Source organism: Perissodus microlepis, chromosome 4 (genome assembly GCF_051167445.1).
Source record: "Perissodus microlepis isolate ML-2025 ecotype Zambia chromosome 4, ASM5116744v1, whole genome shotgun sequence".
Taxonomy (NCBI): Eukaryota; Metazoa; Chordata; class Actinopteri; order Cichliformes; family Cichlidae; genus Perissodus; species Perissodus microlepis.
The window spans coordinates 31295967-31367001 of NC_140464.1; the positions used below are offsets into that span (position 1 = coordinate 31295967).

At 42.5% G+C, this 71035-nt stretch overlaps 5 protein-coding genes across 10 annotated transcripts in view; 1 reads left to right on the top strand and 4 right to left on the bottom strand.

Moving 5' to 3' along the window:
• The window catches only part of LOC146389285 (transmembrane protein 238), a 3743-nt gene extending 2236 nt beyond the window's left edge, over positions 1-1507 (bottom strand). Inside the window, exon 1 of one of the 2 annotated variants that reach the window (XM_084927057.1) lies at positions 399-1507. In XM_084927057.1, coding sequence (XP_084783183.1) covers positions 431-952 — 522 coding nt within the window. In that variant the 5' untranslated portion in view covers positions 953-1507 and the 3' untranslated portion in view covers positions 399-430. The remainder of the gene's footprint in view (positions 1-398) is intronic. The other variant, XM_084927056.1, reaches the window with a different exon arrangement.
• Positions 1508-7013: 5506 nt separating this feature from the next.
• gspt1l (G1 to S phase transition 1, like) lies at positions 7014-26989 on the bottom strand. The gene is made up of 14 exons (XM_084927058.1): positions 25374-26989; positions 24494-24538; positions 16259-16501; positions 15950-15983; positions 15785-15862; positions 15459-15639; positions 13045-13199; positions 12480-12620; positions 12293-12386; positions 11489-11569; positions 11067-11240; positions 10744-10833; positions 9123-9291; positions 7014-7678 (listed from the first exon to the last, which is right to left on the bottom strand). Exons 1-14 carry the CDS (start codon positions 25564-25566, stop codon positions 7626-7628), a joined length of 1731 nt encoding a protein of 576 aa, XP_084783184.1. The 5' UTR covers positions 25567-26989; the 3' UTR covers positions 7014-7625.
• Positions 26990-27094: 105 nt separating this feature from the next.
• mettl22 (methyltransferase 22, Kin17 lysine) lies at positions 27095-48476 on the bottom strand. Of its 5 annotated transcripts, none has more exons than XM_084927060.1 (12): positions 48390-48476; positions 47729-47881; positions 47005-47179; positions 40443-40567; positions 35731-35771; positions 35312-35456; positions 34992-35063; positions 33462-33515; positions 31663-31740; positions 31167-31269; positions 28527-28695; positions 27095-27369 (listed from the first exon to the last, which is right to left on the bottom strand). In XM_084927060.1, exons 2-12 carry the CDS (start codon positions 47832-47834, stop codon positions 27301-27303), a joined length of 1137 nt encoding a protein of 378 aa, XP_084783186.1. In that variant the 5' UTR covers positions 47835-47881; positions 48390-48476; the 3' UTR covers positions 27095-27300. The 5 variants fall into 5 exon arrangements, with proteins under 5 accessions (XP_084783186.1, XP_084783187.1, XP_084783188.1 ...); XM_084927061.1 differs by lacking the exon at positions 48390-48476 and adding an exon at positions 47978-48379; XM_084927062.1 differs by lacking the exon at positions 48390-48476 and adding an exon at positions 48268-48378.
• Positions 48477-57329: 8853 nt separating this feature from the next.
• Positions 57330-59981, top strand: LOC146389288 (uncharacterized). Its single transcript, XM_084924732.1, has 8 exons — positions 57330-57341; positions 57449-57584; positions 57783-57815; positions 57910-58019; positions 58125-58701; positions 58841-58884; positions 59000-59646; positions 59762-59981. The coding sequence occupies exons 1-5, from the start codon at positions 57330-57332 to the stop codon at positions 58578-58580; spliced, it is 747 nt and encodes a 248-aa protein (XP_084780858.1). The 3' UTR covers positions 58581-58701; positions 58841-58884; positions 59000-59646; positions 59762-59981.
• Positions 59982-61939: 1958 nt separating this feature from the next.
• On the bottom strand, positions 61940-65616 carry LOC146389289 (uncharacterized). Its single transcript, XM_084924823.1, has 10 exons — positions 65528-65616; positions 65314-65441; positions 65168-65219; positions 64228-64325; positions 63992-64128; positions 63843-63908; positions 63424-63470; positions 63110-63258; positions 62200-62347; positions 61940-62111 (listed from the first exon to the last, which is right to left on the bottom strand). The coding sequence occupies exons 1-10, from the start codon at positions 65608-65610 to the stop codon at positions 61940-61942; spliced, it is 1080 nt and encodes a 359-aa protein (XP_084780949.1). The 5' UTR covers positions 65611-65616.
• Positions 65617-71035: the final 5419 nt, after the last annotated feature.

Consider the following 71035-nt stretch of genomic DNA (forward strand, 5'->3'; position numbering starts at 1 on the left):
ATTTGTAGAACCTTTATCAAGTGTGAATTTGCACTCTATATATTCTATTGCTATGACATTAAACGCAAATATGCAACTGTCATGGAAATGTAAATGAGAAACTAACAAATAATGTATCCCTGCCTGTCCCCAACACACACGCACTGTGTGAGGAGTAGCCTAGTGTCGCTAATCTGTTGGAAAAACGTGATCAAAGGGCTAAAGGTATTAAAACCCATTGTATGTTGTTTCTTATACGATTTGAATTTTTGCCATCTTTGTCGTTGCTCAATATCATTTCAGTTAGTTTCCGCTATTCAAAGTCTTGGTTTTACGTTTATTTCCTTTGACTAATTTACTTTTTTTTACTGACTACAATAACTGGGCCTGTGTGCGCTGCACTGTGAGCCAGGCCTCACCTGTACGCCAGGCCTCACCTGTACCCCTGTCATTATGCAGGTGATGTCTCTGTAGCGGTGTGGGGCATCTCTACGCCACAGTCTGCTATTGAGGAGGTAGCAGTCTGTGTGGTATTGCCCATCGTTGCCATGGCTACGGTCACCCGCTCCGGCGGTGACACAGGTGGCCCCGAGGCTGACCTGGGCATGCGGGCCGTATGGGTAGCGGACGGTTCTCCGTTCCTGCGGAACGAGTTTCGGATGCCGGTGGACACGCGGCTGGAGAGGCGCCTCACGGCGCCGCTGATGCCCCCAAGTCCGCCCTTGTTCTTTTTCAGTAACCCCACATCATCCTCCAGCTCTGACGGGGGCACTTCGATGTTCCCAGAATACCAGAACACCCACCAGATGAGGCTGAGGAAGATGACGATGGCGCCCGCGTAGATGAGCAGGTCGTAGAAAAACACGTTGACAAACACGCCGAGGAGGAGCACGGCCAGTCCCACAATGTCAAACACCACCGCGAGCCAGAAGCAGCACACACAGCGACCCAGACCCCGATAGGCCGGCTCCATGTCCCATAAAGAGAAGTCGGTCCCAACGACGCCAGTTTATTTCCCGTTGTCTCTGTGCCGCGGCATTGAGCGCGGCTCCAACGTGAGCCAGGTGTGGCGTCCTGTCCGCTCAGGTGCGCTGCCCCTGAGAGGAGGGGCTGTAGACGCTACCTGACGGCTGCGTTCATGTGCGTTTATCATGAGCGTTTTTAAGGGTGTAGCTTACTGGACCTAGACTTCGGACGTTACAGTGCAGGTATGCAGTGCAAGTATGACTCATTAAACGTGAATATGAGAGTGACTTTGCTTTACAAACTGAGAGGCCAGCATTAATAAACTACAGATGATCTGACCAATACCGCCTTCGCCATCTTGTTTTTAGAACTGGCCACCAGAAAAAAAGCACAATTGCAATATTTGAAAATCGATTAAGAAGATAATTTATATTTATGGGTGAATCATCCCTCTGTCTCTACACAGGAACACTCCCTTAACCAGTAGTGTACTGCTACTTTTAGCTGCTCTCTTGCCACAAAGGGGTAGCCACAGCAATTAGCTCCATATGTTTGAGTTTTATGCAAGATACCCTTCCTGACACAACCCCAAAGGGTACTTGTGTCTCTGTCTAGAACTAAACCAACAACCTTTTGCTTGACAAGTAGATGTAGGGGAGACCGGGGATAGTTGTAACATTTTTGACATTTCTGTCTGTAAATTGGAGCTCTTTTAAGGTAGTGGATTCAAAATGTAATGCAAAGTATTTACATGTCTCGGCTATTAAATAGTGCAGCTATTTTCTCTGCAGCACAATTACCCATTGCATGGTATGGTCTCAAACACAAAGAGTGAAATGTTACAATTAACCCCATAGTCTGGGTTAGTTGTAACATATCCTGGGGTGAAATGTAAGACAATGAAATAAGGGTACTGACAAAACATTAACATGTAATCTTTGTTTATTCAACACATAATGCACTTAGAGCCATTTATGTAGCTGTGTGTGTGTGTGTGTGTGTGTGTGTGTGTGTGTCAGAATGCAGAAATCTAGCTTTTGAACATATTCCAACCCCCCAAAAAAGACAAATTATGGAATTTTCTGCAACTGAATATTTCATTCATTTTGGTTGGTCTTCCTTGAGTTTGGCCTCATTGGCTCAGTGGCCATTATAACCTACAACTCTTGCACCAATTTTGAACATAACAATGAAGCTGAAAAAATGTAGTTGTGCACCAGCATCGCAATTCCATTACTTTTTTCATGGCTTACCTTGGTGTGGTTTGCAAAGTGCTTCAGAAAGACGAGGAAATCTGTTTCTTGCACCCATCCGGATTTATTTCCACTACCAGTACTTCCTACTGGTCCATCTCTGACACAGTGGTCTGCATAATGTATGTGTGGGAACACAAACAGTGGAGGAATTGTGTTGCCAATGGCATTAACCGCATATACAAAGGTGACCAGTGAACCTCTCTCTGCTGATGTCGTTGCCCCAACTTGTTTAATAAGTTAAAGTAATAGTGTGGCAAGTTGTAACATCTGCATTATTGTTACAACTAACCCAGACTGTTGCTGTTACAACTGACCCAGACTGTTGCTGTTACAACTAACCCAGACTGTTGCTGTTACAACTAACCCAGACTGTTGCTGTTACAACTAACCCAGACTGTTGCTGTTACAACTAACCCAGACTGTTGCTGTTACAACTAACCCAGACTGCTGCTGTTACAACTGACCCAGACTCCTATAGCCATGAACTAGCTAACATTACAGCCAACGGCTAAAACATTAGCACTAAAGACCTACACAGAATATATCCCCATAGACATACAAATAACACAATTTACGTTTTATGAGTTTAACTGCAAAGCAGATAATGCTATTAGAAATTGAAATGAAGTAGAAAAACTTACTTTTTGGCATACAAATTACTTTTTTTTTCGTGTTAAATTGTCTGTGTTTGACAAAATGTGCAGATTTTTCACATGTGATAGCAGAACTGAATTGGGCATGCACAGGATGAATCACAGGATGAATCACATCATTTGAAACTTAGCCCTGATTGGAGAAACTAGAAGTGTTACAACTGACCCACGTTACAACTATCCCCGGTCTCCCCTACTAACCACACCACTTGAGATTTCAGTGCAATGGATAAAAGTTTTCTCCCACCTAGTCTTTGCACTTGTTTGCACATGTTAAACATGTCACCAAAAAGGTGCTACCAACATGAAACCAGCTGTCAGTAATATCCCATCCAATCCACATTTGCAAAGAAATCAAATAAATATAATATAATAATGAGAAACGACAGGGAAAATAAGAACATACAGTAAGTTCTGTGGTTCATAGCAACATAGAGGACCACAGTTTAAAAAAAAAAATAAAAATGTATGAGCAGACTGTCAATACAAATTTTGATATGATTACCTAATAAAAATTGAGAAGACACGAGCCTGTATCCCCTTTTTTGCTTGCAAATACAGTCAGAAGTCTCACACTGTTACATGTTGCCAATCAGTGCTGTTGTGTCTCCGGCGTCAGGAAGATGAGCCTAAATTCAGCTTCTCCCCATCTGTCCATCAAAAACAGGAAACAACTCAGAAGGTGATATAATGAGGTATGAAGAGATGAACCCCTGTGCCACCAGAAATAATATTGTTAAAAAGTGTTGAATCACCACACGCCTTCTAAAAACTTCACTTCTCCTTGGTATTAATTGTGTTGTGCTGAAAGGTGGGACTCGTTTGGAAGTGATCCAATCAGAAGAAACAACCTTGTGCAGTAAGGTTAGATGTGTAGATTTGATCTCCTACTGACAAATAGGGTGAGAGAGAGAAGAGCAGACATGTGGACACATTTGATGTGAAGGAAAATAAGATGCTTTGTGAACTGGAGCAACTCTCACTGGTAAAAACACTTTAGGCAACCTAACCAACTTTAGATATTTAGTCAAATGAAACTAAACTAAAAGAACTAAGATGGCCCCAAATGACCAAAACTACATCAAAACTTCCTCAACATTAATATTCATAATCATGCTGAGCTCAGGGTGACTGCTGAGCACTTGATGCTTAAAGACTGAAGTCACTGAGTGCTGTCAGGGTTTCTCAGCTGTTCAGTGTTCTGCCTAAGGATCATTTTAAATCACTTTTATTTTTCACTGAAAATAAGCTGGATCAGTTTTAGGATGCTAGTACTTTTAATGCTGGCTCTTGATTTTCTTTCATCTGCCAGTCGCAAAATTAGCTGTGGGGGAAAAAACAGATAGTTTCCATCTTACCTTTGTTCCATGCTTTGACACACACTGCTCCCATCTAAGCCACATCTACTCCACAGCCTGTACCCATTATTCCACACCTCCCATCATGTTTGCTGTGCATCCTTAAAATTAAATAAAATCTAACTGAGGTTCTGCCTTCACAGCTTATTTTCACCTCAAAAGCTAATGTACAGTGCTGCTGAGTGCTGGGTAGGTGCCTGTCTTGCTTATTCTTTGAGTTTTGAAAAATAAACCACAATTGACAAAATGACCTTCATATTATTTAAATGTTACATAAAATTTCTCCACTTAAGCGCAAGTCCATAAAATTAAATTACTGGTAAATTACTGGAGTCACAGAGGAAGTGATCTATCCAATCGGGCTTTTTCAATAGATGAGTCGTCCCTTGATGACCATCGCAGAAAATGCAAGTTTAAGGCTCTCGTGCTTTACTTTTCAGACACACTTTTATCTACAGTATAAACACGTTACATCTAAAAAAGGGCAAGAAGAAAACAAAGAACCCTGAAGTGACTGATATGAGAGGATTTTTTTTGAGAGAGCTCAGACTGGCAGCGACTTTGACAGGAGCTGGAAAGAGTCTGAATAACAGAACAAGAGAAAACTGCACAAAGGAAGAAAATCAAGTGCATATAATCAATTAAATAATAATAAAAAAAAGAATGATACAAGTCAGTTTGAAATAGTTTCAAACAGGGGGATTCAGCATCAAGACTGCTTTGGCTGCCATCTGCCAAGAAATAAGTGGTGTTGATAGGATGACACTCGTCCATCAGCCTGAACTTTGACAGGCCAAAAACGTATCGTACGTACGTGTAAGCACATGGAAGCTGGCGGTCAAGGTAAACCCTCCATCAAAGTCACATCACACCATGTTTTATCGTCTTTTAAGGTTCTTACAGGACCATCATTCACAGAATAAAAACTGTGTATTCCAAAACTCTACAAAGTAGCATAAAAATATTAATCACAAAAATATGGTTATGGTCATTCCCCTGACATCGTAAATAGAAAATGAGTGGAATCTGTCTCCATCTTCAGGTTGCTGGGCACCCACATCTCTGCCAATCTCACCACAACACCATCACCCCAGTAAAGGCGGCCTGGCAGCAGCTGCACTTCCTCCGTGTGCTGAGGACCAGAAGCTGCTGCTGACCTTCTGACGCTCCTTGCCTGGGTGCTGGTACGCAGGGGCCACAACTGAGAACAAGAAGGCTGCCTAAAAGATCTTTGGCTGCCTTCTGCCACCCTTGGAGGCCATTGCCAGCTCCTCCTGCCTCAGGAAAACCAGGGCGTCACAGGTGACCCCTGCACCCCGCTCACCACCTGTTTGACCCACTGCCCTTCAGATGGTGCCTCAGGTTAGCGTCACTGGCAGCTGAGATATTATAGGTGGCAGGGCAGCTCTACAGAGCCAGAAGTGTAACATCCAGCATTTAAAAAAATGTATTTAAGAAGTGAAGAGTCCAATCTGATGCTTCAAAACATGCAATTTTTATGTTGCGATACATATTTATATATATAACTCATTGCTATGTAAATACACACATGCTCTAACTGACTGCACTTTGTTAGTCACACCTAACACAAATCCCTAAATAATAATATGGCAGAAATCTAATGCGTTTAGACACGGCTCAGCTGACAGGATCACTTGTTACCTTGATGCAGTAGGAGACCACACTGGGCGGCACTCCTGTCAGATCCACAGTCTCACCAAGACTGGACAATAGAAGCAAACTGTAGTCTGTTCTGATGGATCCATCCTGTATCAGTCAGGCTAATGGTGGTGTCATGTTGTGGGGCGTTTTCCTGACTATAGTCAGGGTTGGATCAGGTGACCATCCCTGCTGCGATAGGCTTAGGCTGCCTGGGCCTTCCTATGATGTACTGAGTGTTTCTTCTTCACTCTCTGTAAACACAGTCGCTGCATTGAATCTTAATTTTGCAATCTTTAAAGTCTCCTGTGACCTACTGTCATTATCACTGTGCTTCATAAGGGCAGCACCAACATTCATGTTGCTGGATTAAAACCTCGTGATTATAAATCCACTTTGAAGACTGAGCTATGAAGCTGATCTCCAATGATGAACCATTTCTTGGGAATTCTGATTTTTAAAAAAAAAAAAATCATCAAAATCAAAGACTACTGATTTGAGACTGGTTAAAAATGAAAATGATAAATGTACTCACCCACCACAGCTCACTGAGGTCCCACACCTCCAGACCCCCGCCCCCCAGCCCAGATCCACTCCACTTTCCAACCTGTTCTTGTGTCTCTTGCTCCTTTGTCTTACTTTTTATATTTTATACCTGCACAGTTGGTGGAGCACAGACAATCTGGTTGTACACATACAATGACAGTAAAGGCATATTCTATTCTGTTCCATCACAAGCTTCTATATTAACCCAGGAATTCTGCACACTCACAAAAGGAGGTTATTTCACTCCTCTACACAAACTTAGCCATGGCTACTTCAGCCAGAAGACTTCATGACACAGGCCAAACAGCAGAGGCCTGTTCAGCTTTTAAAGCCGTCCGTTACCCATGATACGAACTCAAATTTAACAGACAAGCCTTCACATCGACATTCCCAGAGCTTTGTGTTCACATTGTGTACATACTGGAAGCACTGACTACGTTTCGGTCCACAGGAGTCGATTTGTTTTGCACATTGCAGTAATTAAAAAAATAAAATCTTTCTATCTATATACACTTTCAAAGCAGTTTCAGTCAAGCAATAGCAAAGATGCTGAACACAATCCACTGTGGCATGAACTGAACACCTGACAAACAAGCTTAGTTTTCCCCAATTTATGGTTTTATTGTCATACTTGTTTGCTTTGATAACATTTGAACACGCTCAAGCACACTGCCAGAACGCCACATGAGAAACCAAAAAAAACTGGGTAAAAGCAGAGGGAAACATGTACACCCAAGATCAACATTTGGTTTCAACTGTTTAGTTCTTTCAATTTCCTTTGCAAGTTACTGTGAAAATCATTTTACACTCCGAGCAGAATCCTGGTCCACATCTGTTTTCAGATATAAATTCTGCCATTTGTCATTTATGGAAACAAGAAAAAAAAGTGGAGGGGAAAAAAAAAAAATCATGTATGATAAGCAGACCAGAGTAAGGAGGTGGGGAGAGGTGGAGGGAGGGCTAACCCAGAATGGCATAGCTGAGCTCTCAATATGAGAAAGCCGACTCGTGTGGACATCATCTTGGTTTGTCATTTGCTTAAAAACATGTTTCTTTTTCACATGAGTTTATTTTTCTGAAGCTGATCTTCAGCACGCAGAAAGGGGGCGTGCAGGGAGGCGCTGTCACCACTGATAACAGTGTGGGCGGGTTAAGACCAAGCTCCGCCTGCTCCTCCTCACTCAGACTCTTAGACTCGCCGTCAATCTTCAGTCCCGCTCAGCCACCAGCTTCAGCACTTTTCCGATCGCGATGGTCTTCCCTGGAACATACACCAACAAAGAAAACACTCCTCAATATTGCGTGAGAACCAATCCGAGTCCTAACACGGCTCTGCTATTGGAGTTCTGCTTCATTATATGTGGGATGCTCAGATGGGAAAAATGAGTTCCATATTCATGCAAGTAATTCCTGCTGTGAGTGACATTGAGGCAAGCAGAAATCCTAATGTGGCTGCCTCATGCACACAGGTCTGACTGCGAGTACAGATGCTCTGTATATCTGTACACCGGTGTACTGTGCTGCAATTCGAATAGTAAAAACGAGCATGACTGTTGATGAGTCTTTAAACCAGCTGCTTACAACAGAGCCTTTTATGAATGCAGATTGAGCTGCATCACCGAACCCGCACCCTGAAGTGGGACACCCGATTTATCCTCGCTGGACCGAGCAGTAAATCAGATGGCAGAGCTGATGTCTGCACGATGCAATCAGCAATAAAATAGTGGTTTTCTGTGCACATCCAACCAGTTTACCACATAGCTGGTTGTCACTTGCACATCACACCACAGTTTCTCTCTGAAGCATGAGCAGGAACATCCACCAGCCTGTCTGCAGGGGAAGGGGAGAGACACCCCCCCCCCAATGAGCTTCACTTCATAGATGTGAGGGGGGGGGGAAAAGTCTCTCTCTGAAACTTATTTTGCACATATCAATTTAGTTTTCCTGCAGACGTATCAGGGAATGCCAGGACTCCCAATCACTTATGTTTGTGATGCACCTGTTATGTTGGAAAGAGTTTTATTGCATAACATAGTGCCGATTACATGATGCAGACATGAACCAATTGTGCCACTCAGTGTACCCAACCCAATGAGGACAAACCAGCGTGCCCGACTCCAGCTCATCTGTTTGGTGATGACGTCGCCATAAAAGGTCTTTCAGACAGTGGTTGAACTGAAGGGCTGCTTAAGGCCTAGTTTAAAAGTTCTTTGTCTTAATCCCACAGACTCTACAGCCCAGAAAGCCAGGTTAGCGAGCTGAGACTAAAGTCAAAGGTTTCAATTAACAAACAAAGCTCTCTCTCTGCCGACACAGATCATCATGTGTGTTCAAAGTTTGACTTAAAAACAGACTAAGAGATTCCTTTCTTTAATGTTTTAAATGACAGTGTTCTGCTAAGTGTGGTATGGTTCTACTGAGATCATATACTGAGTTGTATCTGAATGAAGGCCAGCTGTGCAGTAACAGCAGCACAGTTTGTGTCTTTGATTTTCAAATTGCAATGTGTTTGTATCAGCTGGAATCTAATCTGCTGTTAGGTTCTTAAAACACTGTTGAGCTGCATCTACTGGGACACTGAATGGTCTACAGTTGTAACTGAACAATCATTAAAATGACTTTGATCTGGTCACAAACTGCAGTGATTTTCTCGTTACGTCTACATTATCAGACAGATAGAATGATAGATATATATGCACACACACCTTCATCCCGTAAGGTGAACCGTCCCATCTGAGGGAAGTCTTTAAATGTCTCGAGGCAGATGGTCCCTGCTGTGCGCAGACGGGCGATGCACACCTGGTCCTGTTTCACAAACCGTGGTCTTGTCTTGCTCTTCTCTCCTGTCTTCTTGTCTACCAGACAGATTAAGGCCTGCACCCAAGCAGCATATGTGGATTTGTAGCAATCTTAAACCAAATGTATAACATTTCGACAGATTAAGATATATGGTCCAAAAGTCTTGAGCCACCACTCATTTAGATTTTGCTACGATAAAGAGAAACGCTTGCAAACACACTGCAGAATTTCAGTGAATGTAAGAGAATATTTGGTGTGAGCACCTTTATTCTTTAGCACATGCACTCTGAGGCAGCTCTGTCATTTCTTATCTTCAAGAATAGTTTCCCAGACTTTTTGAAGGACATTGAAAGCTCTTCTTTGGACGTTTCTGCCTTTTTCCCTGTTCTCTGTCAAGATGATCCCACACTTCCTCAATAAAGTTGAAGTCTGGGCTCTGGGAAGGCCAGTCCATAACCGATGGTTTTCCACTGTGTGTTTTGGCTTAATTATGCTTTTGCTGTGTCTGGGATCACTGGAGAAGCTGCTGCCAATCTGAAGGTACTTTTTTCAATTCCAAAAACTTTGATCAGATCTCCAGTGCAGCCCAAACCAACATCACTGCTGTACCTCTCTCCTGAACTCTTCTGACAACAGTTTGGGTTCAGCATTTCATCATTGGCAGTTTTTTATTTTTTACAACAAGTTCTCAGCTAACAGCTGTTTGGGGATCACCTTGTTAGCCTGTCTAACCGTGCTGTCTTTGGCCTTCATAATGAAACAGATTATGTGGGTTTTTGGTTTTTTTAAAGACTGCTAGTAAGAAAAGCCCCTTTTCCATTAGTACCTGCTCAGATCACTCGCCTTTACCCGACTCAGACTGACAGGTGTTCCTGTTACAATCGAGTACCACCTAATGTGCGTAGTTGTCGTTATAGCAACACGGCCGGTGTGATCTGTGGCTTTTTGTCACACTTGAGGACCACGGTGTTATTTTTTGTAGCCAGTTCTCTTGTTGCCTGGTTTAAAGAATAAAAAAAAATGGCGGTTTGGATTTTTGTGAACGACATGCTTTCATGGCTTGTGAGCGGTCAGTGACGCCACTGACCAGCCAATTGGTGGCGTGCAGTCTGACGACGTCGCATGTTAGTACCTGTTTGGATCGATTGGAACTCTGGCCAAACAGGTACAACTGGAAAAATCCTGAAATCGATCCGAGTAGGTACTAATGAAGAGGAGGCTAAATAGGCCCAAATTGGTTCCTTGGAGAGTTGCCTGTTTTGTGAGGGCACTACACTGGTGTTTGTGTTGATACAGAATCTTTGTTATGCTTGAATGATTCATAGGTCAGTGTTGAATGGCTTAAGCAAAAACAAATCCTGTGAAAACAGTCAGGTATTTACACTGAGTGAAAAAGCAGCCAATGTCCAAAACTTTGAAAGACGTTCGATCAGCCTGGAGAGCTACTGATCCAGACCATATTTTAAATATAAAGAAATGAGTCGGGGCTCAAGACCATCGAGAAAGAAATCTGGCATCAGGTTTTACCGTAATTTGCACTTCTTCAATGCAGGTGTGAATGTGAAGGACTGCATTGTAACCTGGACAGATGATGGATTTGTGTTCAATGATGACAATCTGCAGAGGAAAGAGTTCCGGTGATTAGGATAAGGCTGCCCGTACAACATTTTCTCACTGTTAACATCAACAACTGTCTTGTGGCATCAAGCCTGAGATTCATTGCGCACCACATGAACAGCTGCTGTGCACGTTGTCTCGATGCATGCTCAGTCATCGTGGACGTAGCGCTTTGCTGTGAATGTTGTGTCGATGGGCCCTGTAATGCCAGCAGAGCGTCCACGTGCACTAACCTGCGCGTCAAACGTGCGCCCTGAGTGGCACAGGTTCTCGGCATTGCACAGAATGAAGCCCGGTAGGATCTCCTCCTCCTCTATGCCTTTCAGTCGCAGCTTGAGATTTTCACCTGGCCCTGCGTCGTCCGTCTCCACGTCATCAGAGAGCAGACTCAACACTTCCACCACATGCTGCACATATAAAGAGACAGAACAGAGACGTGTATCCACATTCCCCACACCAAAACAGGTGACACTGGCAAGGACCTACGTGGGATATCACTAGTTTGTTTTCCTTAAGAACTCTATACCAGTTAGTTTCATGCAGCCTATTACATCTGCATACATGCTTCTAATTATAATTTTAACTACAGGCAAACAGCCAGTGAGCAGCAGCAATAATCTCACCTGGCTCCGGCTTATGGAAGAAGATCTCTTACCCTGTTTGGCATCATGACCAGCTGCTGTGCTTTACTGATGGAGCCAGACTCCAGTTTGCCCAGAATCACAGTGCCCATGTCCTGGTGGAGACAAAGAGTGTTACAGAGCAGCTGAGAGAGAATCTGTGCATCTATCAGTCTGACCAAGTCTCCACTTCCACTGCAGCAGGACATCATGTCCAAGTTCAATGTGGCAGCAAACGATTAGAAAGAGCGGCTGTGACGAGAGGTGGCCACTCACTCGCCATGAGAGCATCAGACTATCATATGCCAGACCCACTGGGACGATCTGGAGGCCGGTTAATCTCAGTGTGGACTCCATCGGACATTCATGTTTTAATATGTCTGTCAGCAAATGTCTAGGAAAGCTCAGGGTTGCAGCGCATATGTGCCTGTCAGACTTCATGCTGAGATGTTTCAATGCTGGGAGATGGCACGCAGACTTGGAAGAAGCACGCTCCTTCAACTCTGTACAGAGCAGAGACGGCTAAGAGGAAGTGCTCCGATTCAGAGTCAATCTTTAACCAGCTAATCAGTAACTGTTCTGATTTTAGGTTTGTGGTTTGTATACACTGCATGACATCATGCTGCAGGGGCTCACAACACACCGTCTCATAGCCCCGTCAAGATTACACACAGTCTGTGTCACGTAGAACATGTAGTTTGTATCAACGCACAAACGTAAAAACTTTCCCCGTTTGGTTTGTTAAGCTTTGTCAAAAGCTCCACCCTTTTTCTTGGTTAAATCTAATCACGCTAAACTGTAATGCAGCTTTTAGATGTGCAAATGAGAAAGACCCTTACCTTGTATTTGTCTACGATCGGCAATCTTACAGGACCGTCACTTGATCTGTTAAAATTTGGCAAACTGTCCAAGTGTGGAATAAAAGGTAGACCTCTGCAATAAAAAACAAAAACGATTCCTCGTGTTTAACTTGTTTGCCTGATCTCTTCAGTCGCCACAGGTGCAGAGGAACAAAGCAATACTTACGTGTACCACGAGCACATGTTGGCGGGCTCCTTCAGGTTGGCTCCTGTCAGCCCGGAGCACGGCATGAAGTGGACATCTTTCTTTGGATTGAAGCCCACTTTCTTCAAAAATGGCACCAGTTTCTCCTTACACTCTTCGTACCTGCGGGTTCAGACAGGGTGGATGTAAACCTCTTCAAAGGACAGCAGCATGACACAAAGTGACCACCACATGTATCAGCAGTGGGTGGAGGACAATGTGGCATGTGCAGCACCAGTGAGGTCAAATGCTGAGTGGATGAGTGGAATTAACCTCTGATTCAGTCTCCCACAATAAACAAGTATTTATTTCAAACTCCTATTGAAGTAAAAATGAAACAGCGTGTAGAGGCCAGCAGAACAGAGAATGTGGATTCCCAGTAATCGCTGCATGAGACGACTCAGGACAGAGTGTTAAACACTACATTACTATTGTTATTAATAAAAGTAAACCCACTAATGATCTAATTACAGATTACAGTGTAAGCCAGTCAAAGACGTGCGTATATGTATACATGCAGACTTTAGCTGCTGTTCAGTGTCCAAACCTTTCCAGGCTCCAGTTGACTGTAGGATCATCCATTTTATTCACCAGAACTATCAGGTGCTTGACTCCGGCTGTTTTGGCCAACATGGCATGCTCCCGTGTCTGTCCACCTTTCTCAAAGCCGGTTTCAAATTCACCTTTCCTGGCAGATATCACCTGTGGGACAAAACACTCACTCACTTTGTGCTACAGCCTGGTGTAACGTCATTAAACAGATAACACAAATACATTAACAACAAAACAATAAAGACGTTAGAGCTTAGCCTATCCCAGCTGTCACATGGTAAGGACGGTACACACTGAGCAGCTCACCACAGGGTTATGAACATGAATAATTCTGAGCACTGACATTTTTATACTTTTAACTTTGTCAAAGTTTAAAAGGGTTCAGTAACTAGTAGTGTCGTTTTTTCAATCCTGTCATACTTTGGAGCACGTGGAGGGAAAGTATGTTAAGCACAGATACTCCTTCATAAACTCTATAGAGGGAGTGTGTACGAACAACTATGGACACAGATGTTTTTGAGAGGTTGGTTATACTGAATAAAGATGGAACCAAACTCTTCACCACCTGAGGCAAAAACACAGGCAGGGTGTGAAGGCATTGCAAGGAAGGGTTAGCTGATGATGTGCAACCAGGAGCAAACAAATAACTCAAGCAAGGATGACCAGCTGCTGCCTGACAGGAAGAGCCCACGATGAATGGGAAAACAGGACAGCTGGCTAAAAAATCTCAGGCAGAAAAGTTTCCAGCTTTATTATGTGATAACACCTCAACTTCTAATGAGTTACAATGTTAACTTCCTTTAGTTATTGTTAAACTGCCATGTTACGCAGTTGTGTTATACTTTTACTCCAAATTCTCAGAAAACATCTGAACTAGGGCTGCTCGATTATGGCAAAAATGATAGTCACGAGTATTTTCACTGAAATTGAGATCTCGATTATTTGACGATATTTATTTAACAATAACAATGTTTTGAATAATGACTTTAAAGATTGTCAAAAAATAATATAAAATAGTGCAAATACTGATAACAGTGCAAATGTTTGCAATATAAGAAATAAATGAGAAATGTAAACATCTATGTTTAGTGAACTTTGCAGTGTTGCTCTGTGGTGCAGCTACGACACCGTAGCAAAGTTTACACACTGTGTCTACTTGATCCACGTCTGACTCTGCGAACCCATAATGTTTCCACACCACTCAAGTTTTTTTTACCTCTCTTTTCAACAGCAGTCACTCTCCTCTCCAAATAACTTCTGCTTAGCTTTCCGAGCTTCCCTCGGGTCCTCTTAATCAGCGGTCCCCAACCCCCGGGCCTCGGACCGGTACCGGTCCGTGAGTCGTTTGGTACCGGGCCGCGAGAGTTGAGGCTCAGGTGTGAAATGTATAGTTTTCAGGGTTTTTATCGGTTTTCAGCGTTATTTTGTTATCGTTTACTCGGTTTTCCTGGGTCTTTCACGTGTGTTATGAATAAGTTTTCTTTTTTTCGGTACTAGTTTTATTTTGTTGTATTTATCCGCAACACCTTAAAGGCCGGTCCATGAAAATATTGTCGGGCATAAACCGGTCCGTGGCGCAAAAAAGGTTGGAGACCGCTGCTCTTAATTGTTGTGACGCGTGTTCGAAACGCAGAGAGGTGCGCTCGATTTGCCACACGGAGCAGCGCGAGAGTAAAGCACGAGGGAGGGGCTAATAATCGGCTCAGTCATTTTTAATGATCGTTGAAAGCCCAGATCGTAATCGTGATTAAAATTCGATTAATTGAGCAGCCCTATGCTGAACTATGTTGTGTTTTAGTTGACTCACACTTTGAATGTAGTGTGTCATCAGCAGGGTGGAGAATGCCCTTCACTTACTAATAAATGCTGCCTGCAAACGGCAGCATTTATAAAACTGACGTCGTCATCACTGTGGTATCATTTGCCCCTATTACATACACAGCAATGATTTGCTTCTTCTCATTTACTCAGAGCAGTACAAGAGCTACAGTGCTCTTCAGGGCTTTCTTTAAACCAGCTGAGTACGAGTGAGCGCAGCAAGTCTCATACGTGTGCCTGTGTAAGCCTGCTCACTATGAAGTGCATCTCTGATGGGCCACAGTGATATGCTCCTGTTAGGAGCAGCTGCATCCCTTTGGTACACGTAAAGATCCTCAATCAGTGCAGTTAGTAGTCTCAGCTATACTATTAATCCTTGTAACACACACACACACACACACACTCTAAACCAACAGCTCTCTGTAGCAGACTTACACGCTGACTTCCAGTTTAGTGTTAAGCTGCACTGACATACACTCAAGCATCTGCATTTGACTTCAAAGGTAAACTACAGGGAATTCATTACAATTGTACTTTCTGGTGTTTTTCTCGGGGGTAAGTTCAGTAACACTGCTCATTTCCTGGACTCACCAGCACAGCCAGGTCTGCTTGTGATGCGCCTCCGATCATATTGGGCACAAAGCTCTTGTGACCTGGAGCATCTAAGATGGTAAAGTGCTTCTTGTCTGTCTCAAAGTATGCTCGGCCAACCTCCACCGTCTTGCCTTTGTCCCTCTCCTCCTGGTTGGTGTCCAAAGCCCAAGACAGGTACCTGAAGATAGTTTCAATAAATAAAAAAAACAACCTGAGACAAAGTGCTACTGTGTTCGTGGTCACTCTCAGCAAGTCAGTTTCTACGATGTGCTCGACACACAACACCACCATGTTGATGCAGACACAGCAGACCATCCACTCACCAGGTTTCCCGGTTCTTTTCCTTGGCTTCTCTTTCATATTTCTCTAAGGTCCTCTTGTCTACCATGCCAGTCAGATACCTGTGGTACATGAAAGGAACATGTCAAAGGCACGATGTGATGGAAGCAACTTTACTCATCTAACGAAAAAGAAAGACTACTACTCACATGATTTGTCCTCCAATGGTCGACTTGCCAGCATCTGGAAAAGCAGCATATATTAATCAGCTAACCTACACCTTCCATGTAATAAACCCATTTTTACCATACCTGATGTGCGTACGAAACTAAGTGTGCGATTTAGTTTGTAAATAACAACCAGAGCGGGTACAACCGGAGCTCGAGCCCTACTACACCAGTGAAAACAGCCCCAACAAACTAAATGTTTGGACAAAAATCTCAAAGCCGTCGTTGTTATGTGTGCCGGTCACACTCACACATGCTAACTCAAAACAGCAAACGAGACTTTCCACTAACCTACATGTCCAATGAACACCACATTGATGTGTTCCTTTTTGGGGGCATCCGGCTGTGTGGGTGGAACCTTGGGCACGAGCACCTCCTCTTCCTCCTCCATCATCTCTGGAGCGGTCTCGTCTGGCACTTCTGGCCCCCGGTCCACGCACACGCCGCCTCCTGGCTCTTCCTCGCTGGGTTCTACTTCTTTCTGGTCCCATGGCTCCTCTGCGGTCATTTCTGCATCACCGTTCTCCACGGGCACTGCACGGACAAACAAAGCACATCATTTTTTATGCTCATTTAAAAAATAAAGAGCATTTCTTCCACCACCATTACTTTCTCTGCCTTGTGCCACTCAAAGGCTCTCTTAAGGCATTTGCACAAGAAGTCAAAGTTCTTTATATAGCGCATTTAAACAGCAACTGTTGACCAAGGCAACGCTGTACTTTTAAGATAATCAAAAGAGACAAAAACAAAAAGAAGCATAAAATGAGAAGGTTTGAGTAAGAAATAAGACAAAAGTACAAACTCATTCATTCACTTAAAAGCCAAGGAATAAAAGAGGGTTTTCAGACAGGTTTTGAAAGTGTCTGATGTTGGGGAGGACCTGATGTGACGGGGCAGTTTGTTCCACAAGGAGCAGTCACAGCAAAGGCCTGATCTCCTCTGTGCTTTAACCTGGACCTCGGGACAGCCAGGAGCGTTTGATCTGCAGACCTCAGTCATGTTGCAGGAGTGTATCAATTTAAAAGATCAGAAAGGTATGAGGGTGCTAACCCGTGCAACGGCTTAAAGACCATGTTTACTGTAAGCTGCAGTCATCGCTGTGTTGTTGCCAAAGTAAAAGAGAAGAAGCCATACTGTGAGATGTTAGGTACAAGTTTGTCATCTCCTCATGTACTGTATGACAGAGAAGTGCTAACAAGGTGTCCAATGTACAATCGTTTGTACTCATACGCTGAATAACCTGCCCGGCCAACCTCAGTTGGAAATTCTTAAAGCTAAGAATAAAATAAAATTGAAAAATGGAGTATCTACGTTCATATTCGTGTTCCTCACAGAAATGGAGACCTGCTATTAACATGTCCCTGAAGCAATGTCATACATTATGACACAAACATACCAAACACCATTTCTAGGACTGGTTCATAGTTCGCTACATTTGTCACCTCACTATTTTAATAATGACTTTAATCAACTCACAAGAGCTACCAAGAACTGACCCAGTTCTTTTTTATTGCAATAAAGCAGCTAGGATGGCTCTGCAGTAGTGATGGGTCGTTCGTGAACGAAATGGCTCTTAGAGCCGGCTCTTTGACGTGAACGACGCGAGCCGGCTCCTTATCGCGAGCCAGCTCCTTATCGCGAGCAGTCACGTGGTTTTTTTTTCTTCTTTCTCTCACCCTCTCTCTCGCACTTTTTTCCGCTTCACTCTGCACGCGAGCCTTGTGCTTTACGCTGGGCAGAGGGGGGAGGGGCGGTAGTTACACTCAGTAGCACAGGAATAGAGCAGGAGGGAGAGACAGAAAGAGCCAGGGGCAACAACGACACATTAGAAAGGTATAGTAATCATCCACAACTATTTTCAGTTGCAGATGATAAAGGATTCAGAAAGTTTATTCATGCAGGTCCATATGACAGAGAATATGCATCTTCTTTTTGCTTTCATATTTTAATTTAGATTTAATTGTGTTGTGGTTTGTAGTGTTTTGTGTTGTTTTACTTTAAAATTTGTAAAAGGAAAAAGCTGAAAATTTAAATAGTTAAAAGTTGAAATGTGAATAGTTGATTTTTGTATTATATGATTTATTTATTACATTTTATGTGGAGTGAATAAATAAAAGTATATTTACGGTGGCCCCTACAGACAAAGCACATACAAACTCCAAAAACCGTAAAAACACGTACAAACTCCAAAACACGTAAAAACTCAGAAGCACATAAAAACTCAAAACACGTACAAAACACAACAGAAGTGCTCCAGGATGCTGGGCGCAGTGTTGAGCTTTTGTTATCTTGTGGCTACACAAGCCAGCACGTACCAACGACCGGATTTGGTGTGTGGTAGTAACAGGTAAATTAACTTTTTTTTTTTTTAATTATTTGAATATTTATGAGTGCCTGTGTATAAATACACAAACAATACACACATGCTTTCAGTTGTGTAATTTAAGTGATCTAGTAGCTCTGCTTTGGAAGTTCAGTTCATGCTAGAAATGTGTTTTGGAGTTTGTACGTGTTTTGTCTCTAGGGGCCACCGTATATATTTATATATAAACATATAAATAAAACCACTTTTTTACGTTAGTAATTCCTTTTGTGCATAATTTTATATTACTGTTAATAATAAATTAATTAAAGCAACAAAACAACCTGAAGAGCCAGTTCGGAGCCGAAAGAGCCGGTTCTCTAAAAAGAGCCGGAAATCCCATCACTACTCTGCAGTGCTTCACAGACCAACGTCCTGCAGACAGCAGTGTTTGTGGGTGATGTTCACGTCTGGCTTTAAGCTACACGGTGAGCCGTGTTCACAGGCAGGGATTTCTGAAGCCGTGCCCATTTTTAATGCAGTGCTGCCCGAAGCTTCGTCCCTGCACACAAAGATTGAACCTTCTAATGATTTTATCAACTATAGATGTCGATTCAAGTTTCACATTTTATGCTGAGGAAAATTGTGAAATTGCTCCACAGTTTGTTCCTCCGAGTGTTTCTCATGAGTAACACTTTTCCAGCTCCTTGTTGCCCTGACCCATCTTCTTGAAACGTGCTGCTGCCATCAAATTCAACATGAGCTGATTTGTTTTTTTAATGAAACAAAATAGCTCAGTTTAGATATTTCATGTTTTCTATGTTCTGCTGTGAATGATATTTGAATATGAGATTGTCAGATCAACTATTTTCCTTGAAAACACACACACACACACACACACACACACACACACACGCGATCCCAAGATTTTTGGAACTGAAGTTGTAGAAACCTTGTTTACAACACCAGCATGCCTACCATGTGTCCTTCCTTTATTCTCAGCGACCTTCAGGTGTGTGCAGACACAAACACAAGCTGTGTTTGACCATGATGAAGGCGAGCCACAAGCCTTGATTACAATTTCCACGTCTTGTGATGCAAATTTCAGAACTGTGAGGGTCTGTGTCCGCACGGCTGCCTAATACTTAGTCCTTTACAGACACCCGGTGAGCCAACAGCAAGTATTCATTCCTGTTATATCTCTGAACTCTGCCCATTTAAATGACTAGTTACAAGGAACGTCCCTAAAATTTAGCACAGGTGTCAGCACTCTGTGAATAAATACAGTGTAATGGGAGATGTTCACGTTTCCAGAACATCTGAGTACAACCAATGGATCTAAATAAACAGAAAAATCTTTGCACCAAACACTGCAGATTTCTGTGTTCCCTCACTCACTGCCCCATGTGTACAGTCAACAAGCACCATGACTTCAAGATTCACTGTACTGTGTGTGGACAGTACGGTGTAGGCGAGTCCTAACCACCATATTTATGTGCAGTCCTCCAAAGAATCAATGGTGCATCACTTGGCATGGATGATGTGGCCAGGTCAATTGTTGACAGGCTGGAAAGTGGGCCTGAACAAGGCAGCGATAAAAAAACATAATTAAAAAAAGACGGGGAAATAAAATAAAATCAGTCAAGGTGGAACAGTGGTTTGCACCACTGCCTCACAGCAAGAAAGTTCTGGGTTTGAGTCCACCACCTGGTTAGGGCCTTTCTGTGTGGAATTTGCATGTTCTCCCTGTGTATGTGTGGGTCCTCTCCGGCTGCTTCCCATAGTCCAAAGTAGGGCTGGGCCATATTATACCGTTCACGGTAACACCGGTACAATGTTGGGCAACAATAAGAAAATAAAATATCATGATAGAATATGGGTAATACGCACATGCACAGTGCCTGTTTTCATACGCACATGGCCGAAAAAGCATGGCAGCGACTGAGAATGAGAAGGGAGGAAAGCGGATCATTGAATGAAACGGATGAACCAGAATTGGTTTGTAAAAATGCTGCAACTTCAGTGCTGTGGAACTGGTTTGGTGTTTGTCTGTCAGATACACAACACAGCACATTTTTTTTGTAGAACATGCAAGCGGGCCGTCGTTATTGCCGTATTTGTCGGACTAAGGTGCTCGTAAATCTGAGAGTAATCTGGGTCATAAACTCCGTCCTCTTCGGGTCCCAAAGTCAAACGAACATCACTGAGAGTTAAAAACTGTCTAAATTCTTCCATCTTTAATAAAATGATCAGCGTTGCTGCTTTACCAGGTGTAGCTATGAAGTTTAACATCCAGGCATCCATGAAAACAGGATTTATTACATTTAACAGAGTTAGAAGTTAGCGGAAGTTAGCAGGAAGTTAGCTCGCTAGTTTTGCTAGTTACCTAAACATGATATAGCATGTTCTGACAGAGAGATTTCTGAAAAAATTCAAATGTACAGCTCTGCTATCACTTCCAACATAAATGAAGACAGGAAACTAAACAGCAGTGATGTTTATAGGGTTACTGAAGTTGAGCTAGCTGGTAGATAATGATGTGCTACGTGATCGCTAGCGACACAGCTATGTTAGCATAAACAGTGAAGCTGGAGGATGAATGCTAACACTTTTCCCCTCGATAAAAGTTAACATGAGGGTTCCTGATGGTTAGAGACAAATGCAATCGCATGGCAGGATGCTGTAAACGGACCAAACTTCAGTCAGGAGAACAACTGAGATAATCCATCCACAATAGGTTAGTCATTAATATACTGCAACAACATGGGAATAGAGCAGCTGTGATAGAATACAGCATTAATGAATCAATGGTACAGAAGTGGAGGAAGCAAGAAGAATGAGTTGAATAAAGTTTGATTTATCTGACTGCTTTGTTTCGCTTAATGTGCCTTATAATCCCGTGCAGCTTATGGTCCGAAAAATACATATTTGACTTTTTTATTTGGCACACTGCAGTTTAATGCAGCAAAGCACCTCTTTTTAACTTCAGTAGATATTATACATGGTTATGCTCAGGATGTGTCAGCCCATTTCTACTGGAAATGCCTTTTGGTTAAACTTTCAGCAAGGAATTTGCATTTGCACTGTTAAATTTTTATATAGCTTTAATGCACATTAAAAACAGATGCTTGTTTAAGTGAAAATAAATGGATGGGTGATCTTTGTGCTAGTAAAGATGTGGAGTTGTATTTTGTCTTGCATCAATTATATCGTCAGTTATATCGTTACCGCAAATTTTGAAATATATATTGTGACAAATATTTTTGGCCACATCGTCCTGTTCTAGTCCAAAGACATGCAGTTAGTGGGGTTAAGTTAACTGCTGATTCTAAATTGGCCCCAAGTCTGAATGCAAGTATGAATGACCTGTCCAGGGTGTACCTGTGTCTTGCACCATAAGTGCTTAAATGGGCTCTAGAGTGGAAGAAAACACCTACAACATAAAAGATGGACTGCAAAGCCACGTGTAGGCTCACATGTAAGACCACTCAGAATGGGATGATGTTCCCTTACAGATAAAAATAAATAAATAAATAAAAAGAAAATAAAATACAAAACAACCTCCCCCCTTCCGGTGACCCCGTAAGCAAGCACTTTGGCAACAGTGGGAAGGAAAAACTCCCTTTTAACAGGAAGAAACCTCCAGCAGAACCGGGCTCAGGGAGGGGCGGGGCCATCTGCTGCGGCCGGTTGGGGTGAGGGGAGGGAGACAAGACAAAAGACACTGGAAGAGTCTGAGATTAATTTGAATTAATGATTAAATGCATAGGTATATAAACACAGTGAGCAAAAAAGGTAATTGAAGAAGATACACTCAGTGCATCATGGGAAACCCCAGCAACCTAATCCTGTTGCAGCGCAACTAAGGGAGCATTCAGAGTCACCTCATCTATATATGGTTTATCAAAAACATACTTTGTCAGTCTACAAGCCAAATGATGTTACTGGAGGATTCAATGTGAGCCTATCAAACATGTTCATGTAGAGTACTTCTCTGCATGCGTCTAAAGTGATAATGAAATACACTCCCAGTGAACATGACAGAGCAATGCAAAACAAGACAAGCTGATGCGAATCTACAACTGAATTCAGACGTCAGTTGCTGTTTGCTCAAACACTGTACTCGGGCAGAAACACACTGTAGCAGATGCATGAAGCAAACACTGCTGCGAGGTGAAGGAGAGGAAACCAACTGTTCTAACTGTGTGAATCAATCTCTGTGTGAGATTGATTCAGCATAAATGTCATTGTCAATATTGTACTCATACACAAGTATTATTTATTTATGTATATGTATTTATTTATTTATTTATTTATTAGGGGTGCAACGATACACAAAATTCACAGTTCGATTCATTACTTTGGTGTCACGGTTCGATATTTTTTCGATACAAAAAAATGTTCATGCCTTTTTAATTTGGCATTTATTAAAATTATAAATATATATTTTAACTCAAAAGTACAGTTTTTAAATTTAATGTTGCTGAAACAACAAAGGGATAAAAAAATAAATCTGATTGAGAAATCACTCATCTTTTGAAAAGAGTTTATTACAGAGAAATGGCTCTTTCCAAAATAAAAGCCATGCTATACGCTTCTTCTGGGCTATATTCTCAGCAGCATATTAAACATATCAGGTCCCCATAAGGAGAATCCTGTGCTAACGGCTGTCTAAATGACTCGGGTAAAGTTTGTAGCATGCGTGCTTGTTGTTTTTGTCTGCTTCCACTTGTCTTTGCACGAGGATGATGTCGGAGTAAATGTGCAGTCATATTCGTTGTGTTCCCACTAGTGCTGTCAGCGTTAATCTGAAATGACGTTAACGCCACAACACGGCAAATCTCCGTTAACGAGCTACCGCGGATCGCCCCGTGCGTGGGGCTGGACGGCCAACACGTTAACGAGCTAACTGCGCTAACGCACTAGTTCCCACCCATGTAATTGAGCATTGCGTGGCACATCCAACATACTGTTTTACTTTTGTCCATGATGCGCTTACCTTCAGGGTCATACGTCACATGAAAACCAAAATAGTTCTAAAGGCCAGATCTGAATGAGGGTGGGGGAGGTTCAATTTGCCATGTTGCAAGGAGAGCTTAACTTCTGTCTCGCTAGCTTGCCCTGCGCTCAGTGAATCTGCGTTCAACTACTCCGCCTAGGCTGCACTGTCGAGCGCAGATCCATTGAGCGCTCAACACAGACAGCATCGTCAGAAGGAAAGTTGATAAAATAAATTAAAAATTTTGTATTGTTTGATACATATGCGTACTGAACCGAAAGCACTGTATCGAACGGTTCAATATCGATACGAGTATCGTTGCACCCCTAATATGTGTGTGCGTGCGCGCACGCACGCGCACACACACACATACACACACATATGGAAGTGTGTGTAAATACAAAAAAAAAGATGGAGACACTGGAGAAAAAAAAAATCAGTAGAGCACAATCTATATGTCAATATGGATGTGTATGGACTTTTTTTTAAACAAGAATTGGGACAAAGGAGATAAATGTGACAAAAGTCTCATATGTAAGGAAGGCACACTGGGAGCACTACAAACATGAAAATTAATCTCGGCAACAAATCTAACATTAAAGTAACTTACCTGAAAAACCACAACTGGGCACACTTAGCTTGACAAAGCTACTTTTCAGTTCAGAGCAAGGTAGCAAAATAACCGTATCCATCACCTACTTCATGTACAAAAACCTACACCCACACAATTTTGTGAAAAACAAGGGCTACTCTTATATGCAGAAGAACCAGGGGACAGTGTCAGAAACACATGCAATAAGCAGTCTCTTGTTGTTGCTTCTGCCATCAGTGGAGAGCAGCAGAGTTACAACATACAAAGAGTTGAAATGACACTGAGTTAAAAAAAAAACAAAAAAAAAAAAAAAACAACATGTTTCTTCTCTGGCGACTGACTGTATTTTTCATCTTTTAGGGTTTTTTTTTTCCTTTCTTCAATTCTCTCTGTGGTCGAGTCTGCTGACACTTCCTTTCCTGTTCAGGCCCACTTTTCAACCAATCAGCCTACAGACAGTCATCCCCAAGACTACTGGCGCATCCTCAAAGGTTTCATACCCAGAGTCTGCACATATCAGGACAATAACACGGGCAGTAAGCGCTTGTATGTAACACTGTGTAGCAGTGTGTGTGCAATTTGTGTGCCACAGTGGGAAGCCAGATTCCCCACACAAACACGCTTCATACATACCAGCACTTTCTGACATCTCCATGGTGGACATCTTTTCAACAGCAACTGAAAGAGAAACAATGGTTACATTTAAGTTTAAGGTGATCTTAATGGAGCCTGTTCCACAATCTTAAAAGAAGAGCATGTGAGTTTTAAAGCTGCAACTGGCTTAAATAGAAAACAGAACCGTCTTTGTGCCCCACAAGTAGCTCTCATTGTATCTTCAGAGGCCATCTGACGACAGAACCTGTAACAGTTTTACTGTTTTAGCTCCCATGTGTGGGGCTCAATATGGGCGGCACACCGCGGATGGATGCAGGTGGTACGCTTTCCTGTGATCGTCTCCAGAGTGCGTCAGATCATCCACGTCACGCCACATACTCATACTCATGCTCTTACTAATTTGTTCGCAGTGACGAGTTTAAGCTTTCCGCAAACACTCCCGGGAAAAGTGCCAGTACGGCTCCAGTTACTGCTCAGAATGACTGATCTCTTGGTTGTACGGCGTCGCTGACGCTAAACACCGAGGTTCCTAAAACTCAAACGTGAAAGCACGCCGGCTAACGACCATGCTAGTTGGCTACCGCCGGGTGGCTGAAACAAGCTAACGCCGGTTGGGGTGGTTACTATTTAATCAGTTATGACAGTATTTAACAAGCTGCAGAACAAGAGGCGGCTAGATGTGACAAGTTGAAAAACTTACAAAGCGCAAAGCTTACCACGAGAAGGATTAATAACCCGAACAACGTGGAAAGCAGCTAGTTTATCGCGTTTCACGGAACGCGTGTCTGCAAAGCGGCTAATGAGCTAGCAGCTAGCAGCCCAGCCACTGCTAGCTCTTAGCTAGCGCAGCCACTGCTAGCTCTTAGCTAGCGCAACCCCGTGGTGCCCCTGTACTCACCGGTAGAGTCGACGTTTGCCGGGTGTGCTTTCAGGCCAAAAGCCGGAACAAACTCGGCGGCGTTTACATTGGGCACAAATGGCTTAGCGTTCACATTTAGCGTTGTGAATGCTGATTCAAGTTGTCCGTCGATCGTGGCCTCCACATCGTCTTCTTGTTCCCATGAATCAGGGGCAGTGTCTCTCGGGTCCATCGTGGTTGTTGGATTTTCACCGCCGTGAGATTTGAGCTGCGCAGTTGTTGAGCCACACGAGCGTCCTCCCGAAACCCGACGACGCCGTCAGCCCTGGCAATGCTGGAGAGCGTCCCAACTCCAAGTGTGCCGTTTAATCTCCGACTCAAGTAAAACCCAGCAGCCGGTTTCTGTCTGACCAGACGCCACAGAGGATGTTCGACTCAGCACTCCCAGAGACTGTCCGCGTGAGCTAATGCGTCCCCACAACCGACGGCTACCCGCAGTGACCCCTGGGATATGAAGTCTTATTAAAAAACGAGAGAGCGTCTGCTTCGAAAGAATTTTCACACTAAGAAAACTACATTCCCCGAAAGACTACGGATAGACGGTTTACGTCAAAAAAAAATTTCTCAGCTTCGTAGAAACCGCAGATTCGAGTCAGATTTTGTTTGATTTTCTTGGAGTATGACTTTCTAAGGCTTATTCTTTCAACTTGATTAACTCTTTAATATGAGTTATATTTCTTGTTTGCTTGAAGAAGACATTATACTCGAGTACAAAAACACGCCAATGCACCCCCACCACACACACAAACACACACACACACCACTATATTCTAAAACTTAGCCACTAGTGAAATGTATAACATTGCTTGATTTTTTAACCCTTCCAAATTCATATTAAATGTTAATGCATGTCCCAAATTCATGGTTACCTGTTAAATCTCAACAGAAGTAAGTTAAAACAAAATTGGTATGCTTCAATTAACTGCTTCAAAACATTTCACAAAAACAGCTGCAGGTTAGACAAAAACCTCCAATAAACTGACAAAAAACGATTATAATTCATAGTTATAAATTCCCATATTTGAATTGCCATATTTACAGAATTAGAAAGTATGTTTACAGTCTGGTGCAAAAATAACTTGTAGATAATTTCCCTTTCATACTCTGAAGTCATTCACAAATAAGTATTACAGTTTGCTGGTTTGACTGATAGGTATGCCACCATCGCTGTAGCAGACTGCTGTCTACCAGAACTCACAATGGCAACAACTCCACCATGTTTGTGCTGATGGTGCTTCTTAGAGAATTTTTAAAGGCATTCTCAAACAGACACCAATGCGTGCAGTGTTACGACTCATTTAAGACATTTGTGCTTCAGTTTTCGTGAGCGAAATTCTAGTGTTTCACCTTGGACTAAATAGCACTTATCTGTGCCTGTTTGTTGCATCCGTAAAGCTTATGAATCCTACTAGAAAAGATTTCCAGTTTTTGCTAATCAGCACAAAAAACCCCAATATACAATATCCATAAGCTAACCCTAACCAGAGACCAAAAGCAGCATTTTCAAGGTGACTTTTAAAGATCTATGACTGAACGTTGCTGTTTGGTCTCTTGGTCAAAGACTATCTAATCGGCTCTAAAACTGACCCACCACTTCTCAGTTAGCACTTCCTTCCACTTCCCAAGCTCCTCCAACCAGACACTGACAACCACTGACATGAGGATGAAAAGGATAAAAAGTTACACAAGGGAATGCAAAATTTAAACAAAATAATATTTTTTACTTTTATTGTTGTTTTTTTTTAATTTTCAATATTTATCTTGATTACTACATTTTATTTTATACATACATTTTTTTTAAATATATGTAATTAAAACATCAACTGTAAACTTGAAACATATTTTAGGTCAAATTTTGGGTGAAAGTTTCTCTTCACTTTGGTTTGGTGCTGGTACAAGATCAACATTAAAATGCTTCCGGATCAGATCTGGCTTGCTTAAAAGGAAGAGGAGTCGCAGTCACCTTCCACAGCTCCTGCAAAAATATATATAACATACAAATAAACAACTTATTGCACTTGATGAAAGTCATCCTTTATCACAAACCCACTTAACTGTATTGGATTGGGCCGCCACAGAACTTCAAGTGATTTTAGAAAAATATGAGACCTTTTCACTGTTTGCATGTTATATTTAAAAAAAAAAAAGTTATTGTATATTTATTTTTAAATGGTTAAAAAATTGCTTTTTGAGAATTCCAAATGGTGAAAAATACTTTTGGTACTGTAAATCGAACATAAGAGGAAAATTGTCTTTTATCAAGCAGTTTAAATACAAACACTGTCTTGCTGTAAGCGGCATGTTAGCATATCATACTGCAAACAGTGATATCAATCAATCAATATGACACTCGCAACAGTGTGTCCAAAAGATTAACACTGGAGTAGCACTTTGTGCTACAATAACAAAAGCAACTCTGACGTGCATTTAAATACATTTACAGTAAGTTGCTGCAAACAGTGTCATTTGAGGTTTATGATCAAAAATAAGCATTCAATAAGGTTAAAAAATAGCTAATATAGACTATACTGCCAAAAGTATTTGCTTCTCTGAATTCACACACATATGAACTTGAGTGACGTCCCATTCCTAATTAGTTTAAATCCTTCCAGAACCACATTTCTGAGGTCAGACACTGAATTTGGTTGAGGAGGCCTGGCTTGCAGTCTCCGCTCTAATTCATCCCAAAGGTGATCTATTGGATTGAGGTCAAGACTCTGTGCAACCCCACACCATAAATCCCCCTTCACCAAACGTCTTGTCTTGGAAACCATCAAACCTAGACTCATCCATCGGATTGCCAGAGGGAGAAGCATGATTTGTCCTTTCAGAGAACATGCCACCATTAACAGTTGACTGATTAATAGTTGCTAGTGCGGAAATTTCTTGACTGGACTTGTTGCACATCCTACCACACTGGAGTTCACCGAGCTCCTGAGAGTGATCTATTCTTTCATAAATGCTTGTAGAAGCAGTCTGCATGTCTAGGTGCTTGATTTAATACACCTGTGGCCATGGAAGTGATTGGAACACCTGGATTCAATGACTTGGATGGGTAAGTGAATACTTCTGGCAGTCTAGTGTATAAAACTGTAGTTATGGTCAAATTATGTTGGCTAATGTTTTACTCACCAGTTGTTCTACACGTTCATATAAAATAAACTGATCAAAGTTAGAAGGGAGCTGATCGACTCTGAAACTACACCGTCCGTTCTCCAGGTCCTGAAGTTGGTTCATACAGTGGATGAAATGATCATAGGCTTCACAGGAAACATCCATGTGCTGCAGGGTGAAGTTCATCCTTGAAGGATATCCAGATAGAAACATAGTCACTTACTGAGCATGGAGCCAAAAAGTAGAAGTAGGGGTGACTGGTTTGAGGCCTTGCTCCTCCAACCTGGGTGTCAAAGCATCCTTGCCAACATTCAAGATAGTGTGAGATTGTGAAGGCTAGCTTAGGTATAGAACTTAGGTACAGAAAAAAGCACTCGTGTGAATGGAGGAATGAGGCTTGCAGTAAAAAGGACCTTGAAACGTAGAGCTTAGGGTTAGGCTAACCCTTAAAGCCATTACACACTGAGCGTGTGGCAAAAACCAGCGACACAAAATCCCAACTTTTCCAGATCCAGACTTGTCATGTAACATCTATACAGACTAAACATTGCGTTTTTGCAGAAAATTTGTCCTGAAATAATGTACCTAGCACAGGGGTGGGCAATTCCAGGCCGTGAGGGCCGGTGTCCTGCAGGTTTTAGATCTCACCTTGGGTCAACACACCTGAATCATATGATTAGTTCATTACCAGGCCTCTGGAGAACTTCAGGACATGTTGAGGAGCTAATTTAGCCATTTAAATCAGCTGTGTTGGTTCAAGGACACATCTAAAACCTGCAGGGATACCGGCCCTCGAGGCCTGGAGTTGCCCACCCCTGACCTAGCAGATAACCAGCTTCAAAGCATAATGTCTCCACCTCCGTGCTGGACTGAGGGGATGGTGTTTTCTGGCTCAGCATTTCGCTTCCTCTAACACAGCAGGTCAGGCTGTTCCCAAACAACTCGATTTTGGTCTCATCTGACAGCAGCACTTTCTCCCAAGCGTTCTCTGAATCACTTAGAAGTAGAGTTAGATTTCCTGAAAGCCCACAGTTTTCCCATAGCTTAACTTCTCGACATTTTTGCCTGGTATAAACTGTTCATTATCGCAGACAGTTTTAAATTCTAAGAAAATTATTCCTTGTATATTTCTTCAGTGTCTGAACATCTGAACACTACAGATATAATTGTAGATCACTGACAGATCCACACAGTACCCTTTGAGGCTGAGAACTTGTGGCCTCCCTCTCTTGTAATGCAAGTGTACTAGCCAAAGGTGGAGTCCTATCATGTGATATGAAGCGGCTAAATAAGTTGTCAAGTTTATTACAGAACATTTTTGGTAGAGGTAGTGAGATTATTTGAACATAATATATGAATTTAAGCAGAGTTTTAAAACCTTTGTTTTGCCAACACAGCTCTCAGAGTGCAGCCTTACACAGCAGTCGAGCTCATCGGGCATCGGTTTAGAGCTGAGACACGTCCCAGGCTCCGGTGAACGAGGTGATCCAATAATGTATTTTCTACTCTGTCCTTGCTCAACCAGCAGCATCGAGCACGCTTACTGATGCTGTTTCAATTTCTTACCTCAAAGTTGCCTCAATGTCATTGACGCTGAGAACTGCTTCATGTGTTGATGCAGCTTTACTGTGGTTGTTACACTTTCTTAGCCTCTCATAAAGTTTCAGTTTTCAGGCTCCTCTTCTGTGGAACCAGCTTCCAGTTTGGATTCAGGAGACAGACACTATCTCTACTTTTAACCTCCTAGGACCTGGCGTCCACATATGTGGACATCACATTTTGGATTATTTAGACCAAAATACAAAATATTGCTCTACAAGGGCCTGAGTTCCACTTATGAGGACATTATGCTGCCACTGATCTATCAAAATTTAAAACAAATGTCCTCATATGTGGATCTAATTTTTCTCAGAAACAAAAATCAGGTAAAAAAAAAATAAAAATCTGGTAATTCTTTGTTTTTACATTCATCAGGTCCCAATCAGCCCAAATAGCAAAGAGAAATTAAAAATGCGTGCCATGAAAGAGTTCGGGTCTTAGGAGGTTAAGATAAGGCTTAAACTTCCATTTTTGAAAGCATATAATCAGGGCTGGATCAGGTGACCCTGAACCCTGCTTTAGTGACGGTTCGCTCCTCGGGGTTTCCCACAATGCACAAAAAGTTTTTTTTCCACCTGCTTTCACTTCCCACTACTGCATATCATTACCGTGTATCTTCTCACATTGTTTGTGTTTTGTCTCAGTTGTTCTGCTTTTCTTTACCTTCACACCCAACCTGTTGTACGATTTCTATTACAGAGTCTTGACTTAACAATATAAAACACCTTGAGGTGACTACGGTGGTGAACTAGCACCACATAAATGAAAATCAATTGAATATATCGTCGTAGTTGGGTGGAAGTTAATGCTCTGTATGTTTCATGCTGAGTCAAGTTTAAAGTTTGTTTGTTTACAGAACCTATGGGAGAAATATTAATCCTGTACATTTTCTCATTCTCATGTGAGTTGGCTGACCCACTATTTTTATCAGCTTAAGAAACATGATCATTCCACTGTGTATAAGGCCAAATATGCTCAGGTATAGTATATATAGTATATATACTATATATATACTATATATATATATATATAGGTATACTATATATGTTTTCACCATACCTTTTCTCAATGGAGATGAAGACAGTGCAGGTGTGTGGAAAGTTGCTGCAGAGTCGGTACAGTGTTCGGAATAGGCCATCCGTCAGATCATCATCATAACAAACTGGTGACACATTAAGAAATCGAATTATTGCTGAGCCTCTGCATTTGACGGTTCCATAAATGACTCTAAAGTCTGAATTTAAAACTGTCTCAGTAAATAACTGCTTTTTACAAATCGCTTCACAAGTTGCTTCAGTTGCTCAGCAGTCTGGAGCCTCCTTTGCCAGATACAGTATCTCAGTAGTTCACACTGTGTGCTACTCTGGGCTTTGCATGGTAGAGTTTCTGACAATGAACTGGTGCTTAAACCTTGCTGTGAGGCACATAATTTTAAATGTTTGCCCACAGTGTCTTGTCTAGAACCTTCCCATCTTTTTCAATAACTCTTTCAGAGTAGAGCATACATGGTGAAAAAGAGCTCTGATCTTTTAGAGATGTCATCCTTAAGACTTACCATCAGCAGCAATTATGATGCTAGTGTTATTCAGATCTGCTACCTCCTCCTTTGTCCAACTAAACTCCACAGCAGCATCTGCAAAGATCAGACAAAGGAAAGTAGTTATCGTACTGGTTTCTAGTTTGGTGTATTGGTGGTTAACCAATCAACTCATACATCCAAACTGGAGACTGAGGTCTGTTACATCCATCCAGCCATTTTGCGGTCAAGCAGGCCGCATTCTGCGCAGAGAAGCCCAGTGTTCCCTCACTCCATCCACCACCTCCAGCTCATTGAGGTGGGAATCAAGATTTTTCCCAGCCAGCCACGAGATGTATCTCTCCAGCGAGTCCAGACTCCTGAGTCCCGGGCCTCTTCCCAGTAGGACACGCCAAGATTACCTCACCAAGGAGGCATCCTAGTCAGATGCCCAAACCACCTCAACTGGCTCCTTTCAATGTGGACGAGCAGAGGCTCTAATCCGAGTTCCTCTTAAAGAATCAAGCTCATCATCCCATCTCTAAGGGAGAGCTCAGCCACTCTTTGAAGGAAACTCATTTCCGACGCTTGTATCTGTGATCATAGGTGAGTGTAGAAATGTAGACTGACTGATAAACTGACAGCTTCGCTTTTATGCTCAGCTCTGTCTGTGCCACAGCAGATCAGTACAGCATCGCATCACTGCAGACGCCACCTCAGTTCCTTTGTTATTCTCTTGCTCCCCTCACTTGTGAAAAAGACCTCTGAGATACTTGAACTCCTGCACTTGGGGCAGTATGTCCCCGGGGCCCTGCCACTGTACAGTTGTTTAACCTAGTGAGTGGCTTCACCCCCAGTGATGGTGGTATCTACCACCAACAGGTTGATTTCACACAACTTCTCTCTGCACAGTGCGAGGATGTTCTCTTTCCATCTGGTCTGCTCCAAGTGCATGAATGTCACTTTGATCATGAAGAAAAGTGGACACTGCACATTTTCTTTTGAAGCGAATTGATCCACAGCAGCCTGACCACAGTGAAGCCACAGCTGTTCTTTTCCTTTATCACCTGCTTGGGGCAGTGGACAGCCTGTTCCAGCTGGTGCCAGCATGTGATCCGGCTTCCACAACTCACTGCAATCTGCCAAAATCCTAGAAGCTGGTGGCTTTGAGTATAAGCTGGGCATGTTCCAGCCCAAGGCAACACAAGCAGACCCAGTGACTGTCATTATAAACACAGAGTCAAGCCACTGACTCTCTGCTTCCTCTGGTGTAACGAAACACAGACAGCCAGTCCTCCAACACCTGAGATATTTCCCTTCTTTACTCAAAGAGACCTTCAGATAAATACTTTTACTCTGACAATAACATTCATTCTATACTAATTTAATGCTTGCTACTTTTTTGTATAATGCAAGTAGGACTCAAAAAGCATAAAACATAACTGTGATTGGTCTTTTTTCATTATCTAATCTTACAGTCACAGTAAACTTGTAATAAAGAATAAAGAACATTTCTTAGAAAGAAGCTTCACAGTAAAGGTAGCAAAGGTTTCTGACCTCTCTGAGATGTGGCCCTGAGGTAAGCTTGCACAGGCATTGGTTGGTCAGATGCAGGTCTTAATAACAGTGACAAAACATTGAATATAAATGTCTCTACTGAAACTCTGCTTTAGAGGATGGAATAAAGGGAGGAGACAGCCCTAAAGACAATCACCGTTTTTCCTCAATCCATCTCTGCGTATCCAAGCAACATTTTCTAAAGTGGTGTTATTGTCCAAATGTGTCCAGACCTATCTTTGCACAGCGTGTTGGTTTATAAAATGACATATCTGTGTTACCTGTGCACAGGTCATCCTGAAGCCAGTCCAACTGTCTTACTTTCACCTCGTGATCTGACGGAGAGAAAAGATTGCATTAAGTTTGATGAATCTTTGCAGTTTTTCATGTGATTTAGAGAGTCAAAGGATGGAAATTTTAATAACTATACACACACACACACATATATATATACATATGTATGTATATATATATATATATATATATATATATATATATATATATATATATATATATATACACATACATATGTATATATATATATATATATATATATATTAGGGGTGCAACGATACTCGTATCGATATTGAACCGTTCCATACAGTGCTTTCGGTTCGGTACGCATATGTATCGAACAATACAAAATTTTTAATTTATTTTATCAACTTTTCTTCTCACGATGCTCAGAGGATCTGCGTTCGACTACTCCGCCTAGGCTGCAGTGTCGAGTGCAGATCCACTGAGCGCAGCGCACGCTAGCAAGACAGAAGCTAAGCTCGTTGCAACATGGCAAATTGAACCTCCCCCACCCTCATTCAGATCTGGCCTTTAGAACTATTTTGGTTTTCATGTGACGTATGACCCTGATGGTAAGCGCGTCATGGACAAAAGTAAAACAGTATGTCGGATGTGCCACGCAATGCTCAATTTATGGGAACTAGTGCGTTAGCGCAGTTAGCTCGTTAACGTGTTGGCCGTCCAGCCCCACGCACGGGGCGAACAGCGGTAGCTCGTTAACGGAGATTTGTCGTGTTGTGGCGTTAACGTCATTTCAGATTAACGCTGACAGCACTAGTGGGAACACAACGAATATGACTGCACATTTACATCCTCGTGCAAAGACAAGTGGAAGCAGACAAAAACAACAAGCATGCATGCTACAAACTTTACCCGAGTCATTTAGACAGCCGTTAGCACAGGATTCTCCTTATGGGGACCTGATATGTTTAATATGCTGCTGAGAATATAGCCCAGAAGAAGCGTATAGTATAGCTTTTATTTTGGAAAGAGACGTTTCTCTGTAATAAACTCTCTTTTCCAAAGATGAGTGATTTCTCAATCAGATAATTTATTATTTTATCCCTTTGTTGTTTCAGCAACATTAAATTTAAAAACTGTACTTTTGAGTTAAAATATATATTTATAATTTTAATAAATGACAAATTAAAAAAGCATGAACATTTTTTTGTATTGAAAAAATATCGAACCGTGACACCAAAGTATCGAACCGAACCGTGAATTTTGTGTATCGTTGCACCCCTAATATATATATATATATATACATATATATATATATATATACACACACACACACACATATACATATATATATATATATATATATATATATATGTGTAAATATATTCCAAAGCCAAAAGGCATGGCTGTGGCTCAGGAGCTACAGCAAAGTGTCCTTGGGACAGATACTGAGCCCAAACTGGCTGCATGGTCTCCAGCAGTATGTCTGTGTTTGTGTGTGTGGTCTGTACACCGAGGGAACCCATGAGTAGCTGATTTGACAGTTTTCTCACCTGCAGACTTCAGCATGTGTTTATTTAACGCTACATTTCTTTTACACATCTGTAGAAGGTCTTCTCCCACATCTGTAAAACAAAAATGAAAAAAAAAAGCCCTAAACAAACAGTCAAATATTTGTTATTCGATCTAAGTCCTGGAAAGAGTGTGAAATAAGAACGAACTGTTAGGTAAGTTTGCACTGCCCACAGCAGCTAACAGTGGTTTTCACTAACCCCCATCTCCTTGTTTGCAATCTTTATTTTCCTTTCACTGGATAAAAAAACAAAGCCCACAGTACGAGCACTCAGCACATACGTGCTTCAAGGTATCGTACCTGTGCAGTAGACTGTTTTAGCTATGGTTGCTGTGATGATGCTGGTTAAGCCTGTCCCTGCTCCTAGTTCTAGGACTGTAGCTCCTCTGAACATGACTGGGTTTGAGAGGATGAAGTCCACCATGAATAATGCCCCACGCCACACCTGACGTGAGCAAAGAAGACATGAGCTGATGCTGTATCTGATTCCAACTGATTATGCAAAGAATTTCATGGTATACTTCAGGAATACACTTCCATTAATATAAGATAAATACTAGTGGATGTAGACAATTTTCAAAAAGTCAGTCTAATCCAATTTATTTTCTGGCTTTATCAGATAGATGCAGTGGAGACTGACAGGAAACAGAGAGAGGGGGAGACATGCAGCACAGGGCTGCGGGTCAGACTCGAACCCAGGCCGGGTTGAATAAACTCACCTGTTTGCCAACATCCTCCATGGGTGTGGCCATCGTGTGCTCTGTGAATAGATTGGACATCATCTTTATTTTTTTTAATTAATTTAGTCTTAAATTAAAGAAAAAATGTGCAGGTGCTGGTCTGTGTATGAAGTATAATTCATTTGCAATTTGCTGAAGTTCTAGAGTTACAAACATGTCTTTTAATGGTATTTCTGATTTTCACTGTCCTACTTAAATGAATTCAAATGTGTGTTGACAGGTGTGAGTTTGCTCTCTAGCAGCTGATGCTGTCTAAACCACGTGAAAACATTTTATTGTCATTTACATGAAGATGTGTATTACACGTGAGGGGCCCAGAGCATGAGCCTGTTCCATTATCCAGCTTGTACAATGAGTATTGAACAAGTTTGATGCCAAACTGGAAATAAAAGTAGTTTACCTTTAAAGAATAAAATCAAGTATAAAATGTGATTAAAAGAAGGAGGAAGATGATCAAATTTTAGCCTGTGGGAGTCCAGAGGAAACAAAACCCGGGAGTGGAAGGAGTTTGGTGGGTAATCAAAAAAGCCTTGAGTCAACTATCCGATGACTCAGGAGGAGGCAGAGGTCTTCCACACACACGGTCTGCAGCGGTGGTGAGATGCTGCTGACCTAGACTGAGGATATAGTCAGGCAGTGGAAGGAAGACGGAGGGTCTCCTCAATACCACAGTCACACCTTCTATCAGGGAAGTGGAGTCTGGGGAAGAGGGACAACTCAAAGTCACTGATGTGGTTAAACAACTGTACAGTAGCAGGGCCCGTGCGGTGGATGAGATTCGCCCTGAGTTCCTGAAGGCTCTGGAGAGTGTAGGGCTGCCCTGGCTGACATGTCTGTGCAACGTCGCGGGGAGGTCTGGGGTGGTGCAGGGGGGACCAGAGGGTGTGCTCTATCTAAAGAGGGATCAAACTTCTCCGTTTGGAGAGGAGAGCTCAAAGCTGAATCTCAGATTCAGGAGGAACAACGTGGTTTTTGTCCTGGTCATGGAACTCTGGACCAGCTCTTTATCCTTCCCAGGGTATTGAAGGGTGCGAGGGAGTTTGTCCAACCAGTCTACATGTGTTTTGTGGACTTGGGGTATACTGTGCTTCAGTATATGAAGTATCTGGCCACACACAGGCCATTTAGTCCCTCCACAACTGTAGCGAGACTTGGTTTGTGTCCCCAGCAGTAAGTCAAACTCATTACTGGTACGTGTTGGGCTCCTCCAGGCCTGCCCTTTGTCCCCAGTTCTGTTCATAGTTTTTATGGATAGAATATCTGGGTGTAGCCGAGTGGTGGAGGGTCTCCACTCAGGATTTCATTTTGTTTTTTTCCCTTTCATTTTTTTGCAGATGATATGGTTGTGTTAGCTTCATCAGGTGGTGACCTCCTCCCTGCACTGGAGAAGTGTCCGGCTGAGTGTGAGGCAGCAGGAATGGGAATTAGTACCTCCAAGTCCATAGTTTCTCAGCTGTAACAGGGTGGAGTGCTCACTCTGGGTGAGGAACAAGTTACTGCCCAAGTGGAGTACAAATATCTCAGGGGCAATGTTCCCTCTAATTTTTCATGTGTGTGAGCGAACACACAAACTCCCTGAGCGTCCCTTGGACCACTGTGAGCGACATCAGACGTGTGCACTGTGGTCACGCCAGCATCTAATCCATGCAAGTTACATGGTTTATTAAAATAATCAAATTACAGCATTTACGTTTATGTTAGACAACTTTTAATTAACTGGAGACTGGAAGACAATGTTCCCTCTAAGCTGCGCGCGTGCGCAATTGTGCACTGCTGGCACGTCTCTGCGCACAGAAAATCTGTGTTGCGCACAAAAAAAAATCTAACCTGAATTGAAATTAAAATGAAAACTTAAAAACTCTGTTTTGCAGTGTTAGTCAGTAAGTGACTGGCTGCTCCCGTATGGGATCAGAACGATGCCACCTTATCCCACAGTCCAGCCAATGATGCGATTCACATTCGTATATATGCAGCCAATCAACGTTGTTGACAGGCTATGACAGCGTCCTTATGTGCCGACACCGGTGTTGTTGGAGTGAAGCCACGTTAATGACGACGTGTACAACCATTGGAGATGTGAGCAGGACAGACGAACAACTGACGGGAAAAGTGTGGACTTTATACCAGTTTTTAAACTGTGTTGATCGACCACGTAAAACCAGAGTTATGATAAAAATATCTGCAATGTTTGGTTTTCTTCCTGAATACTGTCGTTGTTTATATTTACGGTATAAAACCTTATAAAACGGTACAAACACCGTTTTATAAGGAAAACGCTCGAAAGCCTGTGAGCAAAAACAAACCCCCCCCCAGCCTTTCCTATTGGTGGAAAAATGTACCATGTCGACCAATCAAAACATGGCATTTAGTTGTTTAGGAAGGGGGAAGGGTTAGGAGTGATGGTGGTGTTTTGAGATGTGAGAGATTTGCGACGTTTAGCACAAATCTTGTGTAGTTAGTGTGTAGTTAGTGTGTAGTGTAGTCAATAGTTTTGTTGTGTGTGTCAGAACAATGAGGCGACTGCTGAGTGTTACAGCAGTGATACATCTGCTGCTGTCAGGCCTGCAGGTATCAGGCTGTTGTTCTCCTTCATCTCATAGTGGACAGAAATTATTTTTTGGAGTGGCACAAATAATTTGTGTGGCATCAGATTTGATGCAGAACAGCTGATTGTTCTGTAAATAGTTTGAAATGTTTATTTAAAAAAACGCATTGGCTGCATTTTTAGGTAAACAGCTGCAAAAACTTGTTGTTTGCATAACTCAGTTACTTTTTTGTAACTATATAATTAACTGCTCAGCTTTGGTCATTATTTGCTGTATTTTGCAGACAGAGTTACAGACTCTCTCCCAGACCACAGACTCATGATACAAGTCAGAGCTTTATAAAAAAATAAAAATAAAAAAAATAAAAAAAAGAGAGAAAGTTGTGTTTTCAAAATTGGAGTTCAAGTTATTTTTCCTTCCAATAGTGTTAACATGCTACACAGGAAATGAACAAGATTTTTTTACATTTTCATTGTAAGTGGGCTAAAGCAGTTAATTAAAAGTTGTCTAACATAAATGTAAATGCTGTAATTTGATTATTTTAATAAACATGTAACTTGGATGGATTCGATGCTGGCGTGACCACAGTGCACACGTCTGCTGTTGCTCACAGTGATCCAAGGGACGCTCGGGGAGTTTGTGTGTTCGCTCACACACATGAAACATTAGAGGGAACATTGCTGGCAGATGAATTTGGGTGGTGTCCACAGTGATGCGGATCTTGTACTGAATTGTTGTGGTGAAGTGAGAGCTGGGCTCTCCCTTAGAGATCAAATCAAGCTTTTTTGTCAATTTGTTGTGCATACAGTTGTAGTGCAAGCAAAATGAAGAGACGTTTCTCCAGGCGCAACAAATATGATAACACACACAAACAATATGCAAACCCTCCCTACACTCATCCATCCCAGACGTATCACTATTAAATCCTCACCTAAAGTTTACAGTTAAATAAGTAAATAAATGTGTGAGAATGATCAGTAAGTAAAAACTTTAAAGTAATCAGAATATCTTTATTTTCTTTGTAACAAGTACAACAAAATTAAGTGCAGTCCCTGCAGGGTCAAGAAGAGAAGTTTAAATAAAATTACAAAAGAATAAAATAAAAAAAGGAGGTATGTTAAAGCGAATTGTTAAATGTTTTTATGCTTACCATCTCTACATTGTTTCAAACTGTAGGATCAAAGACATTCCTTTGTCTAGGACCACCTCTCCAGCCACTGGTGCTGGGGGAGGTTTTATTGTAGATACATGCTATCTGAAAGATCTGTTTGTTGTGTGGTAAGCTTCCTGCTTTTATGATCCTTTTGGTGAGCAGGAGGTCACACAAACGCACCCCCATCACACACACACACACACACGTTCTTGCACATGCATAGACAGGTGACCACGAGCCATTCAAAACACTTTATCAGCATTGTTGTCAATGCGACGGGATGGTATCATTCAGACAGGATACAACTGGTTTCTTTGCTCACAGCACTATGCTGATGTTTCCTGTCTCGCAGAGGTGTCCCTGGACTCTCTCTGCAAAGGTGCGTTTCGCAGTCTCATCCCCTGCACTTAAAGCTGCATCTCGGGCTGTCAGCAGTGAGCGCACCTCACTGGTAATCCAGGGTTTCTCGTCGACACATGCAGTGATGGTCTCACAGTGGTATCCTCTGTGCATGTAGCAGTGTAGCTGGTTACTGCCTCCAGCAGGCTGCACCTCTCTGATCCTGTGTCTGGCCAGTCACACCTGAAGTCACCTTTACACCTGCTCTGCCAGGCTTCCCTTCAGCTGCACTGCCAGACTGTATTCCACCAGGCAGGCCTGAAGTCCCAGAGCATTTCTCATTTACTCTGCCTGTGTTGCTGTAACGAGCCCACTGCGACGCACCAAAGCAGTTTTGTTAAACTAGCTTTAGACGTTTTCTCTGTTTGCAGTATTTGCTGGTTGAATACTGTCCCTTGACTTCCATTTTGCAGCTTTGGGTACATGTCATGCTCCTCTTTTGTGGACAGCTCTTTTCTTTAAATTACAAATTCTATTACCATACAAAGACAATTTTGGACAAAATTATTTTCTACTATCTGCACTCGTGATAACAATAATAATATTTATAATATGTTTTTTTTAAAGAAACAATATAAAATCAAGATTCTTACCAATCCTTATAACGTCTTTTAACCAGTGACCCTCTTCTTCTTGTTCCATTGCATCATTAGACTGTTTGAGAACTACTGGGCGAGTCCAGTCCCGACTGCTGCCCTCTGTAAGGTTTGGCCGAGGTCTGAGAAATAACAAAATATCACATTCATCAACAGAAAAAACAATAACTAAGCTGCATTTTTCATTTTTATGTTGCTAATTCTCCAGAAAAGTTACAGCATTTTACTTACAGATATGTGAACAGCTGCACATTTCTTTTGTCTTAGTGTAGGTCTGCTATTTTTGGAATTTTAATGATTACTGAAGGAATACTCTTCTTTTTTAATCAAAGCTCTTTATTCTTAAATCATCTTAAAGTGGAAAAGAAACATTACATGTATGAAGGCTAATTTACACCATGGAGCTCTGCTCTCAAAAACGTTAGCAAAAAAGTTAGCTCACAGAACAGAACCAATGACTAGGGCTGGGTATCGTCACTGATTTCTAGAATCCATTCGATTCCAATTCACAAGGTCCTGAATCGATTCGATCCACGATTCGATTCAATTTGATTCGATTCGATTTGAATCTGGGAAATTTTGCCTCAGACAGTCAGAAATATTATAATTCAGATCAGTACATTTACATATTTTTGTATCTGTAAAAAGGAAGCTGACACTTTCCAGACTTTATCAAAGGTGTGAGCGTCACAGCAGAGGCCTTTGTGTCAAAGCAGCTAAAGATAAAACACAGAAAAACATGAAGGAGATTTTCCTGTTCTGGGATTTTATAAAAATATTCTGCAGTAGATCAAAAATGAAAGAAAACCATTAATCAACTTATGAACGTTACCTCTGAAGTTACAGAGGTTTTATTAGAGACACGGCTAAGCGTTTTGCATTTTGCATAATTTTAAAAAGTTTAAATTTGTTCAGCCTGTAAACAACGGTAAACTTGTGCGTAACAAGCAAGCGAATAATGCAGAAAACAGATTTCGGGGATAGACGGGAAACTGTTCTTGAAGAGAGAGAGAGAGAGAGAGAGAGAGAGAGAGAGAGAGAGAGAGAGAGAGAGAGCTGTGCATGAAGTGTGATTTTATTGTGGTGGAAGCAAACAGCAAAAGTCAGAGTGAATTCATGACGATGTTTATGTGAAGCTTAGTTTGGATCTTCTTTTGCTGCTGGTTCAGTCAATAATGTTTGGAGAGACATCAAACTAACAGCTTTAGAATCAGCGCAAAAAGGCCGTAAACACAAAGCGCGGACCTGCCGAAACATCAGAGTCAGCGAGCTGTCGGCTTTCAGCCCCGACCCTGTCCGTGCCGTCGGGTGAGAAAGGCGACATCTCACTGATTCTGATGCGTTGGGTCCGCGCTTTGTGTTTACGTCTTTGTGCAGAAGCCGTGTTCCTGCTCTCATTTACTGTTTTAAATGTTTGGTGGTTGTTGAAATTTTGTGACGTTTCACCTGAGATTCTGGAATTTTGGGCAAAAATACATTTATATAAAAAATCGATTGAGGATTTTAATGAATCGATATCACGTTATCCAGGCCAGAATCGATTTTAATCGATGAATCGATTATTAAAACCCACCCCTACCAATAACTCATGGGATAATAAGGACACTAAAATTAGAGTGCTGGACTCCAACCTGTCAGTCTGGTGACACAGACAGGCTCTCCTCCACACTGTGCTCATTCATCAGGTGCAAACCCAAATGCAGGTAACAGCTGGATTTTCCAGTTTCGGTGCAGCTAGCCAAACAACACTGAGCCAATGACCGCTAAAGACACAAACAGTGAAAGTAGACAGTATATCCTTGATTTCTTAACATAAAACTCATTAAACTTTAAACTTATTATTAGTTTTAGTGTTCTTAGGCTCCCGAGTTACTGGTTCTACTAGTGAGCTGACATAAACTAATGTAAGTCTACTGACTACAACAAACCAGATGACGACACATCACTGACCCAAGACAGAGCTAAAGATGTGTGGTGTTTGTCTCTCACCTCATCTAACCTCTGTGTAGTGTTGATATGTATTTGTAACTTTCTTCTACAAACACAGAGTGTATGAAGACGAGAAAACAACTGACTGCAAGCTTTGCTCAAGGGTACAACATGCTTTATTATCAAGCTGGTGCCTACATAATGGTGGGAATCTCACTCCCAACCACATTTCACTCCCATAGACAAGATTATACTCACACAATGGCTAAAACCTTTGATATTGAAAAGGTTTTAACCTTTCAATGTTTCTCAGACAGTCGGTTTGGTTTCGATGCCAGATGACCCAGGAAAACAAGCTTCAGCGACAACCAAACTCCCCCAGCCGCCATAATACACTTCCAGAGCAACTTCATTGACATCAAGAGTCAACAGCAGGTGGCCAGATAGCGGCATTGCCCTCGACCTTAAAGGAGCAGCAGCATATACAAACTCTACTATGGATAGAGAGCTGTCCTCTAAATCAGAAGCTTCAAAATCACTGTGTGTGAATGGACTTTAAAAGATTGAGTTTGAGATGTGCAACACGTGGAGTTAAAATGGTTGTGGAAGAGAAAGATGAAGAAAAACTGACAATGTACATGTCACAACCATGAACCAATGCAGGACGTGGGAGTGGCGACAGCAGCAGAAGAGAACCTGGAGGACCAATGAAGGCTATTTTTAGTGCTGGGACACATGAACACTGGGTTAAGGACTGTCCTGAAAAGCAGGAGACTGAGGCCAACTGACTTGGAGGCTGAGAGAGAGAATGGTCCTCAGCATAGCAACAAAAAGAAGATGATAACACACACATACACATACAATGCACTAACCTGCCTACTAACAGACACACACACATGCAGTGAAGACTAGCTTATGGTCATGAACATGGCCATGTCTCTCATCACTGTTAAAAATGAAAAACTTAAATGCTGAGTTCAGCAACTGCTGACAGAGAGGTAACTCTCCAGGTTGCAGGACAATAGGTTGACTATTTAGTAGCCTCTGGTGCTACCAGTCAATACACTTAGTGGTTAATAAAATTGTAAGATGCTTTCTAATGATTGAACAATACTACATGAAGCCAATGGTCTTTTATATGGATCTTTGAAACATTCTGTTGTCATCTGTCCTTTCAGCTTGTTGGGTTAGGATGAGACATGTAACCTAGTTGACTGCCATCACGTCAGGGAGAGATTGCTTGATTTAACACGAGTGAACGAAATGTTGCAGATGGTTAAACATGATCCGGTGCTGTATGCGTGTGAGTGGAGATTCCAACAGACTGCTGAGTTTCCTGTTTGTGATGAACTGGTGAAGCTTGCACAGCGACACACAGACACATCTGATCACATAGAAACAAACTCACTACATCTTACAGCACAAGGGTCCGAGGGAGCTGATGAGTGGGGTTTGATAAAAATGGTACAGAGATGCAGGAAACTGTGCAGCCAGGGTAATTCTATTCAATTCACTGTGTTTATATAGCACCAAATCACAACAACAGTCGCCTCAAGTTTCCATCCGTCCTAATTCTGACTGGACAAAACTGTTTTCATAGAATACATGTTTCTCTTTCCAAACCTGAACAAAGCAATCGGGGCCATGGCTAAAATTAGTGCAACCATACAAACACCGGGAAGAAACTGACATTCCAGGGGTAAAACATTGCAATGAGGTGTTTAGGACCCATCTGACAGCAAATATTAGTGTTGTAAAAACTGTGCAGCTGCTAAAAAGCACTTCCATGCCAGTTGACACCAGACTCTCCAGAACTGGGATATCCTGGAGTAATTGTGGGCAACCAGTAAATCTGATGTGGGGTCAATGAAAGGTCGAGGTGACTCCTACGTCTGATTTCAGACCGTGTGAGCATCAGTAAGCCTTTAAAGCAAGAAGCAGTGAATGCAGCTACGCATGCCACCTGAAGTTCCCAAGTGGCCCCCACACCATATTGGCACAAGTTTCACCAGAAAGCAACATTTTTTTTATTTATCGGGCAATTTTTCAGGATAAAGTGGATCCTGCAATTTAGTTTTGGTTTGCTTTGTTTTTCCAAGATCGCATCAGATGTAAGTCCTTGTCTCTGAAAACCATTGCAGCGATCCGATTCATTCCAAAGTGACAAAGAAATGTTTTGCGTATGACGTCATATTGCTGCCAGTAGATACCCAAGTATGCTGGGAGAGGCTCCAGTGTCAGCGGTGACACATGGGAGGGAACCGACTGAACATGACAGACAACAGTGGACAAAAAGGGCCAACAGGAGCCAACAGGCCTTCCTGCAAACAGTAGCAGCAGCTGGGAAGAAATTCTCACTTAACATGAGCTTGTAGGCCATCCAGACTTAACCTTGTGGCTGCCACATTCTGTGTCACTGATCCTTCACAAACAACCCAATCCCATCCTTAATCCACAGGGTTTAATATGTTGTCAAACCAACCTTTGCAGCTTTAACAGCCTCGACTCATCTGGTAAGGTTTTATTCTGGTAAGCTTCCTTACAAAGCACTGATGTTGGGTAAGCAGGCCTGCCTCACAGTCTCCACTCTAATTCATCCCAAAGGTGTTGTATCAGGTTCAGGTCAGGTCAGTGCAGACCAGTCAAGTTCTTCCACACCAAACTCACTCATCCATATCTTTATGGACTTTATGATGTAATGCTTAGATGCAGCTGCTCAGCCGTGGAAACCCACTCCACACATTTTTCTTGAGTTAATCTAAACGCCACATGAAGTTTGGATGTCTGAAGCGGTAAATTCTGCAGAAAGTTGGCAAACCAAGAGCAAAATATGGCCAAGCACCCACTGCCCTGCTCTCTGATCTTACGAAGCCTACCACTTCCTGGTTGAGATGCAGTTGTTCCGGATCGCTTCCACTTTGTTGTAATACCACTAACAGCTAACTGTAGAACATTTAGTAGCAAGGAAATTTCCTGACTGGACTTGTTGCACAGGTAGCGTCCTATTATGGTAGCACACTGGAATTCACTGAGCTCCTGTGAGTGATCTATTCTTTCACGAATGTTTGTAGAAGCAGTCTGCGTGCCCCGGTGCTTGATTTCATACACCTGTCACCATGGAAGCAACTGAAACACCTGGATTCACTACACCTCTCAGTGTGTACTTTTGTGTGTTGTATGTAAAAATCTACACCATTAGAAGTACATGGTGTGATTGGACCCTTCTTTCTTAACAAAGCCTACTACTTTGATAGACTGGGGGGAAATGAGATCCCAGAAATGTCTTTATTAAAAACACCAAGTTCTACCAAACACAGCAGACTTCCACAAACAAACACTGGTATGATGGAATCTACTGTGTGTTCCAAGTTGTCATCACACAGAAGATAAACTGGAATAATAAGGACCTCATGTTCAAGAGTCGGTCCTTGTTCTGCAAAGTGTGGTTTGAGAGAATATATGGTCTGGTTTAATAGATGCTAGTGATTATTAGATTATGAACAACTCTCCTAAACACACTTTTAATCCTTCAAAATCATATTTCACTGACGCACTACACAAATAATTTGCATTTCTAACAAAAATATAACAGCAAATCAACATCTAGGCCTACAGTGTCAATCCAAAGGATGTCAAGAAATCTAAGAATATTTTTTTAAAGAAACTGTTTCACCAACAAACTATTTCCTGAAAGGCAAAACAGGAATATCATCTCACACCAAATTTATAAAAATTGAGCTGACACGGTTTGAACAATATATCTAAAATGTCCTTCTGAAGCAAAAGCAAAGAAAGAAGAAAAACACAGCTCATTCTGTGCATTTCAATTGGAACTGCAGACCATATACTCTCCCTTTGTTATGTAATACAGACATTCTGGTTTGATGATGATGATGATGATGATGAATGGATTAAAACAAAAGACAGACAAAGTTTTCAGTGGCAGAAAAGTTTCATCACTTATCCAGGTGACTTGTTCAGTCTGTATGCTGAACTGTAATGACTACGGAGCAATTAAAAAGGAGGGGCGGGTTAGCGCGCAGCGTGAATGGCCCTACACGCTACAACCTACGCAACCCACAACCCCCCCTCACTCACACTTTACATGTTGAGTGATGTGTTGTATGAGACAGTGGGGAGAGGGAGGGCCGGCAGGTAGAAGACTATCCCTGGAAGGAGAAAGCCAGCAAACAACCGGCTCAGCAGTCACCCCCATTCCTCATAACCCAACAAAGTGAATTCAGGGCCCACAGTGACAACGCCCCGGAGCACCACCGAGTCCAACGCAGCATTCATGCAAGTTGAGCAGTAATATGCAGATGGGTCGGAGTTTGAGTTTAATGTTTGATTATTTAATGTTTATTTAATTAATTTAATGTTTAATGTTTTGTGTTCTTCTTCCACACAACTTATCAATCTGTCGCTGCACACCGATTTCTAAGGTAAAGATGAAGTTGCTCTACTAACTTTGTAACATTTTCTGCACTCTACACAATGATAATGAACACATTAATAAAACAAACAATCTGAAGATGTTGAAATAGTATATGGATGGTCTTAACCTGTATGACACCCTTCCCAAGCAAACCAGCAGCTTTTAATAGTTGACTGAGAAAATGTTTTTGCATACCGATGTATTATGTCAAGATCTCCATCGAAATCCAAGAGCGACTCTACTTTTCTGTCCTCTCCATCAGGTTCTTCAGTGGCTTGTTTGACTGTTTGGCTGGTTTCACTTTCATGTTTTAAGTCATTCCCTGGCTCGTCACATCTTTCTGCCAGGATCACGAACCTAGACATGAAGACTGAAAAGTACACATGACAAAGTATACATACTGAAAAAACACATATTCAAGTTTAACAATTAGATGATTTGCATTTTGACATGTTTTGAATTTTAATTTTCAAATGACAATTTTGACATTTTATTTCGCTCAGGTCTTCATCTTAGCAGCTTCGATCAATTACCAAGTACAAAAATGTCACAAACAAGTGAGTAATGCTTTACCTTGTTTGTCATTTAAAACATGTACATACTATAATTATATTAAAAACACTGATTTGGTCATTGTCACGTTGTGAACAACAGATTCTGTACACAGCAGCAAAAATAAAGCACAATGAACAGTGAACTGCCACTGAAGACCAGCAGTTTGACTAAAATCACTCCAAACACTTTCATAATAGTTGTCATGTTTTCTTTTTGTGATTGTTTTTTACTAATTATAAAAAATCAGAATGAGCTGAAACTTCTGGGAGAACAAAAACAAAGTTTAACAGGAAACGTATTCTTAGTCACAACAACCTACAGCTTCAGTATTATGACGCTGTGACAGTGACATCATTATACACACCAGGTTGACCAACGTTGTTGAGGTGTGTCATAAGGTGGCGTCCACCAGGACGGAGCATGTGAACATCTGACAGCACAGTCTCGTGATGGAAACTGATTTCCTCCATGGATGATCAAATCTAATGCTGGAACTGAAGATCAGTCACCTGCTCACCTGAAAGAAGCACGAGTTTAGAGACAAAGCAGGGTTAACAGGCTCTGGTTAACTCTGACAGGGAAACTGAGCTGAGCCCACAGCAGCCATTCAAACCTAATCAAATGTAGCTGGCATGCTCACGGCAGCCGAGGGCGGACACTACTGACAGGCAGTTTCCTCACATAGTGAACAGAACCAGAGAGACTGAGGTTCAAACTTAATGCTTTGCATTGACAGTATTAACGCTTATACGTCATCCAGCAGCGGCACATGACTGCTGAGGTGGAGGGGACCGGGCCACGCCGCCCACGGTCACACTGGGAAAGATGGAGATCACGTAAAGAAACGTGATGAAGAGGCCTGCCGATGACTACAAACGGGCATAACATTAGGACGTCACGTACAGCAGCTGTTGAGAGGCGAGCTCGACCCGAGAACTGGATCACCGCTGTCTGGACACGGCACATCTAAAATACATTTACTTTATTTATTTTTTTAAAAATGGGGAGGGGGGACGTTAACTCACCAGCAGCGACGCTGTGCTAAACGGCCACGACAGTTGACCCGGATGGAAACCCTCCCCCCCCGCGCCTGTAGCGCCATCTGCTGTTTCTATACTGTCGTTTCTGTTTGTGCGTGTAAAATAATTGTTGCAAGTAAAATGTTGCATTTTGAGGGGGAAATTATTTTGAGCGAACAAAACTCATTACTGTGTCCAAGAAATGCCTTTCAGTGTTTGCTATGGTTCACACACACACACACACACACACACACACACACACACACACACACACAGCCCGTCACTCAGTCGTTGCGTTTGTTCTTGCTCAGATCTCTGCAGACCTGCTCTCAGTGTGTCGCTCCCTCTCTTTAAACACAGGCACAATAATAACAAGCTGGCTTTAAATTATTACAACCAACTGCTGAAGCAACCTAAGGGATATATACAAAACAAAAAAGAAACAAAAATCTAAAAGGCAATGCGACTCTTTACTCAGTAGAAGAGCTGACACAGTAGCTATAAGTGTTTTTGTGCGAGTGTGTCAGAGACAGAGCAAGCGTGTCTATGTGACCAAATTATTTATTAAGCTTTAATTTATTCAGGAAAATATCACAATAATGACATCTGGCACAAGTACAAAAAAACTCATAACTGCAGTGAGGTTGGACTCACACTTTACTGCAGACGTCACCGTTTCAATTCATGTCATCACCGAGGAATAAGTTCAGGAATCCAGTGGAAAGAAAATGAAGCATACACATGGACGGGAAGGTTACACATATAGGTCAGCACTAACTACCAAATGATCGAATGTTAGATTGCATGAATGAAGTAATTTGTCTTCTAGCAGTTTTCCTGTTTAAGGGCTTTTATATGTTGTGTCTAACTTGTCTTCCGAAGAATTCAGTCGTAGCTTAAAGATAATTCAAAGACAGCATATTTCTAATGTTTTTCTTAACATTTCATTAAAAGGAGCAACTTTTTGTACTCCAAAGCAAATACAGCTTCTTGTTTTTACATCAAGTACTAGGGGAGATTCAAGGATCAGAGCGTTGGGGTGCTGAGCACCCAGAGCTGCTCAGCCAGGCAAGATCAACTTTACTCGTCACGATGAGACTTCTTCCCCGTCTCTGTCAGTTCCTGCATCCTTAAATGTCTCCAGTTGTCCCGAGTTCCCTCTGACTGTCTCCTTGGTGCATTTAAACCCCTGTTCCTCCCTGTCCTCATCGTCTGTTGTCCTCGTCTCCATTATCAGTCATCATAATTTTAGCATCTCTGTGCAAGTCTGCAAATTTCTTTATTAAATCATAAGATTCTTAAATTCATCAAGTCTCTCTGTGCCTGGGTCCTCGTCACAAAACATGAGATCACTGTTTTGTACATTTTAACACAATTTAATCCCCACATTTGTGAAAGAAAAGAAAAACACTGTAACAGTCTGTAACAAAACCATCAAATCAGATAAAGGTTATTTAAATGCTGCAAACGAAGAATGGATTGGAATAAAAAAAATATCCTAACCTTAATTACTGCGGGAGAATAATGAATGATGCTCATAGTGAGTAAAAAGTAAACTGAGTGCATTTTTTGGACAGAGATTCACTTTTAATATGTATGTATAATACAATACAGATACATAAAAATACACTCCAAAAATAGAGTCCTTGAAATGTACAAATGTACAAAATATTGATAGAAAATTTATAAAAACTGGAGGCAACTTTGCCTATGGTACAATGTATGAAAAGATCTTTACTGCAGATACTACTATGGCTCTGCAGATTTTTTCTTTTATTTTAACCTACGTCTCCTCACCTTGAGGTTCGCAAATCTGTCTATCACTTTTTGGTGATCAACTCTCTCAAACAGGTTAACAGTTTGTTTTGCCTGTCACTGTTCCCTGTCTGTTTCCTTATCTGGTTCTCCCTGACCTTGTACTTTCTCCCTCTTGGGACTAGAGTTGGATGTCTCGAGACCGGTCTTGGTCTTGAGACCGGTCTCGAGACCACTTTTACGTGGTCTTGGTCTCGTCTTGGTCTCAACGTACTTTTGTCTTGGTCTTGTCTTGGTCTCGACGGACTTTGGTCTCGGTCTTGTCTTGGTCTCGCTGTCTCGGTCTTGCTGTCTCAGATCAACATAGTGGTCGGGAGATTTGGAGTCAACAGTATCCATGACACACAACGTAACGTTCGATAATGTATCATGCGCAAAAGCTTTAGCTCTAAGAGCCGTGCTTAGAGAGCGCTTTGTAGTGAATCAGAATAGTCGACTCCCATTGAGCGAGAGCCGGCTCCTCACTTAATTTCCTTTCGCTGCTCAGCTCTCACACAGCGACACACAGTGGCTCAGCCATGCTCAAATCCCTCCACATTGTGGCATTTTATTATTTCGCCTTTCGCGCCCTTCAAACACAACTAAATGCAACCCGTTAGATTGAGCAGTATGCCCGGTCAGTAAGTTGCAGAAATGTCAGCGACTTCGTCTGTCATAAAGTTTGCGTTCATAGAACACAAAGAGTTTTCGGTAAATGCAAAAAAGAAGCATTTGGCAAAGTGCAGGTTTTGCAAAGTCTCCTTGACCGAGACAGCCTCAACCTTCACCAGGCAAACACCCTCAAAGGTAAGCTAGCCAGTAGCCATCTAGCCATCTTCAAACTCTTCTAACTACCTTTCCAACCTCAGATGACCAGGTCATGTTTATGTAATATTGTTATTTATAATGTGTTCTTCAAGCGTTATAAATTATGTAGGGACAGTTTTTTTGCAACCGTCCCTGCAGACTTAACTTGTGAAGATTGTAACTAACGTTACGTTACATGCTATGTACAGGTAGCTAGCGCTAGCAGTGGCTATCAGCTACTTAAACAGTTTTCACTAACTTTAGGTATTTTGGTGAATTCATTGAGCAGAAATATATCAAAACCATTTCAGTGAGCACTTTAAGGGCTGGTATGGTGTGGTTTGTTCTCGACTTTAATATTTATGTGGTTGCTGACTCGTAAGTAAGGACGGGTGTTTCAAGAGTGTCCCTATAACATTGCTCGGCTAACAGCGGCGTTCTCGACAGTGGAGCCCAGATCAGAGCGGTCTATGGCTCTGGTCCAGATAGCACGGATCGCAAAACTGAGTCCTAAAGTTCTTAAATCGAACTTAAGGACCTTTGACTATGACTTTCTTAGGTGTTTTCTACTATGTTGCCCTACTAAACCAGTCCAGTGTGTAGGGGCTATTTTAGCATGTCATTATTAGACACAGTTATTTTGTATTGGTGTAACTTCAGACTTTATTGAGTAGTTCATTTCTTGTCAATACAGCTGTGTCTGATAGCTGACTGGCATGAGGAGGTTTAATGCAATATGCAAAGTTAATGCACAGACATTTTGTCTTTTGTAGATTCCATTCAACTGTTTTTCTGTTTTTGTTATTTAAGGTCTTGCAACCCTGAACACTCCAGTATTTTCATTATTACTAGTTGTGCCTAATGATCTATATGTCTCACACTGGATTGGATTAGGTTATTTTGTATGCAAAGGTCTGCCCTCATTGATAGGTTTAAAATTACTGTGCTTGTAAGATGCAGTAGTTTTTGTGGTTGAATAGAAACAGATGTTTTACAGGTTCCTATTTCCCTGTTTTGTAGGTACTTGGAGTACAAAGCAGGATCTGCAACATCAGTGATAGCGGTCAATCCCACACAGCCTCAATTATCATTGTTTGCTCCAAGCATCCACTTATTTTCCCCAAATTCACCCAGGCAACAGGCCATCACCCAGTCCATCCTCCAGGACCTTATAGTTGGATGCTCTCCCCCCCTGTCTATCGTTGAGAATCCACATTTTAGACACTTCCTGAATGTCTTGGATAGCAAATACACTCCTGTGTCTAGGACCACCTTGACAGAGAAGCTGATACCTCACCTTGTCACTAAAGTGAAGGGTGACATAATCAAAGCCCTGGAAGTCCAGCCAAATGTAGCAATAACAACAGACCCCTGGTCTGACCGGAGGCTTCGTACTTTCCTGGGAGTTACTGCTCATGTTGCCTGCAAGAACAAGGACTCTTACAGTTTACAATCATTTTTGCTTGACTGTAGGCGTTTCACAGGGAAGCACTGCGGCAAACGAATCGCCTCAGCATTTGACAGCATAGTTGAGGAGTATGGCAATGGCCATAAAATAAGCTACATTCTGACAGATAATGCATCCAATATGAAGCGGGCCTTTAAAGTCAGGATGCCAGAAGTAGAGCACCCTGAAGGTGACAGCAGTGATGACCTCGATGATGAAACAATGTGGGAGGATGCAGAAGGTTCTGATCCATGGTCAACGGGTGAACGTCTTTCTTGCTTCGCCCACTCGCTGCAACTTGTAATCAGTGATGGGATGAAAGAGGTAAAGGCAATAGCTAGAGCCATTGCCAAAGCCAGCAAGTTTACAAACCTGCTGCACAGCAGTAGTAACCACAAAGACTTGTTTGAGGCACACTTTGGCTCCAATAAGTCCATCCCAGCAGGAAACAACACCTGCTGGAATAGCACCTACAGACAGTTAAAGGCTCTGATCACACTTGACCACGGGGCCATCACTGAAATGTGCAGCGATACAGAGAATTTAGTGTTATCAGCCCGAGAGTGGGCTCAGCTGAAAGACCTTTGTGCTTTGCTTGAGCCTTTTTCTGAGGCAACAGACCTTACAGAAGGTGATCATCAGGTGACTATTAGCATGGTGGTCCCCACTGTTCTGGACTTGAAGAATCATCTTATAAAGATGGAAGTACAAATGCCCCAGGCCGTAACTATAGTCAGGGCACTGAAAAGATCCTTAGAGAAACGGTTCTCTGGAATTTTCAGGCAGATTTGCATGGACGAAAAGGATCCAGAAGAGCCGTTTAGCCATCGGATCTACTTCCTTGCCACCATGCTCGACCCCCAGTTTGGACTGACCTGGGTAGATTTAGATGTCCAAAATGGTGAAACCGGACCAGCACTGAGGAGGTTCAGAGATGACCTTAAAAAGTCATTAATAGATGACTGTATAATATTAGTAATTTATTGTTATTGTTGTTTTTGTTGTTCCACTTATTATCACTGTCTTTGGTTTTATAGCATCATTAGAAGCATCCTGTCTAATCCTGTCTTTGTGTGTGTGTGCACCCTTTTCCAGACCTTTTGATCACAGAGGCAGATGGAGATGCACCTGCAGCACCAACAGAAGAAGACACAGAATTATCAGATAGTGACTCAGCGCCACCCCCAAAACAACGTCTTCTTTCACGCTACAAGGCATTTAGGTTGCAACGCAGCACAAGCCAGGACTCGAGCACTGATGCACAAATAAGCAAGTACCTAGACAGCATAAATGACTGTGATGCACTCACCTTTTGGTCAAAAACCAAAGAGTGTTTCCCCAGTCTACACAGTGTTGCCTTGAAGGTCCTCTCTGTCCCTGCCTCTTCTGCCCCAGTTGAGAGGGTTTTTAGTAGAGGAGGCATTCTAATGAGACCCCACCGCGCACGGCTAGGCTATAAGATGTTGCAATCTTTAGTTTTCTTGAAGTGCAATCAATCACTGTTTTAAAATGTGAACTGTTTTCTCTCCCTCCTCTCTGAAAATATGCTGTTTGTTCATTATATATTTGTTCATAAGATATCTGTTATTTGTTCATAATGTCTGTGTTCTATTTTTCCTGCCCTACTGAACAACAGGCTTGATTTCATTGGCAGTGTGTTGTAATCTCATGCCACTGAAGACATCAAGATGCCAGACTCTTTTAAGCACTTGTTCTTATTCTTATTAATGCACAATTTGTATTGGTATTGTTACGGATTCAAATATTGGGGATGGATACAAGAGGAAAAACCACAATAACAACACTGGTCCGGCCGGGTTGAGTCAAACGATGATTTTAATGATCACACGCGTGGGAGATGGACACCGTACGCAGACAGCATCAGATCTCAAAATGGTGGAGCATTGATCAAACTCTTATAGCCTCTAGTGGCCCCACCTAATCATAAAAGCCTAAACATTCACATTCTTTCTCTCACACAGCGCCTAAGCTACAACCTTGGCTCCCTGTTTATCTGCTCCTGCTGAGATGGGGCAGAAAACTCCAGTATGTTCTGTTCTCTTCTAATCAGACAAATAAGGCGATGACTTTCTGCAAACAGTATTTCTCATAACTCAGCAGTATAATGCATCATAAAACAATATCATTCATTCACAATAAATCAGCAGTCTAATGTAATGCAACTCAGCTTAACAAATGCAATAGTTATCACCTTCTTCTAATTCAGGAGAATAATGCAAACTAAAACTACATAATAATTCACCATCTTTAATTAAGGGTCTAACATGGCATAAAATAATATTATAATCTGACACTCCCCCTTTTGTGCTCTTTAGAATAAAGAGCTCACCTACACCCTGTAGTCCAATGCGGCCGGGTTCATTTCTTCTTACCCCTGAGGCCCTTTGTCCCCCTGTTGGGCGAACCATATGTGAGATGACCTCTGTGTTTGTGCAGTCCAGGTGCAAGAAGAACTATTATTCCAACAGTAGCAGGTACAGATGACCCTCCCCAGTTCTCCCACAGCTTTATTTTGGTGCTACCTTATACCCTTCAGACGTACTCAGACTAGAACCTCTGTCCGAGGAGCTTTTAGCCTTTATTTTATTGCTGCAGCCACCAGTGTCTTCCAGTTGGGTGATCCTCTGCTCTTCTTTCTTCAACCTCAGGGGTTAGACAACCCTTCAGTCGTTGCACAGATCAGGGGATTATTCTGCCCCGATGTCAAACAACAATCTGTGTATCCTCGGGTCCTGTGTATCCCGTGTATCCCCCAGAAAAAGGAACAGGAACGTGTCCCCCTTTTGCCCAAGAGCCTCTCGAACCTCGTTGGTCTGGTGTTCCTGGATCTCCGCCAACCCCTTCATGGTTATTGCTGTGTTTATGGGATCCATCCTTTTGAGGTGACTTATCAGAGCCCAAAATGCCATGACACTTGGACCCAGTTGGTGTCTCGGCAGTCACTGTGTCTGCCTCTGCTGCGAAGGATCCTCGTATATCTGTGACCTCGTCTGGTGTCTGTTCCTTTCTCTGTAAGAGACAGAAAACCAAAACACCTCTCTGCCTAGCCCTAATAATCTACTGTTGTTATCTACTGACCTTCTGGTGATTCAGAATTGGTTTAGAATATTCAGAATGTCCCAGGGACTTATTCTAATCATATCCTATGTGTGTGTAAGCGTGTTTGCATTTAGCCCTCTGCACTCAAAGTCAATACCTGCAATATATCAGTCTGGACCATCACGCCGAACGAAGCTTATGACCTTCAAAAGACCAAGTGCCAACTCCTTATAAGCACATTTGCAAGGTGTGTAAGAAAATTATTAAAACCACTCATGTGTCTCCTTCCGCCTACTGTCCCACGGTTTCCTCTCCAGTGTGGTGCTCAGCTTCTCGTGAACACAGGCATTTTATCTTCTAAACGCTATTCAATTCATTTCAATGATTAATGCTTAAACATGGAAAAATGATTTATGCTTCTCACTGGTTCTCTAAAAAAGTCCGGAGACCTCTTGGGTCACTATTAGCTTAAGCTTTACCATACCTAAGTTATTAAAACACAAATGAAGTCATAAAAATGTTCATATAACCCTTGTTTGATGTTAAAACCCAACTTCCCCCCCTTTTTTGACACATTCCCATGTGTCAAATCAACGGAGCTAGAAAATTAAAAGAAAAGGTTAGTGACCTCATCTCTCAGAAAGTATCAGACTTTCTCCTATCCAGTGTCGTAGCTCCAGTAGGCTCCGCCCGGAGCCAGGAAAAGCATGATATTTGTGTTGTGTAAGCGCGTGCGGCCTTCTATGCTCAAAGTCACTCCAGTCCATAGATCAGCCAGACATCGCGCTGACTGTAGCTTTTAACCCTTATTAACTTGAGCACAACTCTATAATGAGCAACAAACTGCAATATGTATAAAAATGATCCTGGTTACACCTGCAATGAAAGATCATACGATTATCCTGACACCTGTAAATAGAAGATTAACCTGAGGTTATGACAATCACCGGAACACAAATGTTAATATAATGTCAAAAGCTTCAATAAATCATTAATGCAATGCTCGTTATATGATTCTGATGCAATAATAATGCTGATGCTAAAATAACAGTAAAACACCCCCTTTGATCCTGTTTACAAACTTCACAAATAAACGTTTATCCATGCCTCTTTTAATTTTATTTCCCCCTGTTTTTCCCTCACTGACCACAGCAGGGGAACCTATGTCTTGATTCAGCCATGAATGCAGCTCACCTGATTCATCACTGAGCCCCATCGCCACTGGCGTCTGACAGGGTGGCGCTGCATATTCTTCCTTTAATGTCTCTATTTCCAATCTGTTAATTAGAGTGCTTAAACATGAAGTAGACCACGTCCACAACAAGTCAATACAGCTGTAAATGTGGCCAATTATCAATCTATAACCAAGCAACAACGAAAAATAGCTTTTATTTTATGCATGTTTTTAGTCAAACACTCACCCAGAGGATCTTCAATCCCAGAAAATTCCTTCTCCTCATTTAATAAGTCAGTCCTCCTTCCATGCCCTGGTAACTGGTCCATCCAGAGCCATATCATCTCGAAATATACATACAACAAGCCAAACCACACCTTGGTCACACCAACCCTTTTCCGCCCTGAAGATGTCCAACGCCATCTTAGTCTGGATCAGGGTTTTAATAGATTTGCAATTTTCATTAGTTTTGATTTTGATTTAGTTTCGACTTCATATATTCAATTTTATGTCAGTCGTAATTTGTTTTTACCAATTGTTTGCTAGTTTAGTTTATGTTTTTGTAATGCTTGCAAGTTCATTTTTTTAACTCCAAAGAACAATATCGTGCTTTAATTATTTAACATTGTATGGTATTCCTATTTACTTCTCTTAATTAATATGCATGTTAACAGACGTATATAGTTATTACTTTATGATATTGTTGAGTGCCCGATTTAAAAAAAAAAAATGACAAAAGATAGATTTCTCACAAAATTAAAAGACTTTATTGCAATTTAAAAGTTAGATAGTCATGTAGGATCTGGCTCCTACAGTCAATCTATAACTACTTACCCTTTTAAAATTTTATTTGAAGGTGAGATTACCCAAAAAGGCTTTGATAACAACGTAAAAAAGCTCCTGACAGCAGAAAAATCAGGTAGGTTTTGATACTTTTGAACAACATGTAAAATAATCTCCTTTATTTAACATGATATGCTTAGCAGGTTATGATTGACTAACCACTTTATTAATAGATGCAATACATTTTGAAAGCAGATGACTGTGCAGTAGTCTGTGATTGTAGTAGAATTCTATAAACCACATGTTTCACATCACTGCCCTATTTATATTGCAGATGACACTTCAACACGTGGCAATGAATTTCTCAGTAAGAAAACCCCAATTATTTTGCTTTAAGATCACTTGTAATATAGAACTCGCTGTGGATCAGTTTGATTAACTTTCAGCTTCATCCGTTACAGGTGCAGCAGAGGCCTTTGGTAAAGCCAAGAAACTACTACAGCCTCAAGTAAAGAAAAGGCAGTTTCCATTGAATGATAAACGTTTGGACCATGGCAAATCATTACTGAAGGTTAGTTAAAAAGTGAAGCTACGTGTATGACTATCAGCAATTTAAAAAATAACTTTCTAAAAAGGCATATTTTTTCATAAATTTCCCTTTTTTCCTTGATGCTAGGTCAGACTGGCTCCCATGGAGTGGAAGCCAAGAACTCATAGAAAGTGTGGACGGTACCAGAAGTTAATAATGGATGAAGCTCCACCTCGAATCATTCTGCAAGGCCATGAAACCTATGATGATTTAATTACCATAGGCAAAGAACGCTTCTGGCCAGAGCGTACTGAGGGGAGTGAGTTCACTCTTTGCCATTCTGACGGGACCAGGTGGAGTAAGGAGGAGTTCCACAAAGAATACAGAACTGTTTCTGATATTACACATATGTGGAAAAGAACACTATACATCGGGCGAAGACAACTGGGTAATAAAGTGAGCAATATTACTATTAACTACTGTCTAGCACTCGAATTTGTATGGTATGAAATAATTTTACTTTTTGTACAGAGGTTGTGTGTTTGGATGATCAAAGTTCCATCTCAGGTGTGTGCCTGCCCAAACCAAATTGAATATTTTTGATGTTATGATTGAACATGGTACACTGACCATGTTGGGCATTCAGATATATTGCAATTAATGTGTTATTTTACAGATGAAGACCCTGTAACTAAAGTGGGTGGTGATGAAAGTTGCAGTTTAGGTGAATGCCTGGATGTCTAACTAAATCATTAAAATTGACTTCTTTTTTTGTTTGCATTACATTTCCAACCTTTACACACTTGTTTACTATGCTTGGTCATTGCACAGTTACAGTATATAATATGCATCTTATTCTGCAGATGAACTTCCTGAAACCCTCATAGGACAAAGTGTTGCAGAACAGGTAAAACCATGGCTTCATCTTGAACAGGCCAATTAATTTCTTATCATTGTCATAAATGTGGATATTTTCACAGTGCACCCTGCAAAAAGTATATCTTGGCTGAATGTGTTCATAGGATTTCCATCCAGAAACATCCAGCTCAGCTTTTGAAACAGAGAGAGTCAGAAAGAAAAACCAGTCCAAGCAAAGGAAGGAGGAAAATGTAGGGTCATCTCTAGGTCCAGGTGGAGCGGTGAGCCAAGACATGTTACCACATGCAGTTATTGAGGCAAAAGAAGCTATGGAGGGAGCTGAAGAGCTATCTGAAGGTGCTGGAAATAGTGGGCTTTTGATAGATTTTGCAGAGTCTTTAAACACAACTCCAAAATTGCCATCATGTAAGCATTCTTTCCCATTTAGGGCCAACATCATATCATCAGAAAAATTGTAAATAAAGGTTTTCATTCTTCACTATTTGGTACTCAAGTTCCTAGAGTAAACCTAGATATTACTGATCCAGCAGTTAGTAGAAGAATGATTAGCAGTAGCAATATGTTAATGTATGTTACTTTGTGTTTTTTATCCCCAAGTGTATCTTCCACGTGTTCCATATGTGGAAGAGGCTTTAATTACATACAGTGAGGACAATCTATTGGGAGAAGGGACATTTGGCAAGGTATATAGAGGTTCTTTTCATGGTACTCCAGCAGCTGTTAAAAGGATCATGTGTGGCCAACAAGGGATGGAGGACAGCGACATTCATCATGAGATAAACGTTTCACTGTAAGAACTTTGACACACTTTTTTTTGTTTCATTGTCAAAATCGATTGTTCCTCAAGCTGTAACATAACATGCCTCTATTTTGTTTTTTATTCGGAGATGTTTCTGTTTTATTAGGAGACTGTCTCACCCCAACATCGTCAGACTCATGGCAGTTGCCCGCACTGAGTCCTGCTTTTTGTTGGCAGCTGAATACATTCATGGCGCAACCCTGCAGCAAGTGCTTCACACAGACAGCTGCTTGGTGAAGGTACCAATACTCATAATTTTATGTTTAATACATTTAGGTAGATGTGAATAATGTTAATACCCTCATATTAAAAAAAAAAACTTTTTATTGCTGGCATTTGTTTAAATATGTACCTGAAACCATCTTTGTGTACAACATATAAAAAGACTGATGACTTTTTTTCTCTCGTGTTTTCAACCATTTAGAATGACCAAAATGATCTTTAATTGCCAAATGCCAGAAAAGTATTAGTAAAAGAATAATCTTAACTTTTTAACAATAAGCTTCCTTACTGTTTTGGTAGAATTGCTTTTTTTTTTTACCTGGATGAGTTAAAACATTTTGGGTTTCCTTCTACAATATTCTTACAATATTTTTCAGGAATTTTGGCCCAGTCCTCCAGACAGGACTGGTGTAACTGAGTCAGATTTGTTGGCCACCTTGCTCACACACACCATTCACCTCTGCTTTCAGTTTCGCAAGAGGACTGCAATCAGGGCTTTTTGATGGTCACTTCCAAACATTGACTTTGTTGGTCTTATCATTGTAATTTATTGAAATTGAAATTGCAATCAAATACTAATCCAATTTGAAGTAATACATTTCCAGTGGTAGACATGTTATAATGTCACACCTGGCTCCTTTTTATTAATAAATGGTAAATGGCCTGCATTTGTATAGTGCTTTTCTAGTCCCTGAGGACCCCAAAGCGCTTTACACTACATTCAGTCATTCACCCATAGCTTGAAGGGGATGATGCCGGTTTCATATCACTGGACTTATCCATGGCAGTAGAGTACATCCATGCACAGAGAATCATTCACCAGGATATAAAGCCAGCAAATGTCATGGTAAGCCATACTTTATTTTTATTTTTCTTTACTTTGTTTTTGAAGATCAAAATAAAAATAGTATATTATTTATTTAACTTTATTCTCTTCAGTCTATTAAACACAACAGTTTCTCATTTTTCAAATGTACTGGCATATTCATATAAAGGATTTTTTTAAAGTAAGAAGCCTTACATTGTTTCTTTAATAGTCCCCAAAATATATTGGTTGTTGCACACCTACAAAATTCCCAAACATGTTGTAATCAGTTTAGGCTTTACAAACTGAAAGTTTCTATTATTTTATTAGTCTGTACCACTTTCTTAAGTGGAATGGTGATAAAAAAAATGCACAGGACTATAAAACCGTGTTTGATCATTATGCAATGTATTAATTTTAATGTTGGGTATAATAAACAATCTCAGAATAAATCTGCAGTGATTGGGTGATCTGGGTGCTAAAAGCTTTGAGGTTTTTTGTTTTTTCAATTATGAGCTGTGGTCTTTGGAATGACAGTTTTGATAACATTTGTGAGATTTTAGACAACCTGATAAGTTGTCATATGTATACCTTATAGGTTCACCACCCATCTAAGAAGGCAGTCCTGACAGACTGGGGCATGGCAAACATAAGAGACACTGTGATGCTTCGTCAAGGGAGTAAGTTCACTGCCCAGGCTATCGGTCCAACTGGTGGCACATATCTTTACATGGCCCCTGAATGCATACTGATGTTTGAAGAGGCCTCGTTCCAGACAGACATGTGGTCCCTTGGAGCCACATAGCTGGAGATCCTGACGGGGTCCGCTCCGTGGATTGTTAAAAAACAAAGAGAACTGGCTACACTAATGGCCGCCAAAACCCCACCACATGCCCTATCACATCTCAGTGACAAACACAGTTTTCTTGGTGGTTTGGTGAGCTATGACCCAGACTCAAGGCCTTCCGCATCTGATGTTGTTAAGTTTCTCAAGTCAGGCCTTGATCTTACGAGGCGATATGGCTACAAGTGGTAATGTTGCTACAGTCTGCAGTTCAAAAGTCTTTCAATGTTAATTATGTTCTACATTAGGGTTAAAAAAAAGTTGTGGTAAATGAAATACTGAATCATTATGAAAGATGGCACCTTGTCAATTGTATTTCAACATTTTATTGTACATTTTGTTGGTCAGACAGTTTTCAAATTACCTGTTGATTGTAAACAAGGATAAATAAATGTTAACAATGTTGTATGGTTTTATTGGTCAGAAATGTTTACTGGTGCACCTTCCATCCTCTCTCTCTTCAGAAAGATGTATATGTCATTTGCCTCTGCAAACGTAGAAGGTGTAGGAACTGCATTTCTGTTCAGGGCAGTTGTGAGCTCTTGGACTAGCATGAGGTATGCAGCAAGGCAACCATCAGGTGTATCAGTATCAGTATCATCAAGCTTTATTTGTCGCAAGCAGGTTGCCCTGCAGCGAAAATAGGACCCCCCCCCCGACCTTAAATAGGGTGCAGGGAAACTGGCTGTTTTCTAAAATGTTCTGGCACATGTCTCTGAATTCCTGGTTTGCTACCAGTGAAGGCTCTTCCCTCTCACAGATTAGTTGCTTGGCATAGTCCAAAAGGTCTGGGTCAACTATGTGCAGCACATTGCCATATCCTGCGAATGAAAGAAAATATTGAAAAGGTGTTCAAAGGTTTTGAATAATCACAAAGCTGTTCTAGAACCTGTATAATAAGCAATCACCAGGGTTTACGGATGTTATTGCAGAAACTTAAAAAGATGGAAATATCACTCACAAACATTTAGATCACTTTTTAGTTAAAGGTGCCAATATGAAGCCATTTTTGTATTGACAGTAGAAATTCAGAAATCTCTTATTGTACTAGATGTAGGCTTTTTAGGAAGACACAAAAAAGAAAGCACATTATAACAGTTTTACGCTCATTACACTGGCTTTTTAGAAAATTCATTTTAAAATTTTAGTACTGACTTTCAAAGCTCCGAATCGTGAAGCTCCTGCCTACATTTCTGATCTCATAGAACCCCATGCTCCCTCTCCCAGCCTGAGATCATCTAATCAATGGCTGTTGGTAGTCCCAACAGAAGACCAGAGGCAACAGATCTTGCAGAGCGTTGGCTCCCAGGCCATGGAATGCTCTGCCTCCATCATTATGTTTCCTTGATTGTATTTATTCTTTTAAACATCAGCTTAAGGCTCATTTTCTTAGACTGGCTTTTAACTCAATTTGTGCTGTATGTTCAATTGTGCTGTTTTATGTTTATCTGTTTTATATTATTGTGAAGCCACTTTGTGGTTTTTATCCTGTGAAGAGTGCTATATCAATAAAGTAAAAGTAAACTAATGAAAGTAAAAAAAAAAAAAAAGAAAAACCCCCCACAGATTTTCAAATGACATACCAGGAGGTGGTGAGGTAAACAGAAGGTCGGGTTTCCCAAATGGACCTGGTGCATTGTGTTGCTTGCGGATGTCATGGGTGTTCCAAACTGTTTGCTCTGTTTTTAAATCTCTTTGAAGCAGTGGCAAGTGTGAGTACTGCAAGCAGTTGCTATGAAAAAGGAGAATTAAAAACTTAATATGTTCATCTGCTTCTTTGAGGTAGAATAAGGAAAAGCTAAATATTAATCAGTACTCAAAAAACAAAGGCATTCCTAGACCACATACTTTCATACTGCTGCTTGATCATTTCTCATGTCTAAAAATATTGACTTACATGTGCACAGGATTGTCCAGTTCAAGGATCCCAGACTCCATCATGGCCTAAGCATGTGGTTTTGAAAAAGACATAAGTTGTGAAAGGGAGCATTTCATCAGTGAAAAGGTACAGATGTACATAAACACAGATTCTGGCCTTGTGTTTTCAGATAAACTAATCCATCGTATGTTTAGCGAAATTAATGAGAATATAAAAGTTTGCTGCTTTTTTTCTTCTTTTGGTTATATGTTTTTTTTACATCTTAGTACAGATACAGAGACAATTCAAATCACTTCAACATGATTGATTGTTTGGCTTTGCCTAATACGAAAAATAAAATTAGATCATTAGATTGATCCCGCAGCAGAGAAATTCAATTCTACATTTTGATGGCTAGTCTTTGTTAATAGGTTTTACAGGTGAAACATTTGCTTTACCTCAAATGTTGTCAGCCATTTCTTAATCCATGTCCGCTTTAAAATACTGTTGAAACATTCAGCTCTCTAAACAACAGAAACATGACATTATCAGTTTTGTTGTCAGATTGTTACTTTAGAAATAGTCATTAACCAGCTTAAAGACATACCTGGTTGTGCACTAATGTTCCCATTCTGAAGCACCTCCATGCCTGATTCCCAAGATCTCGCATGTGAAATGCCATCTGCATTTGACCCACAACAAGGTTCTCCTTTCCTCTGTCCCCCCGAATCATTTGAGGACAGCCTAAAGACACAAACGGATGATAATTAGTGAATGATAACAAAATAATTTTATTACCAAAATGTAATTTTTTTAACCCCCCTTTTTTTGTATATTGCATACCACCCTGTTCTTGAACAGCCTCAAAGAAGTATCTAGCCACAAAGCTTTGCTTGCGGTTGGATGTGCCCACCTTTAGCCATAGAACCTTCCTGGAGAATCTGAAAAGACAAACAGAAATGTGGCCACTCGTGCATATGATTGAATCATGTTTTGGCACTATGTTTAGTTTTTGGCCTCTGTTACATTCCCCAAGAGTATGCTGGTTTTCCGTTGTATTCTGTCTAGGCTGTTTCTGGTTCCTCCGGCCATTTTGACTGCCATAGTTGTGCAGGCTTACATGCCTTTGGAATTGTATGTGTCTCTTGACTGTGTTCAGACTGACTCGAGGGGAGAGCTGCCTTTTGTTTTGTAATCCTTTGTATTCTCCTGTTTATGTGTTGGTTAGGTAGGTTATCGTAAATTGTATATTTTGTTTTCTTTAGAGTTCTTTGGAGTTTACTTTATATCAGCGATGTTTTGTTTGTTATGTTGGTCTTGGCTCTCCCTGAAATTAACTGCCAGTCTGAAATTGATCTTTAAGACTAGCAGGAAATAAACCTTTTAAAAACTGCCATCTTGAATCCTCCTTCACTATTCATACTTTATCTTGGTCCCCTAGACCAGGCTTGGCCAACTCCAGACCTCGAGGGCCAGTGTCCTGCATGTTTTAGATATCACCCTGGGTCTTCACACTTGAATAAAATGATTAGTTCATTACCAGGCCTCTGGAGAACTACAAAACATGTTGTGAGGGTAATTTAGCCATTTGAATCAGCTGTGGATCAAGGACACATCTAAAACCTGCAGGACACTGGCCCTCGAGGCCTGGAGTTGGCCATCCCTGCCCTAGACTACTCAGGGGAGATAACACCTCAGTTTGCCTCACATCCTTATCTTGAAGCAACTTTGTACTATCACTGAATATAATAAATTAAGTAGCAAATGCCATATTCAGAACTACCCATCAATCCCCAAATGTATCCACATTCCAAAGAACTTCAGTTTATCATTGCCTATATGAAACAACAAATAAAAATTACAAATTGTTTCGACAGAAGTACCATCAAAACATGACAGGAAGGTTAATTGAAAAGATCAAATAAATACCATCAATGTGCCAGGTGTCATTTGGACCACGGCTGATGTAATTCCGACGGGGAATTTTCTTCTTTCCAGGAGATCTCCTCTGAAGACCACTTGCATCCATATCCCTCATTATATTAGCAACATCGTCTCTACAGAAACAATAGATTTTACTCTGAGCTCAACAGTAAAACAAGAGAATACTTGATTATATTAACTACACACTATGGAAACCAACCTGTAACAAGGCCGCACTCCTCTGACATCCCTTACCCGCTTTACCATTGCCCTGATTCCTTGTTCAGGAGACCACTGTTTCATCTCACTCTAAAAAACAAACAAACAGACAATTGAATGTTTTTTTTTTTTTTAAATAACTGCAGAAAATAACATTTATTGTTTCTACAATAGCTCATAACACAGACTTCAGGAAAATATATATTTTTTGCATTGGTGTTTTAACGCTTACCTCCACAGCTTTGTGGATTTCAGTAAAAGGTCGTTGGGGGCATCTTCGCTTCAACCCTAGAAGTTTTAAAACTCGTCTCAGATGCCTCTCACTGTTAAAAGACAACACAGACTTACATTATATTAACCCTTGTGCGGCCTGGACCCAAAAAAAAAAAAAGGGGGGAGGGGGTGGGGTGGTCACGCAGACCCCGGCAGCGCGGACCCAGGTCTCGTCGCGAAACAGGGCTCCGGTTCGCGGTGGGGGCAGATGGGGGTCAGGCGGACCCCCGGCTATAGCGAGTCTCGTCACAGCGTCGGACAGAGGCACCTAATTGGCTGTAACCCTCCATCGATCGCGTAAGTTACGATGGCAAACCTTGGGGTCTGGAGGGACCCCAAAGCGCCACGGCAACAACTCTCAACTTCACATCATCATCATCATCATCGTCTCCTTCTCGAGAGTGTTCGTGTAAACCGGCCTCGGTGAGGACCTCGGACTCTCCGTTCCTCCTCGACCTACTTCCTCCTTCTCCCCCGTTCTCCTGCTCCCCGCAGGCAAGCGCTTAGCCGGATGGGCCCCAGGTTACGCGAAAACAGGCCTCCGTGAGGACCTCGGACTCTCCCTGCCTCAGCATCCTCCTTTCTCCTTCTCCTCGGTTCTCCTGCGCCTCGCTGTCGGACGCTTAGCTTTGCAGAGGGCAGTGTTCGCGTAAACCGGCCTCCATGCGGACCTTGGACTCCCCCTGCATCCTTGTCCTCCTACCTCCTTCTGCTCTGTTCTCCTGCTCCTCGAAGGCGAGCATTTAGCAGGATGGGCCCCGGGTTACCCGTAAACCGGCCTAAGCGGGGACCTCAAACTCTCCCTGCCTCCTAGTCCTCCTACCTCCTTCTGTTCCGTTCTCCTGCTCCTCGCAGGCAAGCGCTTAGCTGCTGGGCCCCGGGTTACGCGTAAACCGGCCTTTGCGAGGACTGGGGGTGCTCTCTACTCCGTGGGTACACTGTGACCCCTTAGTAATCACGATGGGGTATTTCGCAACCCCAATGCACATTCGTAAGTTATGATGGCAAACACTGGGGTCTGGAGGGACCCCGAACCGCTGGAGGAAACAACTCTCAACTTCACATCATCGTCTCCTTTTCGGCAGTGTTCGCATAAACGGGCCTCAGTGAGGACCTCTGACTCTCCCTGCCTCAGCGTCCTCCTTCCTCCTTCTGCTCCGTTCTCCTGCTCCTCACAGGCGAGCGCTTAGCCGGATGGGCCCCAGGTTACAAGAAAACAGGCCTCCGTGAGGACCTTGGACTCCCCCCTGTCGTCTAGTCCTCCTACCTCCTTCTGTTCCTTTCTCCTGCTCCTCGCAGGTGAGTGCTTAGCCTTATGGGCCTCGGGTTACACGTAAACCGGCCTTCGCGAGGACCGGGGATGCTCTCTACTCCACTATTACTATGGGGTCAAAGTGTACCCACGATGGGGTATTTCGCAACCCCAATGCACATTCGTAAGTTACGATGGCAAACACTGGGGTCTGGAGGGACCCCAAACCGCCAGAGGAAACAACTCTTAACTTCACATCATCATCATCATCATCATCATCATCGTCTCCTTCTTGGCAGTGTTCGCGTAAACCGAAGTGAGGACCTCGGACTCTCCCTGCCTCCTAGTCCTCCTTCCTCCTTCTGCTCCGTTCTCCTGCTCTTCGAAGGCGAGGACCTTGCCGGATGGGCCTCGGGTTACGCGCAAACCGGTCTAGGCAAGCACCTCGGACTATCTCTGCCTCCCTGTCCTCTTTCCTCCTGCTCCTCTGTTCACCTGCGCCTCGCTGTCTGACGCTTAGCTTTGCAGAGGGAAGTGTTCGCATAAACGGGCCTAAGTGAGGACCTCGGACTCTCCCTGCCTCCTAGTCCTCCTTCCTCCTTCTGCTCCGTTCTCCTGCTCCTCGCAGGTGAGTGCTTAGCCTTATGGGCCTCGGGTTACGCGTAAACCGGCCTTCGCGAGGACTGGGGATGCTCTCTACTCCACGATTACTATGGGGTTAAAGTGTACCCACGATGGGGTATTTCGCAACCCCAATGCACATTCGTTAGTTACGATGGCAAACACTGGGGTCTGGAGGGACCCCCAAGCACCACGGCAACAACTCTCAACTTCACATCATCATCATCATCATCGTCTCCTTCTCGAGAGTGTTCGCATAAACCAGCCTAAGTGAGGACCTCGGACTCTCCCTGAGTCCCCGTCCTCCTTCCTCCTTCTCCTTGGTTCTCCTGTGCCTCACCGTCGGACGCTTAGCTTTGCAGAGGGCAGTGTTCGCGTAAACTTGCCTCCATGAGGACCTCGGACGCCTCCTACATCCCCGTCCTCCTACCTCCTGCTCCTCGGTTCTCCTGCTCCTCGCAGGGGAGGGCTTAGCTGGAGGGGCCCCGGGTTACGCGTAAACCGGCCTAAGTGAAGACCTCGGACTCTCACAGCCTCCTAGTTCTCCTTGCTCCTTCTGCTCCATTCTCCTGCTCCTCGCAGGCGAGCGCTTAGCCGAATGGGCCCTGGGTTACGCGTAAACCGGCCTTCATGAGGACCGGGGGTGCTCTCTGCTCCGTGGGTACACTGTGACCCCTTTGTAATCGCGATGGGGTAATTTGCAACCCCAATGCACATTCGTAAGTTACGATGGCAAACACTGGGGTCTGGAGGGACCCCGAACTGCCGGAACAAACAACTCTCAACTTCACATCATCATCATCATCATCAATTTCTCCTTCTCGGCAGTGTTCGCGTAAACCGGCCTAAGTGAGGACTTCGGACTCTCCCTGCCTCCCCATCCTGCGACCTCCTTCTGCTCCGTTCTCCTGCTCCTTGCAGGTGAGCGCTTTGTCGGATGGGCCTTGGGTTACGCGTAAATGGGCCTATGTGAGGACCTCGGGCTCTCCGTTGCTCCACGTCTTCCTTGCTCCTTCTCCATCGTTCTCCTGCGCCTCGCTAGTGAAAGAGCAGCTGCTTGGCCTGCCTATTACGCGAACACCGCCCTCCAGTTGGACCTCAGGCTCTCCGTGCCTCCTCGTCCTCCTTGCTCCCTCTACATCCTTGTCACGCTCCTCGCTAGAGTACGCTTAGGTTTGCAGAGGGTGGGTTTCGCGAACACCCCCTTCAGTGAAGACCTTGGGATCTCCGTTGCTCCCCGTCTTCCTTGCTCCCTCTACATCGTTCTTAAGTGCCTCGCTAGTGAAAGAGCAGCTGCTTGGCCTGCCTATTACGCGAACACCGCCCTCCGTTTGGACTTCAGAAACTCCTTGCCTCCTCCTCATCCTTGCTCCCTCTACATCGTTCTCCTTGCTCCTCGCTAGCGTATGCTTAGGTCTCCGGAGGGCCAGTTTCGCAAACACCCCCGTCGGTGAGGACCTCGGGCTTTCTGTGCCTCTGTGTCCTCCTTGCTCTCTCTCCATCATCCTCAAGTGCCTCGCTAGTGAAAGCGCAGCTGTTTGGCCTGCCTAGTACGCGAACACCGCCCTCCATTTATGCTCCTCGCTAGAGTACGCTTATGTCTGCGGAGGGCCAGTTTCGCGAACACCCCCTTCGGTGAGGATCTCGGGCTCTCCATGCCTCCTCGTCCTCCTTGCTCCCTCTTCATCGCTCTCATGCTCCTCGCTAGTGAAAGAGAAGCTATTTGGCCTGCCTATTACGCGAACACCGCCCTCCAGTTGGATCTCGGGCTCTGCGTTGCTTCTCGTACTCCTTGCTCCCTCTACATCGTTCTCAAGTGCCTCGCTAGTGAAAGAGAAGCTGTTTGGCCTTCCTATTACGCGAACACCGCCCTCCAGTTGGACCTCGGGCTCTCCGTGCCTCCTTGTCCTCCTTGCTCCCTCTCCATCATTCTCAAGTGCCTCGCTAGTGAAAGAGCAGCCATTTGCCCTGCCCATTACGCGAACACCGCCCTCCGTTTATGCTCCTCGCTAGAGTACGCTTATGTCTGCGGAGGGCCAGTTTCGCGAACACCCCCTTCGGTGAGGATCTCGGGCTCTCCATGCCTCCTCGTCCTCCTTGCTCCCTCTTCATCGCTCTCATGCTCCTCGCTAGTGAAAGAGAAGCTATTTGGCCTGCCTATTACGCGAACACCGCCCTCCAGTTGGATCTCGGGCTCTGCGTTGCTTCTCGTACTCCTTGCTCCCTCTACATCGTTCTCAAGGGCCTCGCTAGTGAAAGAGAAGCTGTTTGGCCTTCCTATTACGCGAACACCGCCCTCCAGTTGGACCTCGGGCTCTCCGTGCCTCCTCGTCCTCCTTGCTCCCTCTCCATCATTCTCAAGTGCCTCGCTAGTGAAAGAGCAGCCATTTGCCCTGCCCATTACGCGAACACCGCCCTCCGTTTATGCTCCTCGCTAGCGTACGCTTAGGTCTGCAGAGGGCCGGTTTCCTGAACACCCCCTTCGGTGAGGACCTCGGGCTCTCCGTTGCTCCTCGTACTCCTTACTCCCTCTACGTTGTTCTCAAGCGCCTCGCTAGTGAAAGAGCAGCTGCTTGGCCTGACTATTACGTGAACACCGCCCTCTGTTTGGACTTCAGACACTCCTTGCCTCCTCCTCATCCATGCTCCCCCTACATCGTTCTCAAGAGCCTCGCTAGCGTACCCTTATGTCTGCGGAGGGCGGGTTACCTGAACACAGCCTTCCGTTTAGACCTCAGACCCTCAGTGTCTCCTCATCCTCCTTTCCCTTTTTTAAAACATTTTCCTCGCTCTCACGCGCCTCGCTGGCGAGCCCTTAGCTTTGGGGAGGGTGGGTTTCGCGAACCCAGTACCTCCTACACACACACACACACACACACACACACACACACGCGCACACACACACACACATACAGGAGGCAGTGAGGAGTAGAAGGAGGTTGTTGCTACGCCTGCGTCACGAAACCAGGGCTCATTGTGTGTGCGCCCGAGCAGCTACGGGGGAAACACATGGGACAACCGACCAGTTTGGGGCCATGGTTTATTCAACGTGTATTTTCAGTGTGGTTTAACTCGCTAATCTGATCTGAAATACTTTCCTTGAATGTGCCTTAATTTCACCTCTTTTTTCTTTCTTCTTTTCGTAGCTTACTGAAAATGTTGGCGACCAAAGGCCGGATCCAGGGATGTGTGCTGCTTGTGCTACTGGCGTTATGTGGGCAAACTGCTCGCTGTCAACATCGATACAAAGGTAAAGTGCAATCCCAGGGTTGTGTGCTGCTTGTGGTACTCGCTTTATGTGGACAAACTGCTTGCTGTCAACATCAATACAAAGATAACAAAAGAATAGCCTAGTGTAACGTA

Coding starts and splice junctions, on each gene's coding strand:
- gspt1l (XM_084927058.1), bottom strand. CDS start 25,566: ATGGACCCGAGAGACACTGCCCCTGATTCATGGGAACAAGAAGACGAT. Junction 12,621..13,044: donor GTCAACTGGAGCCTGGAAAG/GTTTGGACACTG, acceptor CTGAACCCGCAG/GTACGAAGAGTGTAAGGAGA. Junction 10,834..11,066: donor GGCGCACGTTTGACGCGCAG/GTTAGTGCACGT, acceptor TTTCCTCTGCAG/ATTGTCATCATTGAACACAA.
- mettl22 (XM_084927060.1), bottom strand. CDS start 47,834: ATGGAGGAAATCAGTTTCCATCACGAGACTGTGCTGTCAGATGTTCAC. Junction 35,064..35,311: donor TAAAACAGTCTACTGCACAG/GTACGATACCTT, acceptor TTTGTTTTACAG/ATGTGGGAGAAGACCTTCTA. Junction 31,741..33,461: donor TCAGGATGACCTGTGCACAG/GTAACACAGATA, acceptor TGATCTTTGCAG/ATGCTGCTGTGGAGTTTAGT.
- LOC146389288 (XM_084924732.1), top strand. Junction 57,585..57,782: donor CCTGACAGCAGAAAAATCAG/GTAGGTTTTGAT, acceptor TTTATATTGCAG/ATGACACTTCAACACGTGGC. Junction 57,816..57,909: donor ACGTGGCAATGAATTTCTCA/GTAAGAAAACCC, acceptor CATCCGTTACAG/GTGCAGCAGAGGCCTTTGGT.
- LOC146389289 (XM_084924823.1), bottom strand. CDS start 65,610: ATGAAACAGTGGTCTCCTGAACAAGGAATCAGGGCAATGGTAAAGCGG. Junction 65,442..65,527: donor GGAGTGCGGCCTTGTTACAG/GTTGGTTTCCAT, acceptor TTGTTTCTGTAG/AGACGATGTTGCTAATATAA. Junction 62,348..63,109: donor GTTTACCTCACCACCTCCTG/GTATGTCATTTG, acceptor TTTCATTCGCAG/GATATGGCAATGTGCTGCAC.